The sequence below is a fragment of the Erythranthe guttata genome, chromosome 10 (assembly GCF_056151865.1).
Source record: "Erythranthe guttata isolate IM_541 chromosome 10, IM_541, whole genome shotgun sequence".
Classification (NCBI taxonomy): Eukaryota; Viridiplantae; Streptophyta; class Magnoliopsida; order Lamiales; family Phrymaceae; genus Erythranthe; species Erythranthe guttata.
Genome location: NC_142542.1, coordinates 4,347,338 through 4,406,576, shown reverse-complemented (window position 1 = coordinate 4,406,576; position 59,239 = coordinate 4,347,338). Strand labels below are relative to the sequence as shown.

Here is a 59,239-nt window from a genome sequence, read left to right as displayed (position 1 = left end):
ATAAGTTCGCACAATCAAAATTCAACACACACATGCCGATTTTTGTCACAAAATCAACATACATCTAAGTGCTGAGTTTTTTGTCAAAAATAACATGTACAAGTTGATATTTTTTTTTCTTCTTTTCTTCCTCTTCTTCTCCTTCTCTTCCAGCACCAACTGTTGGGGAAGGTTGTTCCGGTCAAACGGTTGTGCTGCACAATGAGTTTCATCGGCGGCGGCAATTATTCCTTCATCCCTCTCTTTCTTTTCGCTCTCCGGTCATTTCTATTTATAATTTTTTTTTTGTCAGTATTGCACTAAGGAAATTAGAGGAAATATATTGTGATAAGAAGTATATAATAATTTCAAGTCTTCCTCTTAATAAATTTGTGTATTTTCAATTCTTCCATTTAGTAAGTTCTACCACAATTTGAATATATACTGCCCTGTAAAATCGCTAATCCAAGCAAAACACGTTTTTTCTTTTATATGCTAACAGAGTTCCGCGCAGCCGCACCACATAATAAAACCCATTCTTAAATCCCTAATCTACGAATCAAGAATCCCCGCAGACAAAAATATATTATTATAATACATAATTATATATTAATATGGTAATTAAAATAAAAAATACAAACAAGTACAGTAAATTCCGTCCCATTTCAATTTCAATTTCAATTTCAATTTCAATTTCAATTCACCAATGACTCTTCGTTTCCATTCTCTCTCTGCAAAATTCATGTTGTTTTCTTCTAGATGAGCCATAGCTCGAAGCGAACCACCATCACCGCCGCCATTAACAGAGCCCTTCGTTTACCAGTCCTCCTCCGCCTCTACGATAAAACCGCCCACTTCATTTTCCCTCTCCTCCGCCGTTTGATTTCAAAATCCATCCGCTTTATGGACTCCATTCTCTACTACAACGAAGACGACGACCTTTACTCCACCCCATTCGACCACTCTTTCCTCGCCCCTTCCTTCTCCGACCCCGTCGAATCCATCTTCCTCGTCCCCTTCCGGTTAGTTTTTTTTGCTCTTGGGTTGAATTACAGCATTAGCCGCCCGTTTGCTGTTTTAATTTTTTTTTTTATTTTTTTTTATAATTTTAATTTAGCTGGTGGAAGGAGGCGGTGTGCGGCGGCGGCGTGGTTGATGGAGCGAGTGGAGTTGGCGGTGTTTTGTACAATACAACGGTACAATTGAATGTTGCTGGTAAGTACCGTGATAATGACGACGATAATTTCATTGGGGTTTTTGGGGATTCCGAGGTTTTGGTGGCTATGAGCAGACAGGAGGAGTCTGGGATTAGTGGAGAAGAAGCTGATTCCGGTGGTGAGGGGGATTTGGCTTTAGTGTCGGAGTGGATGTTCTTCAGTGCGCTTAAATGGTAAGTGTAATTAAACTGTTCTTGTTAATTGGTTTATATTTCTTGGTCGTGTTGTCGTCTAGTTGCGTGCATGTTTGTATAACAGTACTCGGTGTTTAGCGGTCTGTCGAAATTGGTGTTATGCTAGTTATTTTCCGGTTCTTGTTGAGTTATGATAGACGTCATAAGGGGTATTTTCGTGCTTGTGTTACGTTATGGAATTCGATGGCTGTAGCTGCATTTGGAGTGTTGAAAGATTGAGCTGCAGATTGTGTCTATTCTCGTATGTCGAGAATTAGTAATCGGACTGCACCTAGATTGCTGGAATTTATAACTTAATGTTTCGATCCATTACCTCAATCGCGGCTTTTCATTAGTAATCGGACTGCACCTAGATTGCTGGAATTTATAACTTATATGTTTCTTTCCATTACCTCAATCGCGGCTTCTCATCTCCGTAAGATCATATGATTCTTCTAATTCCTGAGTTGTCAATTCTGCTTAATGTTGATCTCGATGTGTTATTTCCTGCTATTAGTTCCTTTGATTCCTCTTTATTCATCAAAACGGTGAAGCTGCGTTTCCATGATACTTATGGAAAGATATCACCGATATAGTTTTTTGGCTGATCACTCATTTACTCGTCTGGTTGTTTGAACACTAATGACCAACAAATATCAAGGAATTAATGGACTACAATTTAGACTTTTGAACTGCGAAAACAAATATAGAAGAAAGTATACCAACTACCGTATTAGTGTGATTTTTCCTTTTTAAATAGATTGAGTCCTTGTTTGTGGTTGCCTCAACACACTTGGCACAGATAATATTTGTCAACAAAATATGTAAAATCCCTTCAAATTGTTGGGTATTTCAGCCATTCATGAAGGATACGTAGATGGCATCTAGGCTAGGCTTATCCCCATAGGCCATTTATTGGAAACCCAAGATTGACATTCACTTATTGTGCTTTTTCTTGTAGGCATTACGATATGAAGGATGTAGAAAGTTTTTTACGTGAAGAAGGTAGTGCATATGAATTATTCTCTTCACAAATCCGGCTTTCGTACGTGAGGGAAACAAGACAATTGGTCATCAAGATTAGCCAAAAGGTTCCTTTACAAACTGGCTCCCTTCTTTATAATCATTATATGACGTGTGATCTTGTCTTTGTTATATACGTAATTCTTATAGGCATTCACCACATTCGATTTGCCGTTGCATTGATGTTTTGTTGCCAGTTAATTCTGTAACGCCTTTGAATGTTAGTTGCCACTTGAATATCTTTGAGAATTATATTTTTGAAATTTGGTATTACCAACTTAGGTTTTCTGCTCTCAGCTGATTTCTGGTATAATTTTCTCAGAGGGTCTATATGTAGAATTTTATGAAAAGTAGATTACTCAGTATGTTACATCTATTAAGATAAAAACATAATAGATGCTTTCCAGGAAAGATGTAAGACGCCTGTTCAATTAATTAAGTACATACAGATTCAAGAATGACAACTTTTTCTTAATTGGGGGTTGCCTTGTGAACTGTGTTATTTGGTACAAATAATGAATGTGTAATTTTCCTTGCATGCAAGTCATCGGTGCTCTTTTACCTTATTAATGAACTAAAGCACTTGTGGGTGAATGTTTTGTTTCCCCAACTGCTGCTGCAACTGAATTGATTGAGTGAATGAACCCTTGTGATTATGTGAGCCGGTGGGAAATAAAAGTGCCCCTACTGTACCAAGTTAACCTCGTCCATTCGTTCACTCCTTTTTTCATATAAGCATTTCCCATTTTTTTTAAAATAGTAATATTTTTTCCATTTCTTAAACGAAAGTACTTCATATTACTGGAAATATTAACATGACAATCTTATCTTGAGAATTGAAGGACAATGAAGTTGGATTTGCCAAAGCACGCAGTATATTTTGTGCCAAATGTGGAGTGGTGAGCAATTACAGTGGTTAATATTATTTTACTGTAAATGGGTCCTTTCTGAATGTAATATGTCACTTCACATTTTACAGTTGCAAGTTTGGGACTTCTCAGGACAGACAAACCAGCTATTTGTTGCCGATAAAAACTCATATATGGGTTCAGGCCAATCAGATGAAGAGGTAATAATGTTTTCCACACGCAGTGTAGAAGTTAGTTATCTGATGGTTAATTCATTATGAATTTATGATGGAGCCTAGTTTCTCATTTGTCTCGCCTTCTAGTACAAGTACTGCCGAATTTTTTAATATTTTATTTTTTCACGGGAAAATAGGTGTAACTCTAGGTGGATTGATTTAATCAACTAAATCTACCCAGTTTTGTATTAGAATCTGTAACTCCACCAAAATGTTAAAGGAAAGAGAACGGTTGCAAGAGTCAGTTAATTGACTTTAAGAAGTAGTACTGTTGCACTTATTAAGACATAAAAGTTATGGTTAATGGTAATGGTCTGCGCATAACAATTGTTGAGGAGGGGGACTCTTAGTCACATATGAAAACTCTCTTGAAGTAATTATGTTTATATGTGATCTTTTTTTTTTGCTAGTGTAATTGCATGATCTAGACTCCTTATCTTAATGACTCTTTGTACTGATTTTTATATTCTGTTTTCTGATTGCATTAAATGATATTTCGTTGCTCTTTAATCTCTTTGTAGTGTAGTTTGTCTAAATAATTTAGTAACTAAATTTTCTTCCTGGTTTGATCATCAGCATTGAATCAAGGTGCTGTTAGCATGAGGATTGAAAGCACACAGTTATACGATGATGCTCTTGATCTAATTCACTTCTATTTGAAATTTAATCTTGTTAGTATGTTAGTTTTCATCTTCCTCGTTCTGATCTCGTGTCAATAATGCAGTTACATAAGAATGTTTTCAAAACCTTCTTATCATGGATGCCACTGTTAGCATGATGTTTCGTTGTATATCATGCTTTATAATGTACTGTTCTTCATATCTTGGTCTATATTGGTATTTATTCTCATTGTTTACGTGCCTATTGTGCTGATATTTGCTTGGGGCAGATTCTCTTAGAGTTGCAAATTTATGGCTTGTCTTCTACCATCAGAGACGAAGAAAGGAGAAATGATGATATGGCAGTGGAGCAGTCTTGGGTTGATGAACCCTCATCCAGTTCTTCACCTAGGATGAATGGCAGTGTGGATAAAGTGAACTTTTTTTCTAGAGTGCCACCACCCTTTGCATTTAATAGTAGCTTTTATGGCCCTGGTGCGTTGGGCTTGACTGGATTGCATAATCTTGGAAACACTTGTTTCATGAACAGTGCTATTCAGTGCTTGGTGCATACACCGAAGCTAGTTGATTATTTTCTTGGGAACTTCAGGAAAGATCTGAATTATGAAAATCCTCTAGGAATGAACGTAAGTCTTTGTTCCATATATAATTTTATGTCTTTCATATGTTTGTAGGGCGGAGATTGGTTAGTTGGAATGATCACCGCCATGCACATTTTCTTATTTGATTGCCTTCATATGTCTTATAGATAGTGTAGATTCAGGCTTTGACCCTTCTGACCATTTCTCAGCCGTGTCTCTAAATGTGTTTATAACGTTACAGGGAAAGCTTGCTATAGCATTTGGGGACTTATTGAGAAAATTGTGGACTCCCGGGGCAACACCAGTATCTCCAAGGATGTTCAAGTCGACTATCTCTAGTTTTGCTCCCCGTTTTAGTGGATACAACCAGCACGATTCCCAAGTAAGTATCCTTAGAGCCTTCAAAACAGTTTGTTTTAATACCTGAGGCATGATTTTTTTTTTTCATATGTTAGTTAACACAAGTCCTATATTAGGAATTTCTTTCTTTCTTGTTGGATGGACTACATGAAGATCTCAACCGTGTGAAAATGAAACCTTATATAGAGACAAAGGACGACGACTCTCGTCCGGATGAAGAAGTGGCAGATGAATACTGGAAAAACCATTTATGTCGCAATGATTCAGTCATAGTTGATTTATATCAAGTATTCTTCTTTCTCACTGTTCCTGTGTATTTACCTGATAATTTACATTTACAGCAATCGAGTTGATTTGCCTTTCTATAAAATGCTTTATTCTAAATTGTAGGGTCAATATCGGTCAATGCTGGTTTGTCCTGTTTGCAAAAAGTTGTCAACAACTTTTGACCCATTTATGTACCTGTCATTACCGCTTCCTTCTTCAACACTACGAAAGATGACTTTGACAGTCTTGAGTTCTGATGGAACTACTTTGCCACATCCGGTTGTAGTCACAGTCCCGGACGATGGGACATTCAAAGATCTTGTTGTGGCCCTCGGCGAAGCTTGTTCCTTAAGACACAATGAAACATTTTTAATTGCTGAGGTATATCTTAAGAACACTAATCTTAGATGTCAGTATCTTGGCCATGGCTGTTTCTTGTATTACAAGATTATCCATCAGTATTGTCAATTGAAATTCTAGCTTTTGGAGTTGGAGAAAGTTATGAGCTATTTTTTATGACCATATTTTGATTTTCCTTACGTGTCCTCCCATTCACGGTCCCAATCAATATTATCATCTATAATAGTCATGTTTATGTACACATAATATATTTCTAACTGTTCTCTGGAAAATAGTTTTGATAATTCAGTACCGATGTGCATAAAAATTACTCAGATATTTAGGAATCAGATCTTTCTAAGGCCTTTTGTGAAGGATAAGGTTGTTAATTGGAGCTGAGTATGGTGATGTACAATTCATCTAGCTGTACGTGGATTGGACTACACATCGTAAGATTTCTGATGATGTGGGGGGATGAAAATATGCTAAATATGAATTTTCTAGCATGTTGTAGTGTGTACGAGGATGACATGTTACTTATCCTGTAAATATCACTTGGCCAATCATTCTGTTGTTTTGAGCCAAAGGCAAAAGACAACAGTTCAAGTATGATGGTGCATGCCTTCTATTCTCAACTATGATTGGCATATGTGTGTTGTTTTTGTTGGCGTGTACGTGTGTGTGATGTAACCCAACATTTGTTGGGTATAGATTACTATTTACTTGGATAATAATGTTTTAATCTCAACTTATGTGTGTATGCATTTGTGTGATGTGTAACTTCATAGTATAATTGGCAAGAGATTACTATTTACTTCGACAATAATGTGCCTTTACTTGTGCTTTTATTATGACTACTTTAGCTCTGACTTTGAGCTGCTCTGCAGATATTTAATAATTCAATCCTTAGAGTATTGGAAGACCCAGATGATTCGTTAGGGCTAATTAGAGACAATGACCAACTTGTAGCCTATATATTGCCGACGGAAATGGATGGATCTCCTTTGGTTGTGTTTATGCATCAACAAGAGGAGAAGTAAGTTCCAACTGTTATTTTGATCTCTCTTGTCCGTCTTACTATAAAAAAATGTCTCCATTACAAGCACTTACTTGGATGCCAGGTATAAGCTGATGTTTTTTGCATACTTAGATTGTCAGTATGTCAATATGCATTTTACAAGATTATGGAGCGAGTTATTTTATTTTATTTTTAGTACTGAAGTATAAGTTACAATAGTATTAATGTTACAGCTCCTCAAAGACTATTTTGCGTTGTTGTGTACTATTAAAATTTGTAATTGGAGGTAAATACTTGTAAAGATCAAAGTTATTTACGTTTTTGCTGAAGAATGGAAAAATCACTTGGAGTGCGTAAGAAGTGATGGGGTCACTGGAACCTGGAATAGTAGTTTTGGGTTGGAGAAATGCACTCTCTGCTTTAGATTTTACGTTAAAGCCCTTGCCAACAGTGACTATACTCTTATCCAGTGGACACTGGCTTTAACCTTGTATGCACGAAAGACAGTGAGCAATTTTCAGACAGCCATAACTTTGAATCATCAACTACATTAATTGTCTTCTTCTAAAACTATCCTTAAAACAAGTATGAAGAACTTGCAGCTCTTAGATTTTCTTCAAAAAATGTATCAAACTTGTTTTTCCATCAGTTACTTGAGATGCTATAAATTCTTTCTATTAACGTGGTTCTAATTTTGTCAGGTCATTTATTCATTCTTCCCCATCTTTCAAGAAGTTCGGCATTCCTCTCGTGACAAGGATATCTGATTTTTCAAAAGGATCTGAGATACATAAAGAGTTTCTTAAGCTCCTCAATCCCTTCATACTCCCCGTTGAAGAGTCCCTTAACGACGCTTCGCGAAAGAGGGCCCACGAAGATGAAGAATTGGAGGACACTGTCCCTGATGGAACTGCTAACTCGAATAATGAAACCGAAAACGATTTAGATGCTCACTGCAGCTTCGAATATTACGTAGAAAATGGCAAATCTCACTCAAATTGGTCGAAGATAGAGATGGATGAACCAGTGCCTATACCTATACCAAAGCTAAACCAGCAAATTGACATGATTGTCTCTTGGTCAGAGAAATCGATTCAGGAGTACGATACTTCAATTCTAAGCATGTTGCCCGAAGTATATAGGACTACATTTTCATCAAAGTGGAATCAAGATTCCATTTCGCTCTATAAATGTGTCGATGCCTTCTTGAAAGAAGAACCTCTTGGCCCAGACGACATGTGGTATCTATCTACCTATCTATCTATCAGTATATTATTTCGAATAGGATGTAATAATGTCGATTTATTATATTTTTCATATTTCGTCTGGCGTTGTACATTTTTTGTTTCTAGGTACTGTCCTAACTGCAAGGAGCATAGGCAAGCCATCAAGAAGTTGGATCTTTGGAGATTACCGGATATCCTGGTCATTCATTTAAAAAGATTTTCGTATACTCGATTTTTTAAAAACAAGCTGGAAGCTTTTGTAGACTTCCCAATTGACGACTTTGATCTCTCTAATTACGTAATCCCGAAGAATAACATGCCTCGCCATCGTTACAAGTTATATGCTGTGAGTAACCATTACGGTGGCTTGGGTGGCGGCCACTATACTGCATTTGCAAAAGTAAGCTTTAATTTTGACCGAAGCAATTTTATTACATGAAGGCTTAATGATATTAATTATGGCATTCTCGGTTTCTCTTATCGGATTTTTCTTATTCGTAGTTTTAATAAATTTATTCTTGGTAATGCAGCATGGGCTCGATAGGTGGTTTGAATTTGACGACGGACGTGTCTTTGGTGTTACCGAGGAGCAAATAAAGACACAAGCTGCATATGTCCTCTTTTACAAGAGAATCTAAGCTTTACACACTCTAGAAAGGCGGTGAGTTAGATTCTGTTGTATCTTTTTTCGGGTCCTTTCATTTTGTGGGTAGAGGAAATCAATTTTTTTCTTTCTTAGACATACATATATGCCAACATTCAAAACCCCCTTACGACAAGAAACGGATTTTCTTGAAAACAGGGGATTTTGTGTTGCACTAACAACATTTTCATGGGGGTATAGAAAAGTCGGTCGAGACATTCTTAGTGCTTTTTGCAGAGGAATATGCTTGTGCAGAAAATACTTGACATAATTGTATATATTAATGTCGACGAATACATAGGTAGACTCCGTGGTTTTAATTAGCTAAAATTGCCTTATCTCTCTCTCGTGTTTTCCTTGGTTGTTTCTTTTGTGAAATTCCGGGGACTTTCTTTAGTATACGGCATCTAAATCTGAAATGTGATATTACAATATTTAGTATGAGCTTTATCTGTGATACTTACTTATCGTGGGCGATTAGCATTCTCGATTATTAGACTAGTTTCTGCAGCTGTTTGTATTGGTTATTATTTGAAGCATGTGTAATACTAAACGAGAGCAAAATATATGCTACGCCGAGTGAAGTGTACATTAGGTAAAGATGTACGGTTCATATGCAGGTACTAACATGGATGTGCGTGTTTCTATGTGAATGAATGACGATCATATACCCGATCTATTTGATGTAAATCGAGGTAATTGAGTACTCCCTCCGTTTCTAAATATATTAAGAAACCCAATATATATATATATATACACACACACGACACACGTGACTAGTTCACGTGCAAGATGCATCTATTTCTTCACAAGAAATGTCAACATCTTAAAAGTTGGCTAACTACTCACCTGAAAATATTTTTGTTCTTTTAATAATTTAAATTGTGTTATAAGAAACACACAAGTAAAATTTAACCACAATTATTTGTTAAATTTAATTTATTGGATCATGATACAATCACAATTTTTGTTTTATTTTGTTTTATTTAAAAACCAAGATAAACTGAAATAAGCTAAATCAAAGGAAAAAAAGGGACAAAATCGCAAAGCAAAAGTAGTGGTTGGCAATTGATGAAAGTAGGATGAACGTTAAGAACAACTCCATCTCGAGTATTAAATGAATTATCATACAAATAAGCTATCTTTTTGGTACCTTAAAAAAAAAAAAAACTCCTCGAATGAAAATATTAAAAATAGGTAAGTATTTTGATATTCCATATCTTTGTATGTAAAAATATTTATTAAAAAGTGAGTTATAAATAAATTAACCATATAAACATCCAACTGCACGTTGACATGTGGTAATTAAAAATAAAATAAACTAATAATTAATTTAATAGCTCAATTTTTATGTTTACCGTTGGAGTTGTTATAAGGGCCATAGGCAAACATTAATTTCTCTATCTGTCAACTTCCAACATAAATAAATGTACCTATTCATAGTCAATAATAATGCACTCTTTCTCTCTATACAAATCTTTTTCATCATCTAATTTGGTGCAAAATTCTTGTACTACCTCACAACCTCCCCATAAAATCATCAAAGCAAATAAATAAAATAGTCTAAATAAAGGGACAACACTATGAAATATGAATGACCCAAAAATGTAATTGTCTATGATTGTGTTTGTCTCGTGATGTTTATATGTGGAATGAACTAGTTTTTTTGAGTGTTATATGATTGTGCTTGTCTTGTGATCTTTTACTAATTTTATTTGTACGAAATAGTTCACGTTTTGTTTTATTTGGGCAAATTACCGTCACCTCTCTGAAGTAAGTTCAAATTATGAATAATCCTTCATGTTTGGATAATTGCAACTATTCTCTCAATTATGTATCGTCTTACGAAAAAAAACTCTTCTTTCAACAGCAAGGGCGGAACCAGGATTAAAATATAGGGGGGGCTAACTAAAATTTCGGGGTTCGGGGCAGCGCCCCGAAATTTTTTTTTAGGTTTACAAGATATAGCAAAAATAATTTTATATTGATAATTTTTTAATTGAAATAGCATATATATTATAGTTTTATCATATTTTAAGCATGACAAAAAAATCTTAATGTATTACACTTAAATATTTTGGAGATTAACGGCATCGTCTCATATTATTTTTAAGAGACACTGATAAAAAAATTCCAAAATAAGTAAATATTCATAGATATTATATAAAATAATACAAATTTAACCATTTTATTAAATATTTTTAAATTAGATATGATGTATACAAGTATAATTTATATAAGATTGTGGAGAAGAAACAAAAAAATTAAGGGTTAAGACACATATTTACAAAAACTTTAGGGGGTCAAAAGTAATATTCAAAAATTAAAATGCCAAACTACCTAAAAAAAATTTTTTTTTTTTAAATCTTGGGGGGGCAACAGCCCCCCTCTGCCCCTTAAAAGATCCGCCATTGTTCAACAGGTAAATTTGATACTATAAAAATAGACATATAAAGTAATACATAATTGATGAATGGTTACAATTATCCAAACATAAGGGGTTTATTCGGAATTTGAACATAGCTCACGGAGTGGTCGCCAGTTCTTGATGGATTCTTGATGACACTTTACATTGGTGGGGGGCCGGCTGCAATAGAAGGGCAGGATGAAAAGATATTTATCAATACAAAGTACAAACAATAAACTATATTATCCTTAATTCGTTACATGGTGATGGCACTAATGTTTAAAATTTGCTAGTGCTTAGTTATCATTTAATGGGATTATAGTAATCCTACGAATGAATCAAAAGTCACATATGTGTACCGAATAAATCATATTAGGTAAATTATGTGTAATTTCAATTTTTCTTTTTATATTTTTTTATCGAAATTGTCATTCCAATCTGATTAGTTCGATTTCGACCCCTTCCTCTTGCGTTAGAAAAGTCGTTTACTTTCAGTTTGAAATTTATTTTGTAAAATTAATTTAAGAAGAGAAAAGTCATATACTTGATTAGTAGCATCTTTTACTTTTTCTGTAGCACTATATAATCAGATTTTTTATGGTCAACTCATTCGCCCCCCCACCCCCACACACACACCACCCACATTTGGAAAAACAAATATATTTCCACAAGTATCAACACACACACAGATATATATATATATATATATGTATATATTATAATTTATTTTATTCCACAAGTATAAATATTGAATAACAAAGACAGTTGTGCACTTCATCACAATTTAATATAAAAATTTGATAGAAATAAAATAAATAAAAGCCAACATCTGTTTTATTCCCCTGTTTCTTCTGCAACAAATCCCCCCTCTTAAGGTTTAAGGTTAAAAAAATCTCCTCCGCCGACCCGCCGCGGTGGTGGTGCCGCCGCCGTGTCTCCTCCCACCCACTAATCTCTCATTTTAGATCTGCACAAATAGGGGGTTTTTCTCTAATTATGTCACAAGTGAGTTCTACCAGCTTTCTTCTAACCATTTACTGATTGCATGATTAATTTATTTTCCGATAAAGATTTGATTTTTATTCCTCCCCTTTTCAGAGCTTTAAGATATGTATATATATATATATATATATGTATATATATATATATGTATATATGTATATATATATATATGTATATATATATATATATATGTGTGTGTGTGTGTGTGTGTGTGTCGGTAGATGAAAAAACAAACGTGGTTAATGCTCTGTTAAATCTCTTTAAATTATTCTTTCACTCCTGAATTTAAATCTTGGTGGTTGCCTAGTATTTACTTCTTCTCAATAAAGCTGTGGTTGCTAAAAAAAAAAGAAAAATAATAATAAATAAATTAATAAATAAAATATGAATATAACTTGTCATTATAATTTTAAGCTGTCTTGTAATGAAAATGAAATAAATGTATTTGTGGGGTTTATTAATAATTCAATTCCAATTCTGGGATATGCTTCTTTTGTTGGTTTGTAACAACTTGCAGTTCAAATGGGATATTATTATAGCCTATGAGCTTTTCGAATTCGAATTTTTAGTTAATTAAAAATCGCTTTGTTTAATTTTTCGCTTTCGTTTTGCATTCTTGAGAATTTAGTTGGATTTTTTTTATATATATATTTGCAGCTGGGAAATGCAAATATGGTGGAGAAAGGTAATATCTCGGATTACAGAAACAAGTTGGACAAAACGCTGACATCGCCCGATTTGACGAGCGATGAAAACGTTCGTACCCTTGTGAAGAATCAAATTTTACAATCACTGGCTTCTGAATCAGAAGGTTATTTATTTGTTTATTATACTATAAGGATTTTTTATCTGGTGTAGAACGATATTTTTTTTTACGGGTGGGGTTTTTATGATTTAATATTTAAGACAGTATAAAAGTTTATTTAATTTTTGTTTTTTTGCAGAATACAATGAATATGTGGTGGAAAGAAGAAGTAGAGAAATGTCGAATTTCCTTAATATGTTGAGGAGTGCCTCTGCGAACGAAGTCGAGATGTCGAAATCCATCAACGAATCACACAATGGATGGAAGGTATTATTGCTTCTTTTATATATATACATATTTATTTTATTTTATTATTTTTACTTGGGATTTTTTATTTCGGGAACTCAATTTTTTATTTAAATTAATTGTAGATAAAACAAGACACTGATGAATTCCGAGTTATGTATCGAGAAGGACCGGAAGGAACTCCGCTTCACACACTCCTCGTTGAAGGCTATGTTGATGGGCCCGTCGATGTTTGTAAGATAAATTAATATTCTCCGATAATTTCTTTTTTGATTTTTTTTTTAATTTAGTGTCGAAAATTGAGATCAATTCGGGAGATTATCAACTTTCGTACATACTTTTCGTGAAAAAAATTCTTTGTTCTTTAATAGGTGCATGCGTTTCATCGGAGTCCGATCTTTATAAGAAATGGTAAGAGTTTAGATTTTCAAGCGTAATTTAATTTTGTCGATTTATTTAATTATTATTTTTTTCTTCCCGCCAGGTGGCCTCAATCTGCGATTCCAACTTTCAAAGTCACCTCATCCGAGTGTCTACAAAAAGTTAGAATTGGTGAACAGATATCGTTAGTGAGGTACGTGAACTTATTTATCGACTATAGCTGATATATGTATATATATAAATATGTATGTATATGTGTATGTGTATGTAACTAATTAATTGGAAATTGGAAGAAAGAATGAAGGTTTCATGGCCACTTTCGAGCAGAGAGGCTCTAGTGCATTACTTTGTATTCGAGTATTTCCGAGACGGTCTAGTTGTTGTACTTCTTAACTCGGTAACTTTTCAATTTCAATTTCGATCGAAATTTTCGGTATTTCTCAATTAAAACGAAAAAAATAAATAAAAAATATATTTTTTCAGATATCTGACTCGGAGACGGTAAACAAAAGTACGCACGGATTCACGAGAGATTTTATACCAGATGCAGAAGATGTAGTGAGAATAGGTGTGGTCGGAGGTTTTGCTATACAGAAAGTTACACAAGATCGGAGCTACTTCAGGTATATTTTTTTTATTTTTTTTATTTTTTAAAGTTTAATTCAATTATGTGCATCGATTGTGTGGAAATTTAGACTTTTGTCCATTAGTAAATCGAGTTGCTCGCTCGCGTTTTTTTCAGGACAATAGCGAACATGGATCTAAAATTAGACTTAATTCCACCTGCATTGCTCAATTTTATCTCGAGGCAGCTCGTTGGCAGCGGTTTCAAGCTCTACAAAAAGGTTATTATTATTAATTAATTAATTATTAATAATAATAATTATTATTAGGGCAAATTACAAACACCCCTGAGGTATGGTTAAATTACGAAAAAAAATCCTCCTGTTTGGATAATTACATATACCCCTCAACTATGTATTATCTTACGAAACACCCCCTCCAGAGGTAAATTTAGGGATGTTAAATCGGTAAAACCGAACCGAAATTTCAGTACGCCAACATTTCATACCGTTTACCGAATATACAATTTGGTTCGGTAAATAACCGAATTACATAAATTTTATGTAAAAATATTTAAAAGGAGGGGATGGCTGTAATTACCCTAACAATAGGGTTTTTTCGTAATTTGGTCATACCTCAGGGTAGACACGGCCACGGGCCGGTTCGGGCCGGTTTCGGGCCGGTTCATACCGGTTCACGGTTCACTTTTTCCGGAACCGGAACCGGCCCGTAATAAGCACGGTTCGGGCTGGTTCCGGGTCGGCCCGGAAAATTTGAATTTTTTATTTAATTTTTTTTTTTTTGAAATATTTGATGAATAAGTAAATTATAGGAAAAATTGGGGTGTGAGGGTATTTATAGGAAAAATTGGGGGGGAATTCAAAAAAAAGGAAATAACGGCCGGTTCACCCGGGTCGGTTCACCCCGGGCCGGTTCACTAGCCGTTATTTGCTTTTTTTCTGAATTTTTTTGAATTTTTTTTTTTTTTTTTTTTTTAAATCCGGGTGAACCGCCGGGCCGGCCCTGCGGTTCACGGTTCACCATTTCATAGAACCGGGCCCGTCCCGGGGACGACGGGCCGGTTCACGGGTTCCGGGCCGGTTCACCGGTCAACGGGTTGGCCCGGGTCGTCAACGGGCCGGTTCGGGCCGGTTCCGGGCCCAAAACCGGCCCATGGCCATGTCTACTTCAGGGGGTGGCCGTAATTTGCCCTTATTATTATTGTTAAGGTATCTTACATTTCCTAGTATGGGAACTATTGCAGGAAGTTGCTTTGGTTTCTCAAGGCGACAAAAAATTTGTCGAGGCGTTAAAAGGCCCGCTCTACACTCGTATACACAACGCTCTTTATTCGCAGAACACATCCGTTATGCTCGAAGAACCACCTATAGAAGCTTCCAAAGACAACAATGCTACAATAAATATTAATGATGCAGCGGCGAGCGACGAAATTGAGGAGCTCGATAAAAAAGATACCGAGGAAAAAAGAGAATCTTTATTAGATAAATGCATTAAAATAACATGTCACAATTTAGGACAAGAAATTACGGAAGAGTTTACGGAGGTCGAAAAGGCGGCAACAAATGGAATTACGGAAAATAAGGTTAGTGTTCGTCCGGAGGTTCAACAAGCTTTGGGAACATTAGACAAGGCTATTACAATACTTCGCGAGTATAATAATAATAATAATAATAATATTAGCCCCGATGATAAAAGTCAACTGTGTAATGTTGAAAAACGAGACTCGATAAGTAGTGGCGAAAATATACAGACGAGAAGCAAGATTGCACCGGCCCCACAAGACGAGAATTTGCTGGAGAATCAGAATACTGTATCGAAGGGCTCGGAGAAGACGGTGGAGAGTATTTCAGCAAGTGCCGATGCGAAGGGTATTATTGGAAATAGGGGGAGTAAAATGAAAAACAGAAAATCGAAGTTTCTATTCTTTAAAGTGACGTCTGTTTAGCGCTCGAATGTTTGTAAGAAAATCTTTGAAGATTATGCAAGTATAAGGAGTACTTAGTGTATACGTATAAACTTATGTACGGAATTTCTGAATTTCCGCCGATCTATTTTCGGTTTTGAAACAATAAATTTCGTTATGATTTTCGATATGATTTTAATCTCCGAAAATTCCAATATTTATTCCCAAAAATTTACACTGGTGACATCGAAATTGTTATGTGTTTGGTATTATTGGTGAATAAAATAAAAGACTCTCTGAATTTTACTTATTTTGATCCATATATTTTCGATTTTGTAACAATTTTTTCTTTTTCGTTTCAATTTTTTCCAATTTTTTTTTTTGGAACATAATTGGACTTGGTTTTTTTATTTCTGAAGTGCTAATTTTGGTACGATATCGTCCTTCAACGCAAAGTTGTACACACTATATTTCCTTCCTCTCAATCAAAATTACAGAAAATATATTCTATGAATGAATTAAATATCGTAATAAATGAAAAAAAAAATTAAAATAGTTTCATATTAACCTAAAAATGCTATTTGTTCAACTTCAAAATAGCTAAAAGATTTCGGTTGTACGTTGCGCTTCAATGCTAGTACCTTCGTCGTCCCCACAGACATACACCAGAGGCAGAGCGTATAAATTCAGCATCTCTCTCTCCCCTCTTTCTCTCTCTACCGAACAGCATTTCGTCGAGCACCTTCCGCTCAGAATGTGGAGGAAGACAAGGCTTCACAATTCCGAGCAAATCTCATCGATTCTTTCTCGAGCTGTTAATTCGACGGATTTCGTTTCGTCAATTTCCATTTTCTACTGTTGGAATTCTTCTAGATTCAATTCCCCCTCCCCATTTTCCTCTCCTTTTTCATCATCTTCTTCTTCTTGTTTTCGTGCTGGGACTGAACGGAACACTTTTCCTTCTGCCAGAGGTTTATTTTCCCAAACCCTAGCCAGTACTTTTACGAGAGATCATGCAAATATATCCGTGAAAAATTACAACTTTTTCTGCTCCCTTTCGAATTCCGCCGAGAAATTACACTGCTGGAATTGCGGCGCCAAGGGTGAGAATACGACGCCGTTTCTCTTCTGCGTGGCCTGCCGCAGCGTCCAACCTGTTAATGAATCCATCGACTATTTCCAAATTTTTGGGCTGTGAGTTTTTCAATTTAGTATCATTTAGTGCACATTTCATAGCAATTGTCATTCCATTTAATAAATTGTGATGTAGTTCTCTATCTGTTCGGCGAATTGTAAGAGCTCGTATTGCCTTTTTAGGGGAAGGGAATATAAAATGGAAGTGCACGAATTGGAGAAGAAGTACAAAGACTGGCAAAAGAAGCTGCATCCTGATCTAGTCCATTCGAAATCCCAGGTTAATCTCGTCTCTACGATGTTCGTTTGGTTTCCTTTTATATTACAAATTGTGTTCTCGTTGAAAGATCGAATGTTTTGTGTTTTGCATTTGGTCTCTTTGTACTAGAGGGAGAGGGAGTATGCTGCTGAACAGTCTGCTCGGGTTATAGATGCATATCGAACGCTTACTGACCCATTGTCGAGGGCAATCTACATTGTATGTTTTCATTCGTTTCTTTTTTCGATTAATGGTATATTTATTACATGATTCGATTTTTGTTTTAGCACTTTCGAGCGCTACTGGACTAAACTTACTTTATTCTTGATGAATGAATAGAAACACTATTAATATTGCTAATTTCAACCTTGTAGAAAGTTATAATAGTGGCTGTGTTTATTTTCTGTTTTTCGATTTTATCTCACAAAATACTATAATTGAGGTTTGTAATGATGACATCAAGAATACGGAAAAAAAATAAGTCTCTGATATTGTTGTGAAACATTCAAAAAATAAAATCAAGGGAACCTATATACCTTCGTTCGACACTTCGTGGAGTTTTTCAGAAAATTATCCTCGAACTTACTCTTATACTTCATTTGCTTAGTTGTTAGTACAGTAACTTTTCCCTTATCTCATCATATTCTATGTATTTAACTGATATAAAGAAAGTATTTGGCAGGGCATACCTAATGGTAATCAATAATTTGCAAATTATTATTATTTAGCTTGTTATGAATTACAGTACTGTCAAATCATCAAACGTTTTATTTGAGTTTTCGACTTTCTGCAATTGCCCAAACTTTATCTAACATGAGCTTCTTTTGATCTTTTCCCTGATAATTTTATGCAGGTGAAATTAGAAGGTGTGCTTGTCGATGAAGAAGAAAGGATAACTGACCCCGAGCTGCTCGCTGAGGTAATGATTTATACCACCAAAAAACTATTTCCTACAAATCGTCCCTCTTTTGCTTTTTGTTTATATTTTTTTCTAATTTGGTAAAGTGAGTTATGTGACATGTACTAGTCTAACCATATATCTACATGCATCAATGATGTACCTCTTTGATCATCGTTACTGAGGTGTTAGGACGGGCCCACCAGAACACAAGCCCGTCTGCTTCTTGGTTCATACGTATAATATTTACCGGAAGTTAAAAATCTTTGAAGAGTGTAGACCTTTTCTTGGAGGTCTTGTAAAATCAGCATGTATACTTTTATCAATATACCTGAACATGAAATATGTGCAGCTTTCAATAAATTTATTCTGCGAATATTAATGTGGACCAAAATGCAGGTTATGGAGTTACGGGAGGCTGTTGATGAAGCCGAAGACAGTGGGGCATTAAAAAAGATCCAGAGTCAGGTTTGTGTATGCCCTATCGAATAATATACAAATATTAGAAACATTAATAATGAGAAACTGTCTCGTGACTGATCCATAGTCGCAATAAATTCGGGCAAACTTTTAGCCTCCTCGAGTCATTGAAAATTTGCTCGATATTCCATCCTATAGGTAACTAATTATATGTTGATTTGAATTTTTTTTTTTTTTTAAATTAGTAAATGGTTATAGTGCCAATTTAGGGTTCTTAGTTAATTTCAGTAATTGTTTTTACATTGGTTTCTGCAAAGGATTTTCCTTGTAGTTGGTTATAAAAAGTGCATCACTTGACGGTGCTTTTCCAGATTGTAGTAGATATTATAATTTCGAATCTACAGCTGTGATTGATATCTCCCAGATTTCTCTTCGTTGCAGTTGCAGGAAAAATTGCAATGTTGGTCTAACTCATTTGACGATGCGTATGTGAGTAAAAACTATGAAGACGCGTTGGCTTCAATACGCAGGATGACTTACTATAGACGCACCAATGAAGAAATCGTGAAGAAGCTTTAATACAAGTATGCTTTTTTATACGACATCAATTATTTTTACTTTCCAGTTTGAAGTTATTGTTTAATATGACCATCTATTATTTTTCTATACAAAGAATTGTAATCTTTTATCTGTGTACTAGTGATTTTTCGATTTTCATCACTGCAGGGCGAGAGAATGAAGAATTGTTGCCACGAAAGGCTACTAATCTCGTTTTAATTTGCAATTGTGTTAAGGTCCGTAAGTCCAGCATCGAAAACTCGAAGGGCGAGGCAATAAGCAGAAGAAGCAATAGCCATTCAGAAATAGCACTCTGGACAAGGAAAAAATTATTTACTTAGCTTGGACTAGTTTATGGTGTTTCATAAATTCCCCATACCAACATATTTAATTGGAAAATTAAGTAAATAAATAATATCCCTTGTTTTAAATAGCAGATTACGTTGTCTTATATTTTGTTCTGAATAATACTCCCCATACCAACATATTTTTGATTTTTTTTTTCGAATTACTCTTGGAAATTAAAATTCGATCGAGAAGTTCACATATAATTTAATTTCAATAAAAGTAATTGACAAAAATAATATTAAAAAATTGGAATTCTTTTTTTGGTTGAAATCAGAATAATTAGGAAGTTTCATTTCAATTTTCATCGTAATAAAAAGTTGAAAATTTTATTTAACATCTAATCATTTTTCTAGTCATATGAAATTGGTCGAATTTTCAAATTCTCAATTAAATTACAACCATCTCCCTAAGGTAAAGTAAAAAAAAAAAAAAAAAAAAAAAAAAACCCTTTGAAAAACTACATCCCTCAAGAAAAAAAAAAAAACTACATCCCGCCCCTTGCAGTTTGTAAACGTCTTATATCCACCCCCTACAAAAGGGTGTTAATGTAAGAAATTTACAAATTGCGGGGGTGGATATAGTTATAGAAAAATGAGGGCTTTTGTCATTAATAAACCTTACGCCAGGGGGGCGTTTGTAATTTACCCTCTCAATTATCATTTCTCCTTCACCAGAGTGTGGACCCAAGAACAGAACAGCCGTTAAATAATTCAAACAGGAAAGAAAGAAATGATTTTGAATTTCAAATTGAGTAACGGTCACAAATCAAAATCCCTAACTACTTCCTCCCATCTCCGATTTACAGAACAATGTTTCATTTCACCCAACACTAACAAAAAAAAAAAGAAAAAATCTCCATTGATAGTAGTAAGAAAATCCTTTTTCAATTTTCCCCAAATCAAAAATGGCGACTCTAACCCCAGGTATTCTTCTCAAACTCCTCCAATCCATGAACTCCACCACCAAAGTCACCGGCGACCACCGCAGCCCACTCCTCCAGGTCATCGGAATCATGCCGGCTCTCTCCACCGCCGACTCCCTCTGGCCCAACCACGGCTTCTACGTTCAGCTCTCCGATTCCCTCAATTCCACCTACGTTTCCCTCTCCGACCGAGACACCGATCTCATCCTCGCCAATCGCCTCCAATTAGGTCAATTCGTACACCTCGACCGCCTCCTCTTCGACTCCCCTCCGGTCCCTACCCCCGTCAACCTCCGCCCCGTCGCCGGCCGCCACCCCTTCATCGGAACCCCCGAACCCCTAATTACTCGAATCTCCCCTTCTAAGAACGGGTACGTCATTCAGCCTGTTTCAGACTCCGACCCCTCTGTGGATCCCATCGCCGCCTATTTATCTAGGGCAGGAAAAAAGGAGAACGAGATTAAAGAGAAATTCACAGAGAGTAGTAAGGTTAACAGTAACAGGCCAGTGATTGCTCCGAAAGAGAATGTGAATGTCAATGTGACTGGTAATTCTGTTTCCGACAAGACATCGCAGAGGTTTTCATCGCCAGGGGCATTGAAGCAGAGATCGGCGTCCACCGGAAAAAAACCCGCGGCGGCGGCAGAGAGGGATCAGTCACCGGCCTGCAAGTCGGGGAAAAGATCCTCTTCCCCTGTGCCACAGAAATGTGTGGTGCCTAGCCTTGTCTCAGCCAAGGAAGAAAACAGGAGGACGTCGAGGGAGCCTTCGATAATCGTACCGTCTAGGTACCGGCAGCCATCGCCGACCGGTGGTGTGAGGCGGCAGGCGAGTCCGGCGGTGGCGGCGAGGAGGATGTCGCTGTCTCCGGGAAGGAGGTTATCGGGTGGGCTTAAGGTGTCGCCGGCTTTAGACTCGTCGGGAAAGAAGAAGATGGCTGGTATTGTTGCTGGGATTTCGAAGATTTCTGAGGGGCTTGCGGGGTCCGGTAAACCGAGTAGGAAGAGTTGGGATGATGCATCGGCGTCGAGTGGTGGAAGCTCGTCCGAGCATAAAGAGAAGGTGGGAACTAGGAACAAACCGGATTTGCAGGCCATCTTGAGAACTCAGGTACTAATACAGTAATACTTAATATTGGAATTGTGTTTTTAGGTGCACATTTCCTTGCAATAACATCAAATTAAGTATCTTTGGGCCTTTTAGATCATAAAGAATTTGCATTGACATTATTCTTTTGTCCAGGCTGCTATATCGAGGCGTTTGAGTGATGTACATGAGAATTTGCCGAACAATGAGAATTTTGGAAGTCCTTTGGGGGAGGAGAAAGTAAATGTTGCAGGTCCGGTTATCACCATACACGAAAAAAGATGGACTGATGGGAGTGTTCCGTTGGATTTGGTCTCTTCTGATCTTGCAAAACTTGGAAAGGTACACAAAAATTTGGAGACTGTATAAAACTTTTAAGTGATAGTATGCTGATCAGTTTGCTGTAAATGCATATCAGGATGCCATGCAGAGGAGAAGAGCTGCTTCAGTGGCTGCTGCTGAAGCTTTGGAGGAGGCCATCGCCACGGAATCTATTGTTAGAAACTTGAGGTACTACTCTTATGGCATATATCTCGGTATGCATTTTAGGTGGTATTCATTTTAATGCTAATAGGGTAAACAATTGCATGGCCTGAGTCTAAACCTAAAATTAATTAGGCTTCAACATAGGTTATGATCGTGTATTATATGAGCTAATTTCAAAATGATGTTACTCTCACATGGACTAATTTTGATCAACCTGTTACATTGTGATGATCTATGTGTGCAATAAAGACGCTCTATGTCGGACTATTTCGCATTATTTGCTCATTCAGTTGTGTTTTCATGTATATACATATTTACTTATGTTATTCGAGTTTTCTAATTCCTTGTTAGTGATCGGGGTACCTAGTTGGCCACGTGTTTAACATGAGCTTGATCTTGAAGTAGTGTTGTCATAATTATTTTATCACCACTGTCCTTAATTGTCTGTTGTTTTTTTGGACATCTTGCAGTCTAAATAACAACTTAAAACACTTATTTCATCGTCTGGTGTTTAAAAATGTTGGCTGCACTATATTCAAATAGAAAAGGGGGTTGTTCAGTTCTTTTAAAAAGCTTCAGTGGTTTCAGCTCTGCATTTTTCACTTCTGGGCGAAAAGGTGTATATCCCCTGTATTATTATTGCTTTTGACTTGGATCCATGTGAGGAAGATGAAACCACTTGTGTGCATAGATATGAATGTAAGACTTTATCAAATCTTCGGTTTTGAAGTAGGCGTATTATTCGAAGAAGAATTAGGTTTGAGGGAATATGAACTTCAATATTGAAATGGACACTAATTTCAGAATACTAGACTGAATTGTTTACTGAGCGACAGCTTCCAATAGTAAATTGTTTTCTGATGAACTATGGTCATCTAAATTTACTATATAGCACTCAATTGATCTCGAAAAAGCATTATTAACATTTTCAAAATTCGCAGCATGTTTTCAGAGCTCCTGGCCATGTCGAAGCCTGAAAATCCACTCCCTACAATCGACCGGTTCATGTCCATTTACGAGGATGTTCTGAAATCAACAGCAGAAGCTGAATCAATCTCGTCTCTCCATAATTCATCAACAACAATTAATGACAACAGCACCTCAACAGACCAATCAAAATCCAGCAGCAGCAGCAGCAGCACTCTTTGGGTGGAAGCTGCTCTAGCCACAAATCTCGAAGTCGTCTCCCTTCTAACAAACGAAAAATTTGAAGGTTCGTCAAAAGTCGGACAACAAAGTTCGAAGAAAAAACTACCTCTCAGTGGACCTGTCAAGAGTAATAATAATACCACGAAGGGCTTATCAGTAATTGGAACATGGAGTAAGGGCATGGGAATGAGTGAGACAGTCGAACTTGGAAAAAGTTTGCAGTTTGAGATGCAAATGTGGTTTTTGAGGTTTGTTGAGGAATCTCTCGATGCTGGTTTTCGAGTGTTCGGAAACTGTGGTAATAATAACACTGGTGTTAGTAACTGTGGACCAATAGCAGCGATTTTATCGCAGCTGAAGCGAGTCAACGAGTGGTTGGACCGGATAGTGTCGAAAAGGGATAACGAGGTTTTGATGGAAAAGATCGAGCGCCTGAGACGGAAGATTTACGGGTTCGTCATTCAGCATGTTGGCACGACGGTTGACAATACATCTCCAACAGCCTCAACTTGAGGCTGATGATATGCTATTTGTTCTTGATATAAATGATGTTTCTTGTTTCGTTGTAATATACTATCGATGCAGGTAATATGAATTGAATTTCTTAAATTGCTTGAACTTCCTTGTTTGGGTAATTTTTTTTTTTTTTAATTGCGTTTGGATTGAATGGTTTGATTTGATGGGAGGATTTTGGGGAATTAAATTAAAATTAAATCATGTTCCGATGATTAGGAGGATCCTATTTTGTTAAAATGAAAATAAGTTGATTAAATAAAAGCTAAACTAAGTTTAAATTCTCGAAATGAATTTCAAGTTAATGAGAAATTAGTGATTGAAGTTAGCTACTAAAATAACCCAAATGACATTTTGAAGAAGCAGCAGCCTCACAATAAAAGTAGTGTGTAATTTATGTGCAGATCAACGGTGATCAGGTAGTATCAAATAACCCGCATGGATATAGTTCAATTGGTTCCAGGATGGTAAGTTGTTGCGAGCTCATAGGATCGAATACTGGCAGTGTAATGTGGTAGTTTCAGCTTATGCGAGCGTTGGTTTCTTGTGGTCACCAGGTCCAATTCTATTACCCTAACGTTGGTTTCTTGTGGTCACCATGTCCGATTCTACTACCCTAACGGGCCGTTAATTTATATTCATCCATCAAATACTTGTCGGGCCAAGGTATAAGGATCCTGGGACGAGAGATTTCGTCTTTTGATGCAAGGTAACATATAATTGGGTGAATTAGGAATGTCGAAACTGCCCCTGCCCCGCAAGAAAACATATAATCCTTTTGAATCAGGGAATGTCGAAACTACCCCTGCCCTGCACTGCGAAAAGGTTAAAAGACCCCTCTTACACGTTACAACGCTCTCTAGATTCTTCTCTGAAGCAGAAATTCAATAGTTTCACGCAATTCAGAAAAAAAAAAAAAAAAAAAAAACAGCAGCATCGACAATGGGGTGGGTGTGGCAGAACGATGGCGATGATGATTCCAACCGTATTTCCTCCTCCGCAGGTGACCTCGGCGAGTTTCGTGGCTCCTCAAACCCTAACGGTAACGGCGGCAGCGGTCCCTCCGCCACCCGAAAAGTCGTGACTTCACAGTGCCGAACGGAGGAAGTTGAGCCTGGGAAATTTGTCCGCAAGTGCGAGAAAACAGAGAAGGTTTTCAAAGACTGTGTTGGCAGGTACAAAATATCGCCCCGAATGTTGGCGCGATTTCTTATCTTATTATTTCGTTGCGTTTCAATTTCCTGATTTTGTCTAGTTCGTTGAAGGAATTGAAATTTCCCCTTTTGTTCATGAAATTCATGTTTCTATTTGTCTGTTCTGATTGAATTAAGTACTTGTACATACGCCATTGCTTGCTGTGTGGTTTGGGAAAAAAAACTAATTTTGTTGTTAGGGCAAACACCAGTTAGTCGAAAGGATAGGTGGAATGCTTAGATCAAAGTTGAGGAAAACCAAAGAAAAATTGATGAAGATTTTCTTAATAGCCTGATCTAGTAAACTAACCGGCAACAAAACAATATCGTAAGGGTTTCTCGGGATTTTGGAAATAGCATATGTAGATGAGAAATTTGACGTAATTAGGAAGTATGTCTGTGTGTGCTGGACCTCTCTCTTTGTCCCTTCTGCTAGTATAAACGGAATCCGCTAGGTTTAGTGCTTCTGTAGACTAATGTTACAAATAGATATCAAAAAACATCAAGTGAGAAATTTTCGGGAATTAAACAACTCTACATGTTTGAAGTAGGATTGGTGTCTCAGTGACTTCCTAAGCCTAGATAGACAGATAGGTTATGCCAAAGGCATTTTGCATAACACAACATAAATCGTTGCGTTCACAAATTATTCGAAAACATTCCTTGCACTTTGGTTGAACTCTTGAGTTCAACATTTGATTTCGATTTGGTTAAATCATTATATCTTTTGAATGTTTTATTCTTTGAAGTTTGATCCATACTTGCTACTTAGTCATCATTTCCTTGAGTCTGATGTTGATTTTTTTACGTGTTTCTTATTTGCAGTTTTTATTTTATTTTAATAATCATTGCATTTCAGTGAGAGTTACATTCTTGGTTCTGTTTATCTCCTTCTTTGTCTGAAATCACACTCTAGAAAGGAATAAAACGGACTTATAACCATAAATGTTTGGGTTGAAAATTTACACAAACCTCCCTAAAGGGTCTAGCTGTAAATACACCTAACTTTAGGGAGGTATGTGCAGTTTAGTTTATTCTTAGTATTTTAATGTTGATATTGATTTTTATAATGAGAAACGTGTTTAGATCTTGATACTGATAAATTTGTCTATTCTTTGAAAGTATGAGATGAGCTAGAATGTTAGAGGTGCAGAGTGTCGATATTAAACTTGTCACCTATGTAACGAAGGATTCCCTTCCTTCAACTGGATTCGAGCATGTGCTACGGGTGGTTAGCTTGGTACATTCTATGAAATAGCTAAGCCAACCTGCTCTGTTAAGATCCTCATTTAGTGTACGCATTTTATGAATTTTATTACCTACGTATACCGATATGAACATAATATGATTAGGGTCTCTGAATAATTAGCGTGATTGGGAAATTGACGAGTTAATTATATACTAGTATGATTTATGATGAGATTTAAGAATACTTGATGTAGCTTTCATTTAGATGTGCTGGTGAAACTCCATGTTCAATTGCATTTGAAGTATCATGTTGCATAGTTCAAGTTACAGTACCTGTAATCATTCATTTGACATTCTTTTTTTACTTAGGCCCAGTGAGATGATAAAATCTGTCAAAGAGTATACTGAGTATGATGTGACAGACCAAATGGATAAAGGTTCATCTCCATTCGAGTCGGCAGAGCATGATGGACCAGCTCACTTTAATGGCTTGCGTAATGATATTGAAGCTATCGAACGTAGTTTATTGGGTGGGATTGGCCGATTTTTTGAAGCAGCTGAAGAGATGAAGAACGAGTTCTTCAATTCAGTTGGGGTTCCTCCGCACATATACGATCGCGATTCTCTACCGACACCCCACAACAAGGGTGGCGGAATTCACATTGAAGGTGGTCCCAATCATAAAGAAGCTCTTCCCGAGAAGAATTCTGATGGAGATATTGATCTTTCCGGTTTGGCTAGAGATGTTTGATCTTTTGTGAATAGAGTGACTAAAATCCCTTTTTTGCCCAATTTCAAAGTAGCAAGTTAAGTTTTTCTTAGTGATTTTTTTACTGCTGCGATCGCTAAGTTTAAGTAGTAATCAACAATCGAGGATTAAAAACTGTCGTGTTTCTTAGTTAGGTCTTTTTTGCAATAATCTCGGTGGTTTACCATTTCGGAGTAGAGAATTGTAAAAGTCTTACTCAATTTCTTGTGTAAATTACAGGACAATATTGACCACGTTGAGTTGAATTCACGGTGGAAGATCATCTCACGCGACATTCATTATTTAGATAACTAACATATGTTCATTTGTTTGTTTACGGTACTTGATAATTGACGTGAACTAAAAGCGAACACGTCCGTAAACATTCTACGACATATTTCTCATTCGTTCGCTTTCAAGAAAATTAGATGAGATTCAATGGTCTGTATGTATAGCTGTCCATTGCCAAATTTTGTCATTTTCACAGCCGAAAAATAGATGTTACACCTGGTTATTTGCATTGTTTGGTTTTGAGCCGTAAATCTACTAATAATCATGCACACTTATGTGTTTGTGTGCTTAATGGATAGTTATTTAATAAAACCTACGGTTCAAATTCTTGCAATGTAAATATCCAGGGGTAGCATCTAACTTCCCGACAAGTATATATAGAGAGAGTCCCCACTTGAAGGGAAAAAAGAAACTCTAAGATAAAAAGAAAGAAAACCAAACGTAAAGATGAGGTTTTGCTATAACGTGTGGTCATCACACTCTATCATGTTTTACATTCTTCTTCTTCTTCTCTCTCTCTCTCTACAACCAATTTGGCAAACTCTCTTGTCCTTTACCTGCCCTAGATATTTTCTTATTCCCACTTCTCTCTCTACATATCAACTTTAAAAGCTTGCAAAATTCCTTAAAAAAAAAAAAAAAACTCTTCTTGGCCAAAGCGTATAGAACAAACACACTGAAACTTATCCCCAAAAATGACAACGTTGGCGAAGCTGAACCTTCGACCGCTAGACAGCCACCTCCAGACCGGGCAACCGCCGCCGCGGCTACTCTTCCGGCATCGGTTCCTATTCGACCCGGTTCGTGCGAAGGGCCGCGGAAGATTCTGCATACAATCATTCAGGTCGAAAGAGGGAAGTGGTGGGATGGAAGAGAAGAACAAAAAGATTGAAGAAAATCGAGGTGAATTGATGACGAGCAATGGTTATGGATCTAGAAAAAGTCTGAACAAATTAGTGGCCGCTGTTAGAAATTCAGTTTGGAGAGTCTCCAAACCCAGCTTGCGCTCCCAATTGAACTCCATTGAAGCTATGGAGAAACTCGAAGATACTTTATTTTCTGTAAGTATTTAATTAATTGGGAAAATTACAGTTTTTTTTTCACCCCTCAAGTTTGCATCGATTTCACATTTGTTCACAAATAACACAATTGGTCACTCATGTTTCAAAAATTAAACACTTTTGGTCCTTTCAATCAATTTACCGTTAGTTAAGGTAGTGATGGGCACACGATTAATTACGGAAAATTGACGAAAATGACTAAAATTGTTGAATTTTTGAAACATGAGGGACCAAATGTGAAATCTGTGCAAATTTAAGGGATTAGAATTGAACTTTTCCCTTGATTAATTCAATTCCCCCTTGTAATTTAATTAGGTATGTTTTTATTTTTTATTTTTTATTTTTTTTATGTGGGCAGATTTCTATGCACATTGGAAGATATATAGTGACAATGTTGAGCACTGGAGTTATACTTTTAATTGGGTTTAAGTTGTCAGGTTAGCCCTTTGTTGTTGTTTGTTTCGTTATGTTTTTTATTTTCTGATTTTGCGAAAAATTATTAGTGTTTGAAATTTGAATATGTTTTGTAGGTGGGGATGATCAAATGAACGCGTTAGTTTGGTATAGTTGGCTCGGTGGCATTATTATCGGAACCATGATCGGTTCTAATTTGGTGTTGGAGGATGTCAGTCGATCCGGTCCGCGCAATGTTGTTATCACCGGAAGGTATCTTTTCTCATCGAAAAAAAAAACGAGTAATTCCGTAAGGTATCTAAAAAAAATATTCTTGTTTCAGTACACGAGGACTAGGAAAAGCTTTGGCACGAGAGTTTATACTTTCGGGTGACAGAGTTGTTGTTACTTCTCGCGGGTAAAATTTACGAATAAATATTATTTATATTATTGAAATTTGGTTTGTGTGGGCCATGTTTTTGATCCGGTCGAGTTGATTAATAATATCGGGCATGCATGCAGCTCTGAATCAGTTGACATGACTATTAAGGAACTATCGGAGAATCTGAATCAAGCCATGGTTGCGACAGGTGGCGCCGCGTCTTTAAGGCACGGAAAAGTAGTGGGAATTCCGTGTGATGTCTCTAAACCCGAAGACGTCAAAAAGTTAGCAGACTTTGCTGTGGCGGAACTCGGTTCTATTGATATCTGGGTAATTACCTATTTCATTATTTTCCAAATCCATAGTAATAAATTAAAAAAATTAAAAAAAAAATAATAAAAAAATCGAGCATGCTTAAATAGTGTTTATCCTTGTACATACACAGGTGAACAATGCAGGGACGAACAAGGGATTCAGGCCGTTGCTGCAGTTTAACGATGACGACATTCAACAGGTTTTTGCCTGAAATTTAGTTCACATTTTTTTTTCTTTCACGATTCTAGTTAATTAAACACGGGCATTTGATGTAATAATTTTAATATACACATGTTACAGATTGTGAACACAAATTTGGTGGGGTCCATTCTATGCAGTCGGGAAGCGTTAAAGGTGATGAACACGCAAAAAAACGGGGGTCATATATTTAACATGGACGGTGCAGGGTCGGGTGGATCTAGCACTCCTTTGACAGCTGTGTAAATATCTTATTTTTAATTTCATTTCTTCTAAAGAAAAAAAAAATTATCATAATTTATTTTTTTTAATTATGTATATATATATATATATATATATATATATATATATATATATATATATATATATATATATATATATATATATAGCTACGGGTCTACGAAATGCGGTCTTAGGCAGCTTCACTCGTCGCTACTTAAGGAGTCGAAAAGATCAAAAGTCGGAGTCCACACAGCGTCACCAGGCATGGTCCTCACGGAGTTGCTGTTGAGGTATCCAATAATGCCTTTTTCTATTAATTAAATAATATTCCGATTTATTTATTTATTGCTGACATGGCGGCATGCAGCGGTGCGAGTGTTAAAAACAAGCAGATGTTCAATATCATATGTGAGCTCCCGGAGACAGTTGCTAGAACATTGGTCCCGAGAATGAGGGTTGTGAAGGGAAGTGGGAAGTCGATTAACTATTTAACTCCACCGAGAATTTTACTTGCTCTAGTCACTGCTTGGGTCAGACGGGCTCGCTGGTTCGATGATCAGGTACGTATTTAATTATTATGGAAAATTATAGTTTCCGTCCCTCAAGTTTGCACTGATTTCATATTTGGTCCTACATGTTGACAAACAAACACATTTGGTCCCTCATGTTTCAGTAATTTAACACTTTCGGTCCTTTTAGTCAATTTACTGTTTTTCGACAGTGATGGGCACACACTTGATTCCATCAGTACTAACGAAATATTGACGGAAATTACTAAAAATGTTGAATTTCTAAAACATTAGGGACCAAATGTGTTTTTTTGTGAACATGGGGAACAAATGTGAAATTGATACAAACTTGAAGGACGAAACATGTATTTTTCCCTAATTGTTATATATCTCTATCTAAATTAATTTATTCTTTTCAAATGAACTAATGCAATCTAATCGATAACATTTTCAGGGAAGAGCGTTGTATGCTGCTGAGGCAGATAGACTACGTAACTGGGCTGAAAGTAGAACCCGTTTCTCGTTCACCGATGCAATGGAGATGTACACGGAAAACACTTGGGTTTCCGTCTTTTCACTCTCGGTTGTTTGTGCATTCATCATCCTCTCGAGTACAACTACCTTTACCTTACCACCTGGAAACCTAAATTGAAATTAACATCCATCGGTCTCAAACTTGTATGTATATGCACGTACGAAGTTGCATGTATAAAAGTTGTATCTTTAGTGTATATATACGGGAGGGAACTTCTCGTCGCCACCCCCTTCTTCCCTCTAAACTCCGACACGCGTGGCATGTTTATATTATCCACCAAGAAGAATGAAGAAGAAGAAATAGAACGAGTAGTAGCAGTAGCAGCACCGATTCATTTTATGCTCGATCAATTTTATTGCGATTGTACGACTTTATCTACTAAGGAAGTTGGTTTGTTCAAATTTTAACTCTATGCATGTATATGTGGATTTTTACTTTTTATCTAGATAAGTAACATATTTTATTTATTTGTTTTATTTTTGTGGTACTTAATTATTTACGTTAATTAGACGCGCACACTTCCGGAACATTCTACGATCTCTCTCTCATTCGTGTTTATTTCAAGGAAGAGCTTCATTTGAACAATAGAAACACATAATCAATTCTCAAAATACATGTAATTAATGCATAATCCGAGTGGGTTTGCCCTAATCGGGGGTAGGACTCAGCCGTGGGTCGTGCCCCACGCTTTCATAATCATAATCAACACTAAATAATCAAACTTTGACGATAAATATGGTCCCGTTTACATTAATTGTTAGGAGTTAGGACCGTTGTTCTTTGCAAAACAAGGTGGAGAAGTTTAATAAATCAATCAAGCATCTTAATCAACTCGGAGATGTTTAATCAATGGGAAAATTGATTAAAACTCCCTCAAAAATATTTTGTATCAGGATATTTTAAAAACAATCGGACAACTTGGACTCAAAATTTTAGAAGTTGCATTATAAATTCATACTCCACTAATGTATATATAATTAGAGCACCATATATAGCATACAATACATTGATTAGTGAATGTGATATGCATAGGATGCTCCTAGTTATGAAAGAGGGGGAGAGACAAGAATGTATCTATACTAAGACATTACATGTGCTTGTCCTTGTTGTAACTTAGCTTCTATGAAATATTATAATACTTACAAACACTTGTAGTAACAAAATTGCCCAACCAATTTATTTAATTTTCTTGGATTTTACTCTTTAGTAAGTGATGCATGCTACCTAATTATTATGTCTCAACAAATTATCTCAATTAAACAAATAATAATAATAATAAAAGAAAAAGAAAAAGAAAAAAAGTACATTGTGAAAAGGGAATGACTATAACAAATCCCAAGTTTTTCTCACTTCAATACCAAAAAAATAAAAATTGAATAATAAATAAGTAATGATATAAATACCCTTAATGAAAATAAATACTATACAAATATTAAAAATCTCATTTTTCTTTCTTCAATACAAACACACAAAATTCCTCAAACCCATCTTCTTCTTCACAAATTCCTTAACCTCTTCCTTCTTCTTCCTCACAACAAACCCTTCTAAAAAATCTCAAAACTAAATAAATTAAAACCTCACAAAACTTATAAAATGGAGTTGTAAGACAATAATATGGTAGTATATATGGAAGGAAACACATTAAGGTAAGTATCGATGTCTTTTTTGAGCTTCGAAGTCGATTTTGAAGTTTTTTTTTTTGAAACCCGCCGGCAATTTTCGACACATACAGGTCGATTTTTTGGTCAATTTTCGACACCAACGTGTCGAAAAATATATTTAGAAAAAAAAAACAAATTTCGACACATACCTGTCAAATTTTTTTTTTTTTTTGCCAATAGTGTTTTTCGACACATACCTGTCGAAAATTCTCCAAATTTCGACAGGTATGTGTCGAAATTTGTTTTTTTTTTCTAAATATATTTTTCGACACGTTGGTGTCGAAAATTGACCCAAAAATCGACATGTATGTGTCGAAAATTGCCGGCGGGTTTCAAAAAAAAAAAAAACTTCAAAATCGACTTCGAAGCTCAAAAAAAACATGAATACATAACTTAATGGGTTCTCTTTCCATATATACTACCATATTATTGTCTTATAACTCCATTTTATAAGTTTTGTGAGGTTTTGATTTTTTGAATTTGGAGATGTTTTGGAGGATTTAAGAAGATGAAGAAGATAGGGTTTAAGGGATTTGAGTTTGGGAAGAAGAAGAGAGGATTTCTTTTTCTTTTTTTCCTTGGTATTGAAGAGAGGAATAAAAAAATTGTTTGTATAAATTCTATTTTGGTTGATGAAGGGCGTTTTTGTACTTTGCTAACTATTTTGTTTATTTATGGTTTTAAACTAAGAAAAAGTTGTAAAAACTTCTATAAAAAATGTTTTTAAACTTGGAGGTACTGAAGTGAGAAAAATTTGGAATTTGTTTTAGTTGCCCCCTTGTGAAAATTCGCGTGTGTGTGACTGTGCGTAGCTCCATATAATCAGGAGAGAAACCAATTGGAGCTACTCATTAATTGTTAATTCAACATAATATGTACCTCTTGAACATTAGATGGGACTAGCCATTCGTTTAGGTGCATTGGATAAACCTGCACTCTCGTGTAATAGATTGACGTAAATCACGGGATAATTACATTTTTGGTCCCCCAAGTTTGCCCGCTTTTCCGTTTTGGTCCCCCATTTACCGCAGTCAACAAAATACACTCTCGTTTTATCAAAATTTAACACATTTGGTCCTGCCGTTTGGTTGACCGTCTGACTTAACAGTCAACCGTCATGTGCCACGCACGTGACTTCAAATTAGGGCTTAATTTGCGTTTTTTCCCCCAAAATCACCATTTCTCTATCTCTCTCTCTATCTCTCCACGCTCTCTCTCTCTCAATCTCAAATTAGGGCGTTCTGGTAATTAATCGCATGCTGAGGGGCGGAATTGTTCCGACGGTTCCGACTTTCACGACGGTGATTCACGTGCTTTGTAAAGAATCTAAATTTTCGGAGGCGCTCGATTGTAAAAAGTTGATGGAGAATCATGGCTGTAAGCCTGATGTAGTTGCTTACAATGTGCTATTGACTGGCTTATGTCGGAGTGGTGATATTGCTCGTGCTTTTGCGTTGTACGAGGAGATGAAATTAAGGAGTGTTTGTCCGAATATCACCACTTTTTACGTTCTTGTTAGTGCCGTTTTGTCTGAAAATGATTGTGTTAATGGTGAGGGAATTTTGAAGGATTTGGAGGAGAGAGGATTAGTTAGTGGAGATTCGGTTTCTTGAGATTGGAATATAAGATTGGCTGAGGCTGTAGTGAATATAGACCGCTTAAGGCACAAATCGAAGATCGGTGGAATCAGAAGATAAAATATTCTTTCTTTATTTTCTTGATTACTGAAAGATCAGGAATCGTGGGGTTTTGACCACTTAACGGGGTCTAATGCTGAAATCAAGGTATTTTTTTTTTGCTTTTATTGGTTAGTGATGAATTTTCTTGATTTTGTCTATTTTCCTAAGTACATTTTGTTGTTTAAATTTTCTGTATTTATCATATTTCTTATAATTTTGTTATCTGCACATGCAGGCTGAATCAAAAGATTCGACTTATGGGCGTTCGAGTTAAATCAAAAAGTTGCTTATGCAACTATTGCCAGGTAGAATATCCTCTTCTTTTGCTTCTTTTTAGTTATATAATTCCTCAAAAAGAACAGTGCAGTAAAAATGTGCAAGAAACACGATCAAGAATTTGTTTACTCAAAATGTAACTCTGAGAAATCAGGTTTTAAAAATCGAGTCTTTGTAAAGTATGAAAGAATCACCCTTTTTCCCACATCTTGTTTTCGCCACTTTAAGACATGAAATTCTCCAGGTCTTCGATTGGTATAAATTTTTTGAGATATGATACCTTAAAAGTTTGACTACATGTTTTCGACTGGTTTGTGACAGATGATGTATTTCAGATACAGCGACAGGCTGGTTGAATTTCATCGCGGACAGACGAATGAAAGCCAAAGGATATACAATCGTGTCCGTGAGTTATGTTCTCGTTTTGTTTAAAACGCAGTGCAGTGAGTTCACGCTGTTCGATTTTTGGGAAGTTTGATGAAGTCTGAAATGGAGGAACTACTAATCCAAGCAAAGTTTGTAGTGTCACATTTTCCATTATTGGCGCAAAGTGTTATTTTTTATTCATTTCTTATGCAACTGTAATTATCAAATGTATTATTGGGTTTGGCTTCAATTCAATGTGATTTGTGTTGATTAATTTAAATACATATTTTGTTCAATTAAACTAGTTTATTAATCAAATCGAATTCAAATGAGAACCACTTGCTAATCATTTTTCCAAATGAGATATTTTGATTCAATTAATATAGTAATATCAACATACATGTAACTAAGTATACTTCATTTGGAATTAAAACGGTGATTTTGGGGGAAAAAAACGCAAATTAAGCCCTAATTTGAAGTCACGTGAGTGGCACATGACGGTTGACTGTTAAGTCAGACGGTCAATCAAACGGCAGGACCAAATGTGTTAAATTTTGATAAAACGAGAGTGTATTTTGTTGACTGCGGTAAATGGGGGACCAAAACGGAAAAGCGGGCAAACTTGGGGGACCAAAAATGTAATTATCCCCGTAAATCACACTACGCTAACTATGTGTCACAAGCTCGGCTTAGCGACCGTTGGCAAGAGGATTTAAATTTGGGTCAATTGACACAAATTCACTTGCTCCAACCGCTATGACATTTCTTGCATGAAACAAAATAATATATTAAGTTAATTATTAGCCAACTCGTTTACCACTACTTTTTATTATATCCCTTGTATCTTATATATGACTTTTTTTGCTTTTCAAAAATTTTTTTTAATTCATTATCTAGTTAGTACTCCGTTCGATTCAAAATATATATGTTGTTTAAAGAAAGCAAATAAGGCAATGAATATACTTGAATTTCAGGATACGACATTTGCTATTAAATGAAATGAATGAGTGATGAGTTAATATTTGCGAGGGTTAGACTAACAAGAGTGAAATTGAAAAACAAAATATTCGATTGAAATTTTAAAATGAAAAATAATTTTAAACAAATAATGCAGTAATTCTTAAGTAGTGCCAATTGCTTATAAAGACAATTTTGTAAATGTGTTTTAAAAAATATATATATATAAGTCACTCGTGTAAGATTATGGATTATGACCTGTCCATCACGAAATTAATTAATTAAATTTTGGTGCAGTATTATGACATAACTAATTAATAAATAAATAAATAAAACATTATTGAAATTGAAAGTTGAAACATATATCTAAAATAAATAATGAATTGAATTCCAAAGCCAGGCTTGAATACAACGTACAACCCACAAAATCCCAATACGCCTCCAACCGCAATTATGGTCTCGGTTCACTGTGGAACGTGGAAAACGGTTTGACTCTATATAAACGGTCCAGATTTCTCCAAATGATCGATCTCAGCCGTTCGATCGTCCCCGCCAACCAGCATATTCTGACAACTCACGATTGACGGTTGGTGGTAACAGGTCAAGGATGGGACCAATCACGTTGCTGAATCGTGCCACGTCAACCCCCATATCATGTTATTTGTGTTTTAGCCCCCCACGTTCTCCTACACTAAAATTACGCCCCCCCCCCCTAAAAATTCTGACCAGTTTATCATTCATTCATTCATGTGTGGTCATCATATTTACCATATTGCCCTCGCTCAAACTTTGGCTGAATGAGTTAATTGTAATTTTGTACAAGAGAAATTTTATACTTCTTAATTGCATAGGAGTTTTTTCTCCGAAAAAAAATAAAAAATAAAAAATAAAAATAAATTGACCTAATTTTTTTATTTTCCATATATTATTTTAAATTTGATACTTAGTTAATTATTGATTATTTAAATACTAAATAGATGGTAAAAAATGTTTTAAAAATTTTTTTTTTTCTCTATGTAGCATGGATATGGAAACGGCTAGACGGGATACGGAAACTTGGGGGAAATGTACAAGTATTCTAGGGGTAAATTTATAAATATGTTATATAAACAAATATAAATTTATTTATATATAATTTTTCTTTTTCTTTTTTATATATATTCATACAAATATATTCAACATAAATATTATTATCAACTATCAATTTGCAATTGATCACTAAAATCATGTAATTAACTAGAAAAGCAACAAAAATATTTAAAAACTCGATATTCAAACATATTTCTAACTTTTCAGAAATTTCAAAATAACCCATAAGGTCTCCGATATGTATCCTCGAATTGCACACAATAAGTAACCGAAACACGAAAACATTAAGCAGTTGAAGTTTTGTGCTACATACCTTTTTTCTTTTTCAATAATCCTGGTAAAAAAAAAAAAGGGGAGTTGAGGTTATGGGGTAGTTGGTTGAAGATAGAGGTTAACTAGGAGTGGCAGTTTAGTAAAATTCAAAATCGGCATGAAATCTAAAACCTATCCATTTTTCTTCATTTTTAATTAATTAAATAAATAAATAAATAATCCAAGAAAGACAGAGACAACTCCCCTCCCTCATCATAGTACTGTCGAACACACACAGAGGACACCACCTTTTATAGAAAGAAGAAAGCAGCTTTCAAAACTCAAACCAATCCATCATAAAAAATCCCACACCCCCTTTTGAGCATTATTCAACAAGGTAATATTCATACACTACTCTTTTTTTTTTTTTTTTTTGGTGCTGCAAGAACTCATCTTTTTCTTTTTGTTTTTATTATCTTTTTAAATAAATAAATAAATAATTTCTATGATCGTTTTGTCACTGTTGTTCTTCCTTGACTTTTGTCTCAAATCTTCCACAGTAGATCTATCTCCCCCATCTTCTTCTCATCTGAAATTGAAAAAATAAAAATGGATTCTTTAACTTGCAGAAATTGAATGATCTCTGAGTTAATTAACAATTTGAAGAAACTGCTTTCTGGGTTTTTTTAGTTGTGCCAATATTTGCATATTTCTTGCATTTATTTGAAAAATTATGATTTTTTTGCTTTTTTAATTTTTTTTATTACAGTATTTTGTCTTTTTTTATCTTTGCCTGAATGAATGATTTATTACAGGGAGGGAATATAATCTTTTGTTTGTGGAATGGAGGTAGAAAATGGGGAGCATGAAAAAAGAGTTGTTCTTGAGAATTCCAACACTGAAGAAATCTCTAATTCTTGTCTGGATCTAAACAAGGAAAATTTCATTACCAGTGATGACTCATTTCCTTGTAAAAATGAAGTCTTCAAAAAAGATGTAATAAAAGACAATGAGGCCCTTAGTTCTTCATCAATATCCCAGCCAGAAGTCGAATTACCCGCATCTTTATCGAAGAGCAACAAATCGTCTAACGAGGGTAAAAAGAATTCCACCACGAAAAACAGTAAATTGTTGGGCAAGAATCAATCCGATTCGAAAGGATCGGTTGTGTTTGGCCGCAGCACGAAGCTGAGCTTGTCGCAGAGTCTCTCTTTCCCCGCAAGAGGGCGTCATTCCGATGTAATGAAACGAACAATCGACGAGTTTCCGGTTACGCCCCTCAAAAACGGTGCTAAAGATGTGTCCAAAGGTTCGAATGTGAATATTAAGGGCGGCAATAGACGCTCGACTTTATCATCTTTGCCTAGCCTTCGTAAATCTGTTGTGGTAAAATATCTCCCTTTTTGCCTCTACTTCGATCTTTGTTTGCATGTGTGTTTCGATTGTATGATTATTAAAGTATTTATTTAAAAAAAAAAATCGGCTTTGTGATTCAGGCTCGAAAACATGTGTCTTCTAATCAACCATCTGCGAAAAACACTACAACTGATGTGTAAGTTAGCATTGTTTATTTGATATATTAATTATATAAACTCGTTAGTTTAATCGAAAGCATTCGTATTTTCACAATGTACTCTTTGATCATTTAGTTTATAAAACGCAGATCGGTTGAGAAAAAATCGGAGACTAGCAATAACGATGTCCCTGTTCAGGAGGACGATACTCGTTCCACTACTTCATCGTACTACATTTTCATTTTTTTCATTTTTTTTGAATTTCAATTTATTCACATTAATCGGGATTTCTGTCGAACGTAATTTGTCTGTTTGTACTTCAAAAAAACAGAACACTAACTCCTAGAACACAGGAGAGGCTTAACGTAGCAGCCTTCTCATTCAGGTTGCAAGAACGTGCCGAAAAACGTAAAGAGGTAAACAATCTCCTAATCGAACTAAATATTTTACGATGCTATATATTTTTTCTCTAATTTCGTCGCATTAAATAAACGTGTCACAATACCACGACTGATATTTCGTTTTTAATGGTCAGTTCTTTTCGAAGATAGAAGAGAAAATACAAGCCAAGGAAGAGGAGAAGACTACTTTGCAAGCCAAATCGAAGGTTTTTGTTTTTAGATTAAATATTATAGTTTCGGTTTCTCGATCGCTCGTTTTTTTTAATCATAATATTTTTTTTTTCGGGATTTGATTAATAGGAAAGTCAAGAGGCGGAGATAAAGCAGCTGAGAAAGAGCTTGACGTTTAAAGCTGCACCTATGCCGAGTTTCTACAAAGAACCCCCTCTGAAAGTCGAACTCAAGAAGGTAACCTTGTCCTAACGTTTCTTACAACCTTTGACATGTCGAAATCATTACCAAGTGGTTTATTAAGTTGTTGTTTCTTTCTCGTTTGTGTTGAATAGATACCGACTACACGTCCGATATCGCCTAAGCTCGGAAGGAACAAAGGTGCTCCGTCGTCAGAAAACGGTGGATTTTGTGTTAGTCCGAAGATAAACGGCGACAAGGACAATAAGAAAACAAGCAAGAGCGCGTTGTCCAAATCTCAAACTCGAGAATCCTCCACTGCTCGAAAAGCGAAGATTGTCCAAACAGAGGGCAAATTAACCAAACAAACTTGTGAACACAGCAATGAAGAAGAAATCCAGGATCGCCCGCGTTGTGTCCCGGAAATCGAGGATCAGATAGAAGCGGTAGATCAAGCTTCTTCTAACACTAATGGATCGCGCGTCGGTTTGCTAAACTCTGAGGCGATGCATGCAAATGTGGCCGTCGAAGGATGAATAATTATATATATATATATATTGAAGTTATGGTCTTTGCTTACGGAAAACTCCATCTTGTTTGTGAATACGGTTCGTGTATGTTATAAAGGGAAAATTTGTTGAAGTTTGACGTATAAATTCGTTTGTGTTTAAGTCGACATGTAATTTTTATTTTTTTTGGTTCCTTTTTTTTTGTGTATTATAGTTCAAAGAGTATCGCGAAGGAAGTTGAGTTGAATGCGTAATTATTGAAGTTTGTGTCGATTTTTACCGAGTTTGATAAGTTTTATTTTGAACTAGATTTAATTTAGTAATCGAGTTTAGCTCAAAATAAATCGAGATTCGACTATTTATTTCCAAATTTACTAGCATTTCACCTTTTTAAAGTTATTTAATTATTTATAATACTTCACTACATAAAATTCAATTCAATGGATTCATATGATTAGTAATTTAGTATTATATTTATGCCCTATATTTATTGATCATATCATAAAATAATATTTTAATTAAAATCATAGTAAAACAAGGGAAATTCTATGCTACACCTGGTGAATATAACCAGGCACCCAAATTAATAAAATTTCCACTACGGGTTCAAATATGGCCCAATGGGTTTTAGAAATATAATTATAAAATAAATAAAAAAGGACACATGTCAAGAAAAGAGCCACCCGGTGAAAATCACCGGGTGTAGCATCGTATTCCCCAACAACTTACTAAACAAACATAAAGGTGAATTCATTGTCATCTTTTAGTCTATATTATTAGAATTTTACTTCTTAAATTTTAATTTTCAATTCCAGAAAATAATATTTCCATTTCGTATTATTATGAAATGACCATATTGACCCTGGAATATTATTAAATTGCACCCATAACAAAACCCAATTTGGCGGCACATGGAAAAAAATTGGAGTTACAAAATTTTGGTTGTTAATGAAATTTTTGACTTTTTCGAATAGATCAATAAAGTCAATGGATTTAAGTCCCCACAAACTAAATAATTCCATGTGAAACAGCTCACTTTTCTCTTTGGTGATGTGATTAATCATTATACTTGTGATCATTAAATAAATTATCTAATTCACTTTATAAATATATAGCTACTAACTTGCTAGAAGTAAGTATATATTTCGTACTTGTAATTTATAAGATTAAATAAAGTTATCTCACCTAATTAGTCGTAATTTTTTTTTTACAAAATAAAAAATAAAAAAGAAAAAAGATTCCACATTAGGTTTAAAAAAATTGATATGCCGGTCAATTAAATACTATTTTTATAAATATTATTATGTAAAAAGAAAAGGAATAAAAACAAAAAAAGATGCCGGCATAAATAAGAAAATATTATAGACACACACCCGATAATTGACAATGATACGTCCCTCTTTTGATTTTGTAAAGACGACTGAGAACCAGTGATGAAAATTATATTCGATCTACCCCTGATTAAATTACTAATTTACCCTTAACATGTGAGTTTAATTGCTAGTTACAAAAGGAATATGTTAAACATTTAAAAGTCATAAAATAGACTTTACTAAAAAGCTCATAGGAAACGTGTTGCAATCTAATATCCATTAATTTAAGTAGTAGGCCAAACATAGACGTCAAATATTAAAGGGTAAATTACAAACACCCCCTGAGGTATGGTCAAATTACAAAAACACCCCTCTTGTTTGGATAATTACAACCACCCTCTCGACTCCTCAAATTTAGTGGAATCTTCGAGATTATATGTAATATTATCACTTTTTTATCCGTTTTATCCCATTCGAACTCTACATTATGAAGCAAGATGATCATAATATGTGTTTTTTTGCTTGTACATATCAGTTTGTGGTGCATCGAAAACTGTATTTTTACACAAAGCGAGTATAAACTAGAGCACATTCCACGGAATCTAGATGATTATGTTGAATTTGGCAACATAACGGTGGAGGTGTAAGAAAAAATCATAGTTGAGGGGTAGATGTAATTATCCAAACAAGAGGGGGGATTTTGTAATTTGACCATACCTCAGGGGGGTGTTTGTAATTTACCCAATATTAAATGGTTTGTAATTTATTTGTATTAATAAATTATAGATATAATGAAAATGTTATATGGTTCAAGAACTCCACTCTGAATGTCTTGAATATACATTGAGAAATATTGAAAGACAATATAGGTTTAATCAATGTACTTTGAATGACTGAATTTTCTTTTTCTTGTGAATCAAATATAAAGTTTCATAAATATATTTAATAAGTAAATTTGGTCTTACATCCCCACACACACACACACACACACACACACATATATATATATATATATATATATATATATATATATATATATATATATATATATATATATATATATAGAATTGGTAAATTACCGTCAAAATTACAAGAAAAAAAAATCCTCATATTTTGACAATTACAACTACCCCCAACAATGAGTCTTCTTACCCTTATGGTGTCAAATTGAACATAATTTTTTAGATATTGTGAAATGTTTTCTAATTTGTACCGATTCTATCATATTCGAGCTTCATATTTTGAAATAAAAGGATCATAAGATATGTCTATTGACTTGTAAATATCAAATTGTGGTGCATTATAAACTACGTATTTGCACAACACAAGTATAAATTGGAGAATATTTCACATAATCTAAGGTTGTATTTAGATAGAGGGATTTCGAGGAGAGATTTCAAATCCATAATAACAAATCCCTTGGACTTGTTTGAATTGAGGGATTTGGGGATGAATTTCAAATCCACACCCATTCTTTTTAGTTGTTTTTTGAGCAATTGAGGTGGATTTCAAATGACTCCAAATTGGAGTCATTTCAAATTCCTTCCCCAAATCAAATCACTCCATCCAAACGCACTCTAAAAGATTCCACTAAATATAACACCACAATGATAGACATGTAAAAAGATTAATAGTTGAAAGGTAGTTATAATTACTAAAATATGAGAGATTTTTCGTAATTTAACATTACCTCAAGGGTGCTCGTATAGCCTAAAAATAAAATATGTGAAACTAATGCATACGTCAAAAATAAATGTAGACTAAAAAGAAGAGCAAAAGTTAAAATTGAGTCACAAGAATTGGAGGCAAAAGGCAAAACTCAGCTATCATTCATCAACCCACTAGTAGTCTAGTGGTACCAATATATATATATATATATATATATATATATATATATATATATATATTCCTCAAAAGGACTGTATATTTTTGTTTTGTGAAAAATACACTGTCGGTGGAACAAACTTACATACAAATAAAATAAATTGATATGTAATTACAGTATTTATAGCAAAATAACAAATAAAAAACAAAATCAAAAATAAAAATTAAAAAAATAAAAATAAAAAACTCTCTTGTTGGGGGTGTTGAGGGACAGACGCAACTATCTCCACCCCTTTATGTTTGTCTTCCACATGCTCATCCTAAACAACTTTTTTAATAATAAAAAAATAAAAAATAAAATTTGTTAGCAAATAAATTAAAATAATAATCTCTCAAATTAAATCACATCAAAATAAAAAATAAATTGTTTATTGCTCACCCTTTTGTGCATCTTTGTGTTTCTGCCCCTTCATTTATTCATTTCTAAAAATATTTTATTTTTTTAAATTTTTTTTTTTTTTTGGAAAGGTGGGAAATTTTTAATGACAGCTACTTCCAACAGCCCCAAGCATCGTGCAAGCCATTTCCAACAATTTCCCTGCACCAAATTAATTAACTTCAATATTTTTTTTTTCACAATTAAAACATAATTAAATTAAGAATATAATCACACAAAAGTAGAAAGAAAAAAAAAAAAAAAAAGAACACTTGCAGTACAAGTCAACAACACACACAGGCTGGTGTAAAGCAATGAAGATTAGAATCAAGAATTATTATGAAATCATGATCCACACACAGCTGGCATGTGGGATGATGATAATAGGCTGGAATAATTCTGAGTTAACTCAATCAGAAAAAAAGAAGTTGTTATCGTGTTACTTGCTACACCAGATTCCATCCTCTAATAATAGTCACTGCTAAAACTCATTTATTTACCTAATTTAGTGATATAAAGAAATAAATGAAAGTGAAATGTGATTATAACACCCTGCCTAATCACTTCCTTAATACATTTAATTAACATGTAACGCACAATAATCGAAGTATTAATCAAGATAACTTAATGTTGTTAACTCAATCTACTGTCTGGATACATATGATCTTGATAGACGAAATTCACCGAGTCGATTTTTTTTATGTTTTAAGCGTGTGATAAAATATAACTCAAACAAATTCATCGAGTGTAGCATAGAACAAGCTCGATATACATATATAAAGATATATATGTATATATAGAAGACCTTAAATTAAGAAAAAGATGAAAGCAAAGAGACAAAAGAGTTGCAGCTGTAACACCTAAAGCAATTACTTCAATTGACTATATACATTATTATCATCACCAACAAATATTCAATTGCAACAAAATAAAACCAAATTACTTCCACCGGCAACTAACTAAGATTCCCACCGCCAACATATATTCCGGCCAAAGAAACTACAGCATTATCACAATTTCCGGCCACACCCGGAAAACAATATTCTATACTCGAAATTCAGATTGTATATCAAGAAATGTTCAACAATAAAATCATACCAAAAAAATATTTAAAAAAAATTTAAGGGATTAATTAATTAAATAAATTGGCTAATTAAAAGAAGATACCTCTTCTTGGCTTTGAAGCAATCTTGGCAGAAGGTGCAGGTTTGGGGGCGGCGGTAGTTTCCTCCGGCGGAAACAGAACACCGTCAATCCCCTGAACAGAGATTCTCCCGTCGGTGTAGATATCCGGGTCAAATAGATAAGCGGATCCTTCGCCCTGCCCGAATTTGACCGACCCATCGGCCTCCTCCGCCACAACCTTGTACGGCAATCTCAGCGTATCGTATTTCACCTTCCCGAATCTCCTCACGGAGTTGTACATACTCTCCTCCGTCTGGTACTCCGGGATCATATGGTAGTACATGATTCGCTCTGGCGCACCTGGTTCGCTCAGCTGGTCCGTAGTCAGCTTCGCCATGGCTTCGTCGTTCGGGGCCAACACGGTCAGAACGTAGCCCTCGGAAACTAATCTCCCCATCTCAGAAGCCAATGACGTCAGATTCACCAGGATATCCGCCATTTCGTTGTACCCGCCGTAATGCAGGAGGGTTTGGATGAAGTCCTTCACCTGACTCTCGCCGTCGAAGTGGTGGTGGGGCCCGCCGGGACCTGGAGCCGGTGCCGGAGCGAGGGATGGGCCCGGCGACATCGCGTCGTAGATGGGGAGAACAGGCGGCGCGCCGACGGAGACCGGAGGGGCGGGCTTCTTCAGCCTGTGGGTCCTGGGGTCGACTTCCGGCGCGCCCTCCGGGATGACGGCGGAGGTGGCGGCGAGGCTCCGCCTGGCGTTGAAATCCTGCTGGACGGATTTGGGGATGAGCAGCCGTTCAATGCCGTGGATGACGCCATCGGGGCGGACGATGTCGTCGGATTTGATAACCCTGGCGGTGCTCACGGCCTTATCTCCGTTCTTCTGTACAATCAGTTGAATCCTCTCGCCGTTTGCGTCGCGGCAGAGGCTGGCGTGGAAGACGGACTTCTTCTTCTTCACCACCGCCGACGCCGCCTCCAACGGCGGCGCCGGCCAGTGATTGGACTCAATGCGAGAGGGAATCATGTGGAACAGCAGCAGATTTTGGAGTGACTTGAGATTCCGCGGCTCCAGCAAAAAAAGCTTGAATTCAGGGTCCAAATCCCTCTCCAAAGCCTCATTCCTCGGAGCGAAGATGGTGATATTGTGGCGGGTGACGGCTTGTTCTAGGGTTTGGAGCAATAGGGCTTTCTCCACCAGCTCCGACAGCTCGGTGTAGTGAGAATCCAGAAGGGCCACGAGGACTGAGTTGGAGTTAATCTGAGCCGTCGGATTAGCGGTGGATGAATTATCCGGCATTGCAGAAGTGGAGGAGACTGCGAGAAAGGTGAGGAAGAGGACGACGCCATAGATCTGAGAATCCATGGCGTTTGATGACTTGTGGTGGGGGAGTTTCTCTCTCTATAACTCTCTCTCTCTCTCTCTAAATGTTGTTTGGTGTTGGTTTCTCTCTCTAGTTTGGGGGTTTGTTGTGTGAGGGGGGAAATGTGGAGTTGCTTTGCTTTGGGTAGTGGGAATGTGTTTTGTTTGTTTGGTGGAGCTTTAAAAGTAGGGTGAAAGAGTAGTAAGGGCTATTTTTGGTATTTCACACTCTCCCTTTTTCTTTTTTTCTTTTTTTATTATGTGTGTTTGTTTTGTGTAGTGGAGAGTCGAGACTCGGACAAGGGAGCCTAGTTTGGGGCGTTGACTAACTGCATTAGGGCAAAATTACGAGGTACTTTTTATTTTATTTTATTTTATTCCTCACTGACTCTAATAAATATAGAATAAATTACAAACACCTACCCAAGTAAAATGTAATAACAAAAAAAAAAAACCATTATTTTGAGAAATTACATCGAGCCTCTTGCAGTTTGTAAATTTTTTTATATCCACTCCTCTATAAACGGGATTTAATGTAAAAATTCTACAAATTGCAGGAGATAATTTATCCATAAATATATTATTAGGTAAATTTTAAGGACTTAGACGTTTTTTGCAAAGAAGTTCGAATTTACATTTCTCCATCAAATACTTAACGGGTCAAGGGACGGGGGCGAGAGATTTCGCCTTTATTATCCCCTTCGACATTTTTTACTTGATTTTAATGAAGTTTTGTTAAGTGTCAAGTGTATTAGTGAGTTTATATATTATGATACATGGTTTCTTAAATGCTTGTATGAACATTACTTTTAGGAGTTCCAAAAATATAAATATTAGTTAAATTAATTTACAATAATTATTAAGCTGGTAAGGATGGCAATGGGATCCATCGTCAAAATGCCTATCAATTCCTACTGATTTGATCGTCAGAGTGCTAACTCCGACATTAGTTTGGCTTCCTTTTCTTAGTAACTTGGCCCCACTCTTGAAAATCGAACGGGTACTCATCCAATGAAGGGATCCATCTGATCGAGGTGTTTTCCAGCTGATCATGTGATTAAACAAATTAATTGAATTGTCCATTTTATATGCATAAAAATATATTAGAAGAACTAGGATCTAGAGATTTAATTAATAAAACTCCAATTGAAAGCCCAAAAAAAGTAATTTTACATGAAATAAAGAAAATTACAACACAAGGCCCCAATTCTTTTTTATTTTGCGTAGGTCCTCTACACCTAAAAGTGGTCCTCCTATTAATTCATGGTTTCACATATATAATATAATGTTTATTTATTGGTGAAATGCAATATCAAATTACCCATAGTTTTTGTAGTGCTAAACTCATACCTTAATATAAATAAATAATTAAATATTTTATATATATGCATCATGCATAGCACATTGAGTTATTTTAAGCTCGACAAAATAATATGGTATTTAACAAATTTAATTAAAGGGGGGAAAATGTCACAAGAACAGATTCCCAAGGGTAAAGTAGGAAATGTACTGGTACAGGCTGGAAGTAGGACCACGCGGCGCTGCGCTTGGTGGTGGTGGTACTCTACTCCGTGTATTGTTAAAATTAAATATTTAAAAAATATTCATAGATAATATTTGCTTAAATGGAATGGCTCAAGAACTTGAGCCGAGCCGATACAGCAGGACGGCGAGCTGTTAATTGCCTGAAAATGTGAATCAGTGCCATGTTTCGAAGCCAAGCTACGAATAAATACACGTTCCTTTCTAATCGCGTGGAGCGCGTGAACAATGTGTTTGGTTCCTTTCACAATCCACACCTCAATGCTCAATTAGTGACAGCTCTCCAAACTGGAAAAAGAAATTGTCATCTCATTCATTATAATTGCTCCTACTTATTATATACTCCCTCAGTCCTAATTTAAATGACGTTTTGTGTTGTTTCACACATATTAAGAAAATCAATAATTGGGTATAGATTATAGTAAAAAACATAGGAAAATACTAATATATCCTTGACATTAATTGTTTTACAACTAACTAATTAGGAGTTATAAAGGGTAAAATTGAAAATAGTGCAATTAATGATGCATTGAAAATCTAAAATGACAAATAATTTGGGACAAGAAAAACTCTCTAAAAAGACATATAATATGGGACAGAGGGAGTACATAATAACACGTCGAAAAAAACTAAATATTACTATATATTAAATAATATTATTATTTGATTTGGGACATACAATTTATTCGAATAACATCATCACCAAAAAATTAATATGATCTTTAATGAAATACTCCAATAAATACTGCACGAAATAAGCCCAGAACTCGAAACAAAAGAAAAAAGAAGGGGAAAAGTATTTATGGCGAACACACAAAAAAAAAAAATGGGGGAAAGTATTTATGGGGTTAGGTTATTGGCCCTAGATTTTTTTTAGTTTTTTAATGAAAGAACTCGTAAAACTGTACTCTCGTAATAATAGTCAGCAAACTATATGAGAGACGTATATCACACTAGGCTAATCATGTGAGACAAGTTTAATCTAGCAACCATTGGTACGAGAATTCGAATTTTGGTCAATTAACACAAATTCACTTATTTCAATCGTTAGGTCACCTGCTGCAGAATTTGTTCTTATATATTTTTCATATTAAAAAAGTTGGTAGAAATGCTAGCCATACTCAATGAAAAATAATAGGGTAAATTCCATTTTACCCTCTCGTACTCTCCCTGTGAATCACTTTACCCCTCGTACTCTCAATTTTATCGATTTATCCCCTTGTACTTGTACAATTTCCCAATATAGCCCTTTCCTTCAACTTTTGTCAATTTTGACCTTTGACGCCGTTTGGTCAACTCTGTAAATTACAAAATTGCCACTGTCTATAACGCGTCGTTTCTCCTCCGTCAATATTGTCATTTCTTCTTCTCCCACCACTTCCCCTTCCAAGATATCCCCAAACTGAATACCTAACTTAGTAAAAATCAAGACCCAAAATTTGATCGATTCCACCTAGTGCAAAGAAAAAAATATATGAATATGTGAAACTTTCTCTTTTCTAATCTCGAGAGTCAAAATCGAAAAAACTCAATATTTACGTCAATATTTTGACTCTTGACCAAATGGCGTCAGAGTCAAAATCGAAAAAAGTTGACGAAGAGGGTTGTATTGGGAAATTGTACAAGTACAAGGGAATAAATTGACGAAATTAAGAGTACAAGGGGTAAAGTGGTTCTTGGGCACAGTACAATGGGGTGAAGCGGAATTTACCCAAAATAATATTCATATAAATATAATTTAATTGTGGGAGATGATTGATTAAGGAATCAAATAAAACAAAAAATTATACATATAAATATAATTTAATCATCGGAGATGATTGATTAAGGAATCAAATAAAACAAAAAATCAGTGGTTGTTGAGTCATGAGTTTAGGATTTGTGAATGATTAAATTGTGATTAACGAGAGAAATGCAGTCCTAAGGTGAAAATTGCTTTTGTCGGTGGCTAAAGACTAAAGAGGGTGATAGATGTGGCCTGTGGGCCTCGTCATCATATTCATGTCCAATTCTTGGATTTTTTTTTTTTTTTTATATTCTCAATTTTAAGATGTATTTATGAGACATTTCTAACTATTTATTGAGGTAGTTGCTACTCCATTCGTACCTAATTATAATTGGAATCCAAGAATTTATGCAGCTGTTGAGAGATATTTCTAATTTATGTTCTCTATTTCTTTTTCTTTTTTTTTTCTTTTTTATTGGCATCACAGAAACCCGTATTTATAAATAACCGGCCATAATTTTAACACACTCCTATCCTAAATTACATGAAATTAGGGTTGTCAATCAGGCTATGTGAGTCGAGTTTGGTTGACTCAAACCCATACGTCATCGTAACTCATTACTATTGGGTCAAACTTGGCTCGTATTTTTTTTCAGGCTTCCACTTTATATCGAGATTTTGGCCCGTCTTGACTCTCGAAATCCACTTAGACAAGCTCTCGGCCCATTTTACTTCTTGCTTCGATTTCATAAACATTTGACCAAACGCAAGCCAAAGTTGATTAAGCAAATACATTCTCTAAATTGCGAAGTGCAAAATATTAAGGTGTCGGTTATGCAAATTATTTGACCTCCAGACAGTCAATATTTAATTAATCCCAATTTTCAAACTCACTAAAACTAAAACTACAACTACAACGTACGGTCCATCAAATAGATTGTCGGCAGGCGGCAGCCGAATGTGTTTTCTGTTATTATTTTAAGGCAAATGGGGTCCATATTATAAACTCAGTGACACTCACATTTCACGAGATTATTTCAATGTTCAAAATTTGTCTAGCTAAGTTTTTAGGGTCTAATAAATTTCCATGATTCATTATATTTTTTTTTCTTAAATGTCATTCTACCATATTTCACTTAAATGTCTTGGAACCCCACGATTTCATGGATGGAAAATAAATGTTTTAGTTGACGTGGTACGAGTCCACGTTACGTTTTTTCAATTCCTCCCTCGCAAGTCTTGATTCCTCGTGTAGACACTACCTGCATCACAAAAAGTTATTAGGACACCGGAAGTTATGAGTTTTGTATCTTTGATTGTGACAGTTTCGTCCCATAACATGGGTCAATTTGTGCCTGATTATCTAGATTATGATCAACTCGGGTCTTAGCCAACTTAGACTTATACTATTATCCTGAGTAAATTTGTGTGCCTCTATGGACTTGTCGATATAGGCATTTGGACGTGGGCCAACCATAAGTCCCCCACTCTCGATCATGTAGTGGCGGAAATTAATGGTGAGCACTTAGTATGTATAGTCATGTTTTGAAAATTTGTGATTTGGTTAGTTGATTTGACAGTTCATCATGGAAGTAACTTGGCGATTTTACAAAGTCATAGAGAAATTGGGAGCTCGTGAGAGGGTGAGTTGTGCAACGATCAGTAGAAATTGTGATTGCATCCCACTGACAAGTAGGCAACTCTTGAGGCAGTGGGCGGCTCAATGATTAGAATAAGTGATGGTTAACGGCTTGTCCTGCCATTGGCAAGTAGACAGCTCGTAAGGTCATAGACAGTAACAATTAATCGAAATGATGGTTTACGGTTAGCCATGACACTGACGAAGTAGGTAGCTCATGAGGCCGTATTATTATCTTGAGTTAACTTGAGCTTTTTATTCGTGTATCGAACTATTTCCATCCGCTGATACGCTCCCATGTTTGTTTATAGACAAAGGCTTCATTATTTACAATATGTCGAACTAATTTGAATTATTGTTGAATTGAATTGACTCCTACTAACATTGTATTAGATTTAATGTTTAGAATTATTAAAATCTAGTATTAAACGTAATATTTCAATGACATCTTGATTTAACAATCATTGTATCTTCATTTAAGTACTTTATGGATAAAATAACTTTTCTTAGTTACTATTTGCAAATTTAGTCGAACTTAATAGTGGCAACTGAACGAGGCCAAAATATAGAGGCAGATATAGATATATAAGCTATAAGAAGATTTAAGATATATATATGAACTATAAGAAAGCAAGATTTTCCCATAATTGTTCCATTAATCTTATATTTCTCTGCTTTAATTTTTAGTGTCAAAAAACTAGCTTCCTCATAGGTCTCGATAGTCGATCGTCAGCATGTTATAACTCGACATCTTCAATTTGAACTTGCACCAAAGGAAGAAACATTACTGCCATTTGATGATGTTTCATTGGGATTGTTTCGACCAGATCCATTAATATTATCCCGAGTTTCGAGGCGCTCAATCATCCGAGATACAGTAGCAATGCCAGCATCTATTTCTCTCTTAACTTCAGAACCAATATCCGCCACCGAGGAGCTTCTAGAAAACAGCCTCTCCTTCCATCCCCTCGTACTATTCGAGATCGAGTCTTTGTATCTTAATCATGGTTAAACATATACACGTAAGCATTTTACAATTCAAGAAACCCACAAAAAAAAAACATCTCATCAGCAAAAGTCATTATTACCTCATTGAAATTGTATTGAATCGAGATCTCCAAGTGTCTGAAAAAGACTGAAAATCGGAAGGCCCTGCACTGTCGAAATATGGCGTGGAAGATTCGCTCGCGTGACCTCTAAAAATTGGATAATAGAAGAATTTGTTTATCAATTAATTGATTAAGCGAGAATGTATGTTGTAATAATAGAAGTACCTATCATCATTAACCGAAGAAATAGATGATGAAGTTGAAACTTGATTGGTTTGCATAGAAGACGACGAAAGTCGAAGTGATGGATCCCTTCTAGAAATGTGGTGGTGGCTCCTCCCCATCGAAGCAGCAGCTACTAAATGTTGTATAATACGGTCCTCGAGTTCGGAATCATTTAATCCCACCGGTAACTGCAATTACAAGAAAACTCGTGAATATACTTTTTTCGTACGGTAAAAATAAATAGATAATTTTTGTTGAACGGTAAATAATACTGCACACTGACATGCTGCACTTGATGAAACACTGTCGCATTTCTTGATGGAGTGAACCTAATACGTCTCTCCCGTTCAACGGCCTCGAGCAATTCTTGACTGGCAATTACACAACGAATTTTGTTATCAGAAATACCAGAAAAAAATTATTATTTGTTTATAGTCTTTAAGAAGCAAATGCAATGGAGCAAAAAAAAATGAAAATCGACCTGGTAGGATCTTTCAGGCTGATCGACTGCCAACACATTGGACAGTTGGAGCTTCTTTGACACCTGATCATAAATCAAATATATGATAATTAAGTTTTCTTTTCGACCCTGGTTTTCATCAAACATGAAAACACCGATTTCCACATAATTTTTAGACAACTTCGGTAAATCTTAGCCTAATCATGCTAATGCTCAGGTAATCTTCGATAATATGATTATCTCACACAACAATTTTGCACGAGGAAATCTAGATGATTGATCATCAACAAGTTCGAAAATAAGAGCAATAATTTATGTTCATACTAGTTTCCCCTGTAATCTTGGCAATAGTGTTATTCAGTTGACCACTTAAATGAAAACTCGAGAAGATTAAATTACTGAACAGAATGCAACTACCATTTGAATAGACCGTCAAAGATGCAAAAGATAGACGTTTATTTTGTACTTCCATGTTATATTTTGAAAGGAATTAAATAGATACGAAGCACAATTACTACATTGCAAGTCAGAAAATCACAATACAGAAAACAGTATAATACACAAGTACATACCATTCGAGAATACAGTGTAGGTGGAATTCATGCTTGCAGATTGTCACCTACAAAGGCACGATTCGTAAGAATTTCTTTCACCAACAATAGCAAATGATAGCACCAACCATAACATATAGTAATTATATATAAAAACGCGAAACAATCACTCTATTGTGCAATTTACCGTCGAAGGATCGTTGGCACAAAAAGCCTCGAGGCATATGCTACAAGCATCTTCGCAGGGATCCTGAATCCCCCCGTAGAATGCCATGTCATCACCTGCCTTCTTGACCTCATCCATTCCAGGAACCTGAAATAAAACCGCAAACAAAAAACGAAAAAGACGTTTAGCGAATCTGTTTAATAGTTTATCACAAAAAAAAAAAAATCGCCACATTCTCACTTCAACCCTAAATTAAGAACATTTGATCCTAAATCAAATTATAGAAAACAAACAAAATTGAGAACATTTGATCCTAAATCAACAAACCAACAAAATATACTTCATAAATGAGCGACGAAAATTCATCTAACAATCAAAATAAAACGTGAAGATATTCATGCGCTATTTATACAATCAATGAAGCTTAAATTTCAATTGAATAAAACTATACGATTCTGAATCGACGAAGCGTATCGCCATAATGTATATTAAAATTTAAAAAAAAAAAAATTACCTCCATAAAGGGAGAGAAAAGTTCCAGAAACGAGAATGGGTCAAGAATCGGAAAATATGAACATCAATCCCTAAATTCCGACCGGTGAGAACTTCTCCCTGAGAACAAATATTAATATCGAGGTCACCATCCAGGCAAACCTCACAATTTAGAGAGAGAAAGTAAGTGGAGCGAGAAAATGGGGGGAGAGAGAGATGTTTAATAATGGAGGTCGAGTTTTCAGCTTTCTGTTTTTTTTATGGCCCTTTGTTGCATTCAAAATTTCTTAGGGTAAATTACACATACCTCCCCCAAGGTTAGTCAAATTACACCTAAGCACCCATAAGTTTGAAAATTCACTTATACTACCCTCTTTGAGGTTTGGTTCTAACTTCTAATCCAATGTTATTCGAACAAAAATAACTTGTCAATTTTCAGCCCTGGACATATGTCGATTGGGCCCAAATTCATTTCTTGATTAAATTAACTTGGGTTTAATTGGCCCTTGTGCTAAAAAAAGTTTTCATTAGGACTATATTGTAATTCATGGTAAGGCCCATCAGAATCTATATACAATCTTGCTATGCATGAAATAATTATTTTATTTTATGAAATAGTTTTATTTAGTAATACTTCATGTTAGATGATTAATAACCTATATTATGAGCACATGTCCTAGATATTACTATTAGGCTTTTGGCTTTTAAAACCTATCGACACATTGAATTTGATTTGAAAGCCAAACCTTTTCGGTATGTCGGAGTGAAAGCCCAATGGGTTGCAAGGAGTAAAATGGATAAAGAGCTCGTCTAAATGTCTTACGAGAGTCAAGACGAGCCAAATGCTCGCCTAAAAGGGTTGTGAATGATCAAACAGACTGAGAGCTTGCCTTATGCTTCTAATACGCGTGTATATGAGAAGGGGAGGCGCGGTAAGTGGCGAGCTGATCTCGTGACCGTTGGAGAATGTGATCTGAAGATAACTTTCATATTTTAGATAAATAAAGCAAATGTATTAACCCTACTACGGTTACATTAAGAGACAACGAGAGAACATACTTAATATTTTCTCTCGAATTCTCGCTGTCTCTTGTAGTATTTTCTTTTACTGTCTTATTCATTGCACTGGCCGTAAATTCCGTTGATCGATGAACTCTATGGCGTTGAGGATGCAGGGTTTGGAAAACGGTCTTGAGAGTGCAAATATTGTACCATCATAAAAATATATATGGAAAAAAAATTGAAAAAAGAAAAGAAGAGAAAAATGTGTGGGAAAAAAGGGTAAGAAGGACAAATTGAAGTGGGGAGGGTAAAAGAGGAACATGTACGAAAGGAAGGGAACAAATAGGGACCATTAGGGGGGGGGGCCCCGCTACTCTGCATGCACCCATTTGCTGAACCACCTGGGCTCGCATCATCCCAACCTTGCGATGCTGACCCTTCAATTCCTGCAGTACAAGTGTACTACCCTTCAACTATCATACTCTATTTACTACATTTATCCAGATAAAAAACAAAAAAACAAAAAAAAAACACTTGATTTTGCAAGTGTTTTTTTTTTTTTTTTTACCTCGACAACTATTTTTTACCAAAGCACCAATTTTTTTAAAAAAATATATATATATATATTTAGAGAGAGATGTATTCCATCTTGATTTCTTGTGAGTTCATCGATCTTAGTTTTTAGGGCTGAAAGTCGGATAAAACGGATCGAAATTCATTTTTTGCAAAAAGATTTTAAATATTTTCGGAAGTACAAAACTAATTCCAATTTCAATTCTAAAATTTTTGTAATCTAGAAATTCATATCAATTCCAAAAGTTAAAGAAATTTCGAAATTTTGAAAATCAAATAACTTTTAACATTTCGAAAATTAAATCGGAATCGGAATTTCAAAGATTTTTTTTTATATAATTCCAATTTCAATCCAAAAACATCGAAATTTATTGAAAATCCTAATGAAAAAAGGTGTTCCAAAATCGGAATTTTTCGGATCGAACCAGTAGAATTTGGAAATTCCGTTCACCTTTCCTCCCCTACTAATGTCGATTTCAATTTACTGAAAAGAAGAGAAAATAATACTAGCTGAACAGAGCACATGAATTTGTTCAAACTTGTTACAAAGTTTTATTATGTTGAAAATAATACATACCTACTACTCTTTTTAATTTGTTGCCGTGAATCTTCCCAATAATTTACTTCCTCTGTATTTTGATCTCATTCGAGGTTTGAATTCGGATATTAGGAATTCGTTAAATAACCTTAATTATGTTGAAATATATTCTTTTTTTACGGGTATGGGGCGAGGCGGGCACATGAGGTTTTATTAAAAATGAGAATACGAGAATTTGGAAGAAACGTGTAAATATTAAAAGTATAAGAGGTATGTTTATATAAATGTTATATAAACATATTACGTTTTTATTTATATATAAATTCTTCTTATATATTTTTGTACAAATATATTCAAAATAAATTTTGTTATCAACTATTAATGTGCAGTTTATCATTAAATCATATCAGTAACTAGAGAAACAATAATAATATTTAAAAATTCATTATTCAAACATGTTTTTAACTTCTCAGAATCTGTAAAATGGCTCAATACGATATACGCTGGATGTCTTTGAGTGTCGGACACGAAACATATCTGAAACGCGAAAACGTTACAAAGTTGAAATTTTTCGTACTACGTAGATAATAACATCTATTTCAATGGTGTCTACATGTCTAGTACTCAGAGTCTGGAATTTTCCTTTTGTTTCTGCTCAAATTTCATTAATTGAAACATACACATATGACCCCCAAAAGCATCAATTTTTTATTAATCAGACTTGAACTCCATAAAGTCAAAAATCACAAGTCACATACGAAATTGATTTGAGTAAAATATTAGGGCAATACTAGCTGGTTCTAGAATAATCTCCAAATACATTTCAATGTGACAATTTTTTCTCACCGGTTGAACCGGGATTTCCACGATTCACAGACAACTGACTCGGGTTTTATTATTTTTCGGGTATTTGAATTCAACCGGACCGGACTAGCTACCGGCTCGCGGTGAAACCGTCGGACTAACCGTTCTAATTTTCGAAACATTGATTAAAAGACACCGAGGGTTTGATTGGCTTATTTTGGGAATGTTTATAACTATGTGTTTTATTTTACTTTCTAAATATAGTATCATATGACCCAAAGTACATGCATACAATTAATATATGAACCTTCAGTTATATTTCTTATCTATATTATTACATATCAAATTATTTATGATATATATATATATATATATCAAAAAAATATTTGCACTAAAAAACTTTTTCCTTATCAAAGAAAAGGAAACGAAACAAAGCACAATAATTTTCTCATCCTCTGTACATTAAAAAACTTGAAATATACTTACTTGGCAAAAAAGAAAATTAATTCTTTTCTTTTTTACCGCGGCCAATAGTAAAATCCAATTTTACTAGACAGTAAAAATAAAAAACATAAGCAGTGATAGAATGTAAATTAATATATATAAATATTTTCAATTTATTTATTAATTTACTGAGCTGAGACTTCAGTCAGTTCTTTGGGAAGGGCTCCGCCAGAAACCGGCGCCGTAAAACTTATCCCACATCTCCTTCTCCAGCTCAATTACTTCACTGTCGTCGGAGACAGATTCCAGAGCAGTAACCATGGCGAGAGGGCTTGTTACCGGGTGTATCTGGAACTCATTCTCGTCGCAGCCGCACTTCCGCTGCGGCAGCAGCCCCTTCTTCAGCAGCCTCCGGTGGCGCTTCCTTCTCAGCGCCTTCCTGCACAGCCCCGCCGGCAACTTGTACACCGCCAGAACGATGAGGTTCACCAGCCCGCAGGGGCAGCAGCAGCACACCGCCGCGCACTCCGCCGCCGTCCCCCCGGCCACCTCCGCCAGCCTCACCTTATTCCTCGCCCCGCCGCGCGACGAGTAGTCGGATCTCTCCAGCAGCGGCGACTGCCGCCTGTCCAACGCCGGCGACCGCATCGTCATTTGCCTCGTCATCTTAATTAGATCAATTCCGATCAAATTCCCCGATCGAATTCCGATCAAATTAAATTCCTCCTCCGCCGCCTCTTAATTCCCCTTCTCCACAATCCCCTAGAGAAAATTCCGCCGCCTGCACTTTCGAAATTTCCCAAATTGAAAACCTCGAATTTTCAAAAACAACAAAAAATATATATGTATATATAAATCTCGATCCATCCATACCTGCGATTAATTATCAATGAATTTCGATAAAAATAATGCAGCGCGAAAAAAGTGCCATTGTCGGAGGTGAAGGCGGAAGTCCGACGGGCCGAGCTACTACACACAGTAACACGGCGGTTGTGCGGAGGGATCTTTTTTTTTTTCAATTATTTTTTTTTTGCTTCCTTTTTCTTAGATAAATTAAGGTGCCTTCCGAATATCAAGGAGAGCTACTGAAAATTGTTGACAAATTCAATTCAATTCATTTTGCTCAACGGCTCACCTTTTTTTCAGCTCGGCTTTTTATTTCCCGTTCCAGAATATATGAACGTGTGTGTGTGTGTGTGTGTGTGTGAGAGAGAGAGAGAGAAATCTAGAGAGAGAGAGGTCTAGAGAGAGAAAGAGATGGAAAATTGCAATAAATTGGAGGAAATAATAATTGCAAGGAAAATGGTAGGACTAATGAATGAGATAACGTATTCATATATAGTGTGACTGTTTATTAATAATTTTTTTTTTATTAAAAAAAAAAAAAAAAAAAAAAAAAAATTATTATTATATTACTATAATATATTTGAAAATAAAATGAAATTGTTGAATGATGTGAATGAAATTGTAGAGGGAACAAGTAAACGTGAAGGCAGCGTAGATAAGCACACAATCTGGTTCGTATAATTTTTGGAGATTATGTTGTATGTGTCACACTCACCAAATACACAAAATCCAAACTACTAGAAAAATATAAATTAAATAAAATAAAATCATATTCTAACATTATTGCCGTAATCAAATTGAGCCGTTCTGGATTGGATAATATTTAGTTTTGTGATTTTTATATTTTTTAAATGTAGAATGGGATTAGCCTCCATATTTAATAATCAAATGATGTAATAATCTTCTACTTACATATTATAAAATATAATGTAATTGTTGTATATGAAAATGAAATAAAAATTCACATTTATTTCCATAAAAAAATAACTCATCTGGGAATTGTAATGAATTTCTATGGAGTAGTTGCATTTTTTTGTTCTCATTCAGTCTCATTTCAAATCTTTCGATAAAAATGGTTAGCGTTGTATATATTACGTATCATTTATGATTTACGAGCTATTATACATACGAGAAATGTATCAAATGCATTTAGAGTGACAACATGTGTTTTTTTTTTTTTTTGTGTGAAAAAAAAGTAAAAAATAACTAAGAGTGAAAATTTGACGTACTCTATTCATATTAGCACTTTTGAAAAAGTTAATTCTTTCACGAGTAAAATTTAATTTAAGTTTCATTCTTAACTGACTGGAAATCAGAATATTGTTACAAAGTTGAAATAATTGGGATCAACAAAAGTCGGAATTTTAGTTTTTTAGTCACCTGTAAGATA

At 35.3% G+C, this 59,239-nt stretch overlaps 10 protein-coding genes and 1 long non-coding RNA gene across 15 annotated transcripts; 8 read left to right on the top strand and 3 right to left on the bottom strand.

The window, feature by feature from the left end:
- The first annotated feature begins 540 nt into the window (after positions 1–540).
- On the top strand, positions 541–9,234 carry LOC105949993 (ubiquitin carboxyl-terminal hydrolase 8). 3 transcript variants are annotated; one of them, XM_088823689.1, is made up of 14 exons: positions 541–1,001; positions 1,097–1,369; positions 2,331–2,460; positions 3,235–3,291; positions 3,372–3,461; positions 4,366–4,722; positions 4,919–5,059; positions 5,154–5,324; positions 5,428–5,685; positions 6,531–6,679; positions 7,363–7,902; positions 8,014–8,287; positions 8,418–8,548; positions 9,151–9,234. In XM_088823689.1, the coding sequence occupies exons 1-13, from the start codon at positions 739–741 to the stop codon at positions 8,523–8,525; spliced, it is 2,811 nt and encodes a 936-aa protein (XP_088679815.1). In that variant the 5' UTR covers positions 541–738; the 3' UTR covers positions 8,526–8,548; positions 9,151–9,234. The 3 variants fall into 3 exon arrangements, with proteins under 3 accessions (XP_088679815.1, XP_088679814.1, XP_012828765.1); XM_088823688.1 differs by lacking the exon at positions 9,151–9,234 and adding an exon at positions 8,690–8,868; XM_012973311.2 differs by lacking the exon at positions 9,151–9,234 and having other exon boundaries at positions 8,418–8,868.
- Positions 9,235–11,674: 2,440 nt separating this feature from the next.
- On the top strand, positions 11,675–16,068 carry LOC105949957 (polyketide cyclase/dehydrase/lipid transport superfamily protein). 2 transcript variants are annotated; one of them, XM_088824046.1, is made up of 11 exons: positions 11,702–11,942; positions 12,597–12,750; positions 12,884–13,011; positions 13,116–13,224; positions 13,362–13,401; positions 13,475–13,564; positions 13,669–13,768; positions 13,855–13,994; positions 14,114–14,216; positions 15,200–15,538; positions 15,707–16,068. In XM_088824046.1, the coding sequence occupies exons 1-11, from the start codon at positions 11,934–11,936 to the stop codon at positions 15,899–15,901; spliced, it is 1,407 nt and encodes a 468-aa protein (XP_088680172.1). In that variant the 5' UTR covers positions 11,702–11,933; the 3' UTR covers positions 15,902–16,068. The 2 variants fall into 2 exon arrangements, with proteins under 2 accessions (XP_012828717.1, XP_088680172.1); XM_012973263.2 differs by having other exon boundaries at positions 11,675–11,942; positions 15,200–16,068.
- A 463-nt stretch (positions 16,069–16,531) lies between these two features.
- Positions 16,532–19,579, top strand: LOC105949958 (DNAJ heat shock N-terminal domain-containing protein). 2 transcript variants are annotated; one of them, XM_088824193.1, is made up of 7 exons: positions 16,532–17,053; positions 17,177–17,273; positions 17,382–17,471; positions 18,106–18,171; positions 18,550–18,618; positions 19,012–19,154; positions 19,297–19,579. In XM_088824193.1, the coding sequence occupies exons 1-6, from the start codon at positions 16,614–16,616 to the stop codon at positions 19,147–19,149; spliced, it is 900 nt and encodes a 299-aa protein (XP_088680319.1). In that variant the 5' UTR covers positions 16,532–16,613; the 3' UTR covers positions 19,150–19,154; positions 19,297–19,579. The 2 variants fall into 2 exon arrangements, with proteins under 2 accessions (XP_088680319.1, XP_088680320.1); XM_088824194.1 differs by having other exon boundaries at positions 16,543–17,053; positions 19,365–19,579.
- Positions 19,580–20,207: 628 nt separating this feature from the next.
- On the top strand, positions 20,208–23,737 carry LOC105949956 (serine/arginine repetitive matrix protein, putative (DUF936)). The gene is made up of 4 exons (XM_012973260.2): positions 20,208–21,508; positions 21,641–21,826; positions 21,903–21,994; positions 22,912–23,737. Exons 1-4 carry the CDS (start codon positions 20,381–20,383, stop codon positions 23,630–23,632), a joined length of 2,127 nt encoding a protein of 708 aa, XP_012828714.2. The 5' UTR covers positions 20,208–20,380; the 3' UTR covers positions 23,633–23,737.
- Positions 23,738–24,434: 697 nt separating this feature from the next.
- Positions 24,435–27,049, top strand: LOC105949959 (Mal d 1-associated protein). The gene is made up of 2 exons (XM_012973265.2): positions 24,435–24,807; positions 26,383–27,049. Exons 1-2 carry the CDS (start codon positions 24,575–24,577, stop codon positions 26,762–26,764), a joined length of 615 nt encoding a protein of 204 aa, XP_012828719.1. The 5' UTR covers positions 24,435–24,574; the 3' UTR covers positions 26,765–27,049.
- Positions 27,050–27,491: 442 nt separating this feature from the next.
- Positions 27,492–31,068, top strand: NYC1 (NAD(P)-binding Rossmann-fold superfamily protein). The gene is made up of 10 exons (XM_088824986.1): positions 27,492–28,113; positions 28,472–28,550; positions 28,644–28,779; positions 28,850–28,924; positions 29,029–29,218; positions 29,334–29,402; positions 29,504–29,643; positions 29,791–29,913; positions 29,991–30,183; positions 30,587–31,068. The coding sequence occupies exons 1-10, from the start codon at positions 27,748–27,750 to the stop codon at positions 30,782–30,784; spliced, it is 1,569 nt and encodes a 522-aa protein (XP_088681112.1). The 5' UTR covers positions 27,492–27,747; the 3' UTR covers positions 30,785–31,068.
- Positions 31,069–33,514: 2,446 nt separating this feature from the next.
- Positions 33,515–34,945, top strand: LOC148767322 (uncharacterized). Its single transcript, XR_016033825.1, has 3 exons — positions 33,515–34,112; positions 34,243–34,312; positions 34,605–34,945. It is a non-coding gene; the product is annotated as an uncharacterized LOC148767322 (long non-coding RNA).
- A 2,220-nt stretch (positions 34,946–37,165) lies between these two features.
- Positions 37,166–40,008, top strand: LOC105950016 (TPX2 (targeting protein for Xklp2) protein family). Its single transcript, XM_012973338.2, has 8 exons — positions 37,166–37,344; positions 37,763–38,333; positions 38,444–38,499; positions 38,611–38,688; positions 38,793–38,877; positions 38,997–39,068; positions 39,163–39,270; positions 39,369–40,008. The coding sequence occupies exons 2-8, from the start codon at positions 37,791–37,793 to the stop codon at positions 39,747–39,749; spliced, it is 1,323 nt and encodes a 440-aa protein (XP_012828792.1). The 5' UTR covers positions 37,166–37,344; positions 37,763–37,790; the 3' UTR covers positions 39,750–40,008.
- A 2,933-nt stretch (positions 40,009–42,941) lies between these two features.
- LOC105949990 (fasciclin-like arabinogalactan protein 15) lies at positions 42,942–46,185 on the bottom strand. Its single transcript, XM_012973307.2, has 3 exons — positions 44,463–46,185; positions 43,299–43,457; positions 42,942–43,187 (listed from the first exon to the last, which is right to left on the bottom strand). Exons 1-2 carry the CDS (start codon positions 45,793–45,795, stop codon positions 43,399–43,401), a joined length of 1,392 nt encoding a protein of 463 aa, XP_012828761.2. The 5' UTR covers positions 45,796–46,185; the 3' UTR covers positions 42,942–43,187; positions 43,299–43,398.
- Positions 46,186–51,285: 5,100 nt separating this feature from the next.
- On the bottom strand, positions 51,286–53,877 carry LOC105950034 (E3 ubiquitin-protein ligase RHF2A). The gene is made up of 8 exons (XM_012973358.2): positions 53,665–53,877; positions 53,172–53,297; positions 53,006–53,052; positions 52,455–52,517; positions 52,257–52,344; positions 51,974–52,161; positions 51,788–51,895; positions 51,286–51,696 (listed from the first exon to the last, which is right to left on the bottom strand). Exons 1-8 carry the CDS (start codon positions 53,668–53,670, stop codon positions 51,453–51,455), a joined length of 870 nt encoding a protein of 289 aa, XP_012828812.2. The 5' UTR covers positions 53,671–53,877; the 3' UTR covers positions 51,286–51,452.
- A 3,051-nt stretch (positions 53,878–56,928) lies between these two features.
- Positions 56,929–58,331, bottom strand: LOC105949925 (uncharacterized). Its single transcript, XM_012973231.2, has 2 exons — positions 57,877–58,331; positions 56,929–57,784 (listed from the first exon to the last, which is right to left on the bottom strand). Exon 2 carries the CDS (start codon positions 57,667–57,669, stop codon positions 57,205–57,207), a length of 465 nt encoding a protein of 154 aa, XP_012828685.2. The 5' UTR covers positions 57,670–57,784; positions 57,877–58,331; the 3' UTR covers positions 56,929–57,204.
- Between the last annotated feature and the right edge of the window lie 908 nt (positions 58,332–59,239).

Coding starts and splice junctions, on each gene's coding strand:
- LOC105950016 (XM_012973338.2), top strand. CDS start 37,791: ATGGAGGTAGAAAATGGGGAGCATGAAAAAAGAGTTGTTCTTGAGAAT. Junction 38,334..38,443: donor GCCTTCGTAAATCTGTTGTG/GTAAAATATCTC, acceptor TTTGTGATTCAG/GCTCGAAAACATGTGTCTTC. Junction 38,878..38,996: donor GTGCCGAAAAACGTAAAGAG/GTAAACAATCTC, acceptor TTTAATGGTCAG/TTCTTTTCGAAGATAGAAGA.
- LOC105949959 (XM_012973265.2), top strand. CDS start 24,575: ATGGGGTGGGTGTGGCAGAACGATGGCGATGATGATTCCAACCGTATT. Junction 24,808..26,382: donor TTCAAAGACTGTGTTGGCAG/GTACAAAATATC, acceptor TTTTTTACTTAG/GCCCAGTGAGATGATAAAAT.
- LOC105950034 (XM_012973358.2), bottom strand. Junction 52,162..52,256: donor TGTTTCATCAAGTGCAGCAT/GTCAGTGTGCAG, acceptor TTGTAATTGCAG/TTACCGGTGGGATTAAATGA. Junction 51,697..51,787: donor TTCAATACAATTTCAATGAG/GTAATAATGACT, acceptor ACCATGATTAAG/ATACAAAGACTCGATCTCGA.
- LOC105949957 (XM_012973263.2), top strand. Junction 13,565..13,668: donor GAACAGATATCGTTAGTGAG/GTACGTGAACTT, acceptor ATTGGAAGAAAG/AATGAAGGTTTCATGGCCAC. Junction 13,769..13,854: donor TTGTTGTACTTCTTAACTCG/GTAACTTTTCAA, acceptor ATATTTTTTCAG/ATATCTGACTCGGAGACGGT.
- LOC105949958 (XM_088824193.1), top strand. CDS start 16,614: ATGTGGAGGAAGACAAGGCTTCACAATTCCGAGCAAATCTCATCGATT. Junction 17,472..18,105: donor TGTCGAGGGCAATCTACATT/GTATGTTTTCAT, acceptor AATTTTATGCAG/GTGAAATTAGAAGGTGTGCT. Junction 18,619..19,011: donor TAAAAAAGATCCAGAGTCAG/GTTTGTGTATGC, acceptor TCTTCGTTGCAG/TTGCAGGAAAAATTGCAATG.
- LOC105949993 (XM_088823689.1), top strand. CDS start 739: ATGAGCCATAGCTCGAAGCGAACCACCATCACCGCCGCCATTAACAGA. Junction 3,292..3,371: donor TTTGTGCCAAATGTGGAGTG/GTGAGCAATTAC, acceptor CACATTTTACAG/TTGCAAGTTTGGGACTTCTC. Junction 6,680..7,362: donor ATGCATCAACAAGAGGAGAA/GTAAGTTCCAAC, acceptor TAATTTTGTCAG/GTCATTTATTCATTCTTCCC.
- LOC105949925 (XM_012973231.2), bottom strand. CDS start 57,669: ATGACGAGGCAAATGACGATGCGGTCGCCGGCGTTGGACAGGCGGCAG.
- LOC105949956 (XM_012973260.2), top strand. CDS start 20,381: ATGGCGACTCTAACCCCAGGTATTCTTCTCAAACTCCTCCAATCCATG. Junction 21,509..21,640: donor AGGCCATCTTGAGAACTCAG/GTACTAATACAG, acceptor TCTTTTGTCCAG/GCTGCTATATCGAGGCGTTT. Junction 21,827..21,902: donor ATCTTGCAAAACTTGGAAAG/GTACACAAAAAT, acceptor AATGCATATCAG/GATGCCATGCAGAGGAGAAG.
- NYC1 (XM_088824986.1), top strand. CDS start 27,748: ATGACAACGTTGGCGAAGCTGAACCTTCGACCGCTAGACAGCCACCTC. Junction 28,925..29,028: donor GTTGTTGTTACTTCTCGCGG/GTAAAATTTACG, acceptor GCATGCATGCAG/CTCTGAATCAGTTGACATGA. Junction 29,644..29,790: donor AGCACTCCTTTGACAGCTGT/GTAAATATCTTA, acceptor ATATATATATAG/CTACGGGTCTACGAAATGCG.
- LOC105949990 (XM_012973307.2), bottom strand. CDS start 45,795: ATGGATTCTCAGATCTATGGCGTCGTCCTCTTCCTCACCTTTCTCGCA. Junction 43,458..44,462: donor TGCTTCAAAGCCAAGAAGAG/GTATCTTCTTTT, acceptor AATTTGGTGCAG/GGAAATTGTTGGAAATGGCT.